Source organism: Lycorma delicatula, chromosome 4, assembly GCF_047948215.1.
Source record: "Lycorma delicatula isolate Av1 chromosome 4, ASM4794821v1, whole genome shotgun sequence".
In the NCBI taxonomy this organism is placed as follows: domain Eukaryota; kingdom Metazoa; phylum Arthropoda; class Insecta; order Hemiptera; family Fulgoridae; genus Lycorma; species Lycorma delicatula.
In genome coordinates this window covers 171441775-171513863 of record NC_134458.1, presented here as the reverse complement: position 1 = coordinate 171513863, position 72089 = coordinate 171441775, and positions in this window count along the sequence as shown.

Sequence of the window (72089 nt, the reverse complement as noted above, 5' to 3'; positions counted from 1 at the left end):
AAATAAAATCTGCCATATGTTAAATAACAATTTATTTTTTAACCTTCTATAATTGATTTTTTATTACCTTTTAAGTGTACTATTTTTCTTTAGAAGGGGAAAATTTTTTCTTCTAGTTAATTAAACCACTAATTATTTTTTGAAGCGTTTAACTACTAAAGTTTATGATAGTTAAAAATACACATACACACAAGGGCAAAGAGGCAAAATATACCGCTTGTATAAGTGTATGCTATATTAAGAAGCAGTAATTAAAAATTAATTTCTCATACTAGGTTCATATTACTATATAATAATGACATGATTAGTTAATCGTAAAGAACAGTTATATTAATTATCCGAGTCGATCATAAAATTCTATATATGTATGCTAAGTTAACATGACGTTATACACCATGCAACATGTTGAACGCTGTAAATATTTGGTTCGTTGTTAACTTACAACTTATAAAACATTACGGTATATTTTATAGCTTTTCTAATATATATAAATATATATATATATATATATATATATATACAGAGCAGAACATCGGTTAATTGAAATAATATAGCCTGATCACCTTACACGTTAATATTAGAAATACGATTGATCGGAAATATTGAAAAAAAATTCAAATTTGATATCAGTATTTTTAAAATTAAATGCCCAAAATTCTATTTTTTCATAAAATAAATATCTATTGGACTGAAAATCGTATAAAGGAGTTTGTTTTCCCACAGAATGGAATTTCCTGAGTTTTTTTAGAGCTGAATATATTTTTCTTGTTCTAGTTTACTAGAGTAACACATTAACCTTTTAGATGAAGATTGAAGAGGCTACCATTCTGCCAGGAAAATTGGCAGGATTTCTTGAGGTCCCGGGGAGGGAGTCCCTTGGCTAGACGGGATGAGTGAGCGAATCAAATCCTAACCGGTATCACCAGTCTGGGTTGGTGTACTGGTGTACACCAAAGTATACCGGTATCCAATGTCTAGTATTCAAATCCGTATAAAAGGAACTAACTTTTACTAGAATTTAAACCTCAGAAACTTCAGCTTCGAAAATCATCTGTTAAACAGCTGATTTGCGACGACAACTTAACAAGTAGACCAGCCCGGTGGGCTACTCAAAAGTATGTGTTGTATATTTTTATTCGATTTTGGCCAACTAAAGTATCGCTGCTAACTTTTATATAGATTTATTTTTTTGTCATAATGCATTTAAAAATTTGTTTCATTCTTTCTAGATTTGTTCCGAAATCAATTCATTTTTTTAATATTTTTTTTTTTTAATTTTTAATATATTCTGAGGTTTTTATTTTTAATCCTCAGGAGTTTCTGCAAACCATTTTAGTTTCACTTTTTTTATTTGCAAAGTTGTCAAATATTTTCTTTATCGATCTAGATTACCAAAGAAAACATATTGTATTTACTTTTTTATAAATACAATATGTATATATTTATTAAAAAAAGTAAGTTTTTAAAAATATTTTTTGTTTATTTTTTTTTTTATATATAATACGTGAGAACCTCCATAATAGTAATAGTATGATTGATGATGATGTTATTGTTTCGAAACGTCTCAAAACATTTCATCAAAAATCACAAGGCGGATAAAATATGTTTAGTTGTAAAAAACGAATTTTAAATTTGAACACTGAAATCCGATAAAGAAATATTTTACCTTTAGTAAGTTTATACTCTATAAAGTCTGTTCTGAAAGTCGCTATGCAGTAAGCTTTAGAATTATGTAGTACATTCTGTTTTTTTTGGCGTTAGATCTGTTGCCCTGTAGGTTGGTTTGTAGAGCAATGCTCAATAATAAACCAACATGTCAGTTGTTGAGTTGTGATTGAACGTACTTCGTTTCGTTTTCTGTTGTTTCGTTTATCGGAATCAATAGTCACGAGAAACGTAATGGTTCTTTCGGCAGAGGAATGCATTTTTCTCGTTGAACAGATCTTTTGTGAATGTTACAAGTATACTGATTGAGTGAAGCACAAGTTTTCTGAAAAGTTTCCAAATACTCGTGTTCCTCACTGCAATGCAGTTTGAACTCTTATCGAAAAATCTCGGCCAAGAGATTCGGTTGAAGACGCTGATCGAAGTGGAAGACCACCTAAACTAAACGAACAGAAGCTGCTTGATATTTCGGATGTTATGGACGAAAGTCCATCAAAATCAATACGTAAGTTATCACAGCAACAAGATATCGGACTTGCTACCGCACATAAAACTGAAAGAAAAGAACTGAAACTTTCCCCTACAAAGTACCGTGTTCAAAAACTGAAACTATCGATCATGCTAAAAGACTAAATTGTTGTCAATGATTTAAACGTTTTATTGACCAAAATTCCGTAGGTATGTCTTTGACTTACGTTTTTTACAGATGAAGCGTGGTTCCATCTGGGAGGGTGTATTAATTCACAAAATACACCACTGTGTTCGACAATAATCCCCATAAATTACAAGAACAATCTTTACACGAAGCGAAAATTGGAGTCTGGGTCTGTGTGAGTAACATGTGCATTGTGGGTTCAATATTTTTTGAAAATACAGTTAAAAGTAATCGTTATTGTGTTGTTTTAACAAAGTACATTAGTCAGTTAACAGAAGTGGAAATCAATCACGGTTGGTTCCAATAAGATGGCGCCACAGCGCACACAACTAACAGGTCAATGATGTTTTTACGAAATTTCTTTGGGGAACGAATCATTTCAAGGGATTTATGCCCTGCATGACCGTCAGATCTGACTCTCCAAGTTTACTTTTTATGGCGGACAGCAAAACAAGCAGTGTATCGCAACAGACCACGCACGAACTAAAAACGATTGACGAACTAAAAACCGCAATAACAATAACGGTATACGTACAAGATATTCCAGTACATCAGTTGGTTAAAGTGTTTGAAAACAAATTGAAAGGTGTGCAGTGTTGAATTGTTGTTGGAGGTGGTGATTTTCATAAACTATTCCAGTTATTGTAATATCTGTTTTTATAATATAATGAAATAAAAATACAAAGTAATAATTAAGAAAGTTTCGTCATTACAGTTCCGTAATTTCAGTGCACAGCAACTTTTCGAGTGCACTGTTAATTAATAATATACATAATACAACATTAAAGATGATAAAAATTAAAAATATTTATTAAAAATTTGATATTTTGTTTCGTTTTTATTTCCTTATTAAATTTCCTGATGAGATGGATCCTATCCTGAAAATTTAGACTCAAAAATATTTCATCAGAATGAGAGTTGGTTTAATTTTTTATTGAAGTACATAAAAAAAAACCTGGAGTGAAAAAAAGGATAGGGGGGACTTATAGACTTAAATATCACTTGATTTTTGTGGGTTTGGCCATCAGAAAGCATCTATATTCGATACGGCTCAATGAAGTAGGTGATAATAAATCAATTCACTATTCAATTTCCAAAGTAAGCCGGTATAAATCTGTCCTGAAATACTTTTCTATTATTGAGAATGGGTGTATTATTGATAAGAGTCAGGTCACTTACTGCTCCAAGCAAAACAAAGGATTTATAAACTCATTTTCTATGATGATAATGCCTTGTTCAAAGAAAGACAATTTTAATTGTAACAATTTGAAAAAAAATTGTAAAATATCAAGATTAAGAAGTGAAATTATTTTTGAGACATTTTTCAAAAAAAAAAAAAAATTTCACTGCATTATTTCCAATAGTTTTAGTTTTTTTTTAACAAAAAAGAAAAAAAGGACGAATCAAATTTTTCAATTCGCTTCGAAATATAGAAGAACTTCCTAAAAATATCTCTCCATTCGATACACGTATTCACCTGACTACAATCAAATATTCTACGTGATTGTAGAATAATATATTGGTAAGTTGGTCTTTGGACAATAATCACAAATGCCGACAATCATTACGTCTTGTTCGGTGCATACAGACTATCTTCTTGGGTACCATAATAGCTAAAATAAAACTGGTATTAGTGATTCATAGTTAAATTATCCCTGATTAAATAATCGCTAAAAATCAATCATGCAGCCCTTATTATCTTTTTATACATTAAATTTTCGTACTGGTTTTTATTATTTTTTAAAATCTATTTTGTAAGATGATTGAAAAGGTTGCATGTATTGGGTCTTGAGACTGTTGTGCGGTTAATATTGTCCTTTTGCTTGTGTTATTGTTGTGTTGACCATTTATATCCCTTTTTTCATTAATTTTTGATTTATGTATACTTTGTTACGGATTTTGTGTGCATTTTTAATGTACTTTTGATTGTTGTTCATTTAAGAAGAATAACAGTGTCCAAATGGTAGGAGCTATTGCAAAGCAGTGAGTAGGGAATAACAAGTGAATAATAAAATGCAGACGTTGTAACAACGAATTTTTACCAGCTAAATTTCTTATGTATTATATTGGTCTAATAATATTACGCGGTACATAACTGAAAATAAAAATTTTAACTGTTAAAAAAAGCATTAGATTGATCATCAAATATAAATATAGTATAACTGAAATTTATGTAGGATATCATATCCACTTAAAAAAATACTTCACTTCATATTACGTGTCTCAAGAAACTACATAATTATGTTGTACGTAAAATGTTGTGATGAAAATAGTTTAAAGGACATGAAAGTCACAAAAAACTTCTGGAAATGATACAGCCTTTTTAAAGAATATGAAGCATCCAATGTCCCCCAAACTTAACAAAATAAAGGTGATATTCAGTCTTATACGAGATGTTATAGAAAGATATCTTTTAGTTTTTAAGTTATGTCTTTACGACTGAATTTACTTTTTCCTCATGCGCTGGCAGCACTATCTATAATATATTTCAACATTTTTCAACCATATTAAATGCGTAGTTCAAATCTTGGAAGCCGAATAATTAAGACGTATTTTATATATTATTAGTGGCGATTTATTTTGTTTTAAAATGACAAAACAAACAATTTGCATTAAATTTTGCTTTAAAAATAAAATAAAGTGCAGTAAAGAGGTGAAAATGTAAGAGAAGGCTTTTCGGATGTTATATCGAAATTGAGGATTTTTGAATGATATAAACGATTTCAAGGTCATAAACACGTTGAAGACGACAAATAGGTTGGACGTCCTAATACTTCGACTAACGATGAAAATATCGACACAATAAAGGAAATCATGATCAATTATAGTCGAATCATTTCTATAAACGATGCTGAAGATATGAAATCTCTTATGGTTCGTGTGAAACAATTTTAACTTGACACTTGAGGGTGTAAAAAGAGTAGTACATAATTTGTTCTAAAACTGTTAAATTTTAAACAAAATCGACAACATAGTGCAATATTATCAGCTGACATCGCTAATTACTCAAACGTATCATAATAAGTGATGACACGTGGGTGTACGGTTACGATATTGAAACGAAGTCCCATCATCCCACAAGAAGCTTTTTGAAAACCAACACCAAAAAGAGCACGCAAAGTTCGTTCGAAAGTTCAGTTTCTCCTTATTGTTTTTATTTTAGATTACAATGACATAGTCCATTAATAACTCTAAGCACAAGATTGTACGGACAATAAACAGTATTACTAAGGAGTTTTGCGACGTTTACGTGAGGCAATCTGAAGAAAAAACCATCACAAATGTAGACCAAACAATTCTTAGATTTTATATCACGATAACGTTCCGGCTCTAACATCGCTGTTAATTCATAATTATTTAGCCAAATATATCATCATCAAACTGATACACATCATACCTCTGTATTCTCCAGACATGGCATTCTGTGACTTTTCTTACTCCTGCTGATTAAGAGAACATTAAAATGAAAACGATTTACGACGATAGATGAAATAAGGAAAAAGTCGCTAAGTGAACTTAATACTATACCATAAAAATTAAAACTCTGTTATTTTTGTATCACCCCCTAGTAAGTGACACCATCACTCTGTTCTCCATAGAGGCTGTTTGCAATGTGAGCATCATTACTCTCAGATAAAGCAACTCTTAACTACTACAGATTGTAGTTAAGATACCTTATGTGCCTAACTGCCATAATTAAAGCTGGGGGAGAAACTAAAAAGCAACAAATTGAAGTATATTTTCTACCAAGAAGGAATAGATCGTCAGCAACAACATTAAAAATACGTGATTCTTTTTATAAAATATTTTAAGTTTTATGTATGTATACGTTAACTGTTATAATCAGAAAAATTATAGGCATCTTTGCATGATATATTAGTCACCTGAAATTTGCAGAACCAGTCTCAAAATAATAAGTATCTCATGACGAGCTTCGTTAAGAAATTTAGAAGTGGTTTTCGTTACCTTCTTCTCTGAGTTAATCATACTTTTTGATAAATTTATATTACCCACTAAAATTTAGTAGATCTACCTACTAATGACACCTTGACAGGAACTGATTGTATAGTGAATATTATTAATTTGAAAGAAAGTAATTGTGGTTGGTGCCAATTACACGTTAGATGTGTTGTGTATCTCACAACTACATTAAATACTGAAATAGTTAATATATACCAAAATACTAATATATATTTATATATACCTTTCGGTGGATTTATATTATATAACATTGTTTTCATTCAATAGGAGATTTCCTTTTAGAGTTTATCAAAACTAATATTTTGAAAATAATTCAATTTTTAAAAAAATGCCTTAAATTCTTACAAAATCAATCCCGATATTATCGTATTTCTAAAAATTTGGCTTTATAAATTGTTATTCTTAAACTTATTGACATGAAAACTTTTTTTTTATTTTATTTTTCTAAACGAAGGAAATAAACTGCAGGTAGGAAGTAAACTGCAACCTTTATATAAGAGTTGATGCTATCACAAACAATAAAAAAACAGAAAATTTATACATTTCTTTAAATTAATCTCTTTTTTTAACCTGATAAATTTGAATAATTTTTATTATGTTTTTAAATTACTCCATTATGTATACGGGAAAGTGTTGCTTTCAACTAATAAGAACAACCTATTAAGCAACCTGTTAACACCCATACCATGCTGCGGACCAATCGAAAGCCAGGAATCAATGCGGACATTTGGTTGAAAATTATTTTCAGAAATAGTTCTAGAAAACGTAAATCAAAAGAAGAAAGTTGTTAACTGCTTAATATTATTCCCTTTATTTTAATTTAAAAAGTTTTTGGTACTTCCTTTAATAATTATTTATTATTTTGTTTCTTTCAAAGCAACAAAAGGCAAACCGATCCAAATCATAGCCGCTAATGAAAGGTAAATCTTTGTAGCGTATGAAAAAATGTCAAGTCTGACTGGGATTCAAAACCAGTGAATTGAATTGACTCAGTGAATGCAAAAACGCCAACATTCCACCAGGAGGTCATCAATAGTAATACAGTAGAAGTTGGTAAGTCGACTATAACGAGAATATGGTTGTAACAAGCAAATATAAAAAAAAATTCGGTTTCCTATATTATTAATGTATAGTAAAGATTGTTTTAACGAGCTAATAACGAAGTTAGAAGTCGGTTATAACAAGCAAATTACTTTCTTTCTTTCTTGAGTAATTAAAACGTGAATAATTTTAAAATACAGTTACAAAATTCAATATTAAAAGTCATTAGTACTATACGTTTGTAATATTGAATGTTATAACGACATTGTTCAATTAGACTAGGAAAGCGATGACCTCTTCAAAATAATTAAAACTGAGTAATAAGAAATAACCCAGATGCAGTAGTAAGCCATGTAAAGTTTTGTACTGGATATTTCTGGATTCTGGGAAATCCACTATTATGAAGTTTATAAAGATATGACGATGAGAAGTGTGAGTAATTTTACAGTCAAGTTCAGGTAGTCGATTCTAAAATAAGTTTGTTGCTGCTTTGTACAGTACATTCGGATATTTAATTCGATCTGAAGTCAGTGTACTTTCTGCAAGCGTGTGTGGTGTTTTTTGATAAATTTTTACGGCACAGAAGTAAAGTCGGGAGTTAAAAGAAGAATTCTTTCAGTTGAATTCTTTTAAAAGAAGAATTCTTTTCAGTCACAAATGAAAATGAGGGGGCTGGCGTGTAGGGAGAAATAGAAGTTGATGAACACTCCAACAACCTTCCCTGTTTCTGGTCAGTAGCATCACGTCAGAGCAAAAGGTTTTTATCGAGAATTATCTCACGAATGAGTGCGTCAAACCCTTGACTAAACTTCGTGCGCAGTTTGGCGATATAAATTCATGTACCCAAATTTACACCTGAACCAGCAAATCTAAAGAAGGACAAGAAGCTGTAGAAAATAGGTTACAATAGGCGTTCAAGGACAAGTGTGATGGATGACAATATCGATGAAACTGTGACCTTATTGAAGATGATCGGAATCTTAAGATTGATGAAATTGCTTGGGAAATGGGTATCCTCATGGATGTGCCCATTCCATTATCACAAAGCAGCTAGAGTTCCGCAAAGTCCAGGCGAGGTGGGTTTCAAGAATTGACATGATGAGACTTGGGTCCTTTATTACACTCCCGAGTCGAAATCGACTCGTATAGTTTCGTAGGAGTGGAGAGCCTCACCTCGTAAAGGCGAAAACGCGTCCGTTAACAAAAAATGACCGTCTTTTTGGACCATAATAGGCGTATTACACGACGATTTTTCTACAACTGTTGCATTATGAATCTACATATTAGTTCCGGCTCAATATGATGAAAGCCACCTATAGAAATAAAAGGCACCGTCAGCCGATCGATCAGAGCTGTGATTCTTCTTCACGACAACGCCAGTATTCATATAGCCGTTAGCAGTCGGGATAAACTTGCCGAAATTTACTGCGGAACCTTGGAACACAGGCTGTACGATCCAGATTTATCCTCCTGAGTTTAGTGTGTGTCTGGGCCATTGAAGGAGGCAATGAGAGTTAATCGATTCCCGAACAACATCGACATAGAAGAGTTCGTGTGGAATTGGTTCGTGACACATCTTCAAACCTCTTATCAAAAGGGGATCTACAAGCTCAACGCATGATGAATTTACAGTATAATCTTTAGTTGCAGTTTAATTAATATTTCATCATAAAATGTTAATACGTTGTCCGATTTCATTGACAAAAAAATTTTAAGATAATACACCATGTAGTGTTTTTCATTATTCTGAGAGCTAAATCCAGTTTCTTACTCATTATTTATATTTTTATTAATATTCCCTTGTGTCGAACCTAAAAAACTGAATATTTTTTTTTGACAAAGTTTACATAGTACTTTCAAAGATGAGTTATCTAAAACTTAAGTGTCATTCTGAGCAAAGATACAATTTCCTCATTATTTATTTTCAAGAAATGTGTGTGTGTGTTTGCGTATTAATTTCCTGTAATATGCTTTCGGAATTCGAGCACTGAATAAATTAAAATTAAAAACACATTACTTAGGGGAATTATTTTGTTTACAGGGAGAAGTCCTAATTTAAGATGTAGCATGAAAATAGACAATAACAAACAAAACAATTCATGTTAAATAATTTCTTACATAAATTCGTGTATACATACATATTTTACATATTAAACAAGAAAAGCAAATATAAAAAGGCAGATGTTGCATTTAAGGTAATTGTTATTATTATTATCATTGTTATTATTATTGTGGTCCTTTTGGTTACGTTAGACGTGAAAAACGCGTTCCACTCTGCACGATGAAGTGATAGATATGCATTCGTTCCACGTGCCTCCCAATGGATATCTCCTAATGGTGGACGCGTACCTGAAGAACCGTGGTCTCATCTACGAGACCGCGACAGGTTGGCCTAGGCCCGTCATCACGTCGGGGGCGGCGCAGAAGACGATTCCCGAACCCGACCTTTGGAAGCCGTCTACAACGACTAGCTGAGACTGGAGATACCTGAAGAGTCGGCCTTGGTCGGGTACTCTGACGATGTTGCGCTACTTGTTGCAGACCGCGACGTGGAGCGGTCTGCAACTGAGGCTCAACCGAGCAATGCACAGGATCACCACCTGACTGGACGACTATGGATTGTATCTAGCCTCAGAAAAACAGAGATTTTGGTCTAACGAAGAAGCGTATTAACACCCTCCTCCCTCTGCGGGTGGAGGACGATTTTGTCGAGACCAAGCCGGCCGCGAAGTACCTCGGTATGGTGATTGACCAGAAACTCAAGTTTGGTGAGCAGCTTCGGAGGGCCGCCGACAAAGCTGCGAGATCCACAACCACTCTCAACCAGCTCATGGCGAATGTCGGTGGACCGAAGGCCAGCAGATCGTTACTGCTGATGTCAACGATTTATTCCATCCTGTTATAAGGAACGGAAGTGTGGGCCCAGGTATTAAGATTCGAGAGAAACAAGAAGCGATTCGCGCAGGTGCAACGCACTGCGACCTTGTGAGTCGCTTCCTCTTATCGGACAGTTTTCGATCCTGCTGTACTAGTGATCGCCGGCGTTATCTCCATTGTTCTTTTGGCAAGGAACGCCAGGCGGCCTACAGGAGGCGACGGGCAGGCAAAGACCGGGAGACCATCGCTGAGGAGGAACGGACTCTCTCGTTCCTCGCGTGGCAAGAGAACTGGGACTATGGGACGAGAGGATGGCGGACCGCAAGGCTTATCCCTTTGGTCAGACATTGGACAGAGCAACAGCATGGAGAGGTGGAGTACTACGTGACTTAGGACGACGCCGAGCACACCTTTTTCAAATGTGCTTGGTGGGTGGTGGGACAATAGAAGGGGATCTCGGAGCACTGAGCCCCCACAACGTGGTTGCAATGATGCTCCGTGACCTGAACAGCTAGGAGAGTGTAGTCCGATTCGTCGGGAGCATTCTCAGGACCAAGAAGGGCAACCTTGATAGTCCTGAGCCAGGTGAAAATTATGTAGCGGCCTTCTATTTTTGGAAAAATTAAACTCTGAGAAAAAATAATTCTTTCCAAAACTTTTATTAGAATAAGAAACAGTTGGTGTATCATACATTACAGTATCATTTAATTAACCAATAAAAATTATTAACAAAAAGAATATATAATTAAACAAAACAGTTTTAGTTAAAAGTATACCTTTTATGTTCCTCAAAATTGACATTCACGTTATCAACATTTAAAAAACTTCAATCAAACATCAGTGCTTATGCACTGATACGATAAAAATCATAAAATAAGCATTGATATCGATGAAAATACCATCGACATAATAATCCACGTAATCCTTTTTTCTTTTGTTTTTTCTTAGTCGATTTCCCCGCCCCTTGGAGCCGAATTCGCGACCAAGCATAAGCTCAGCTCCAAGGGGTGCTATCGCCTCAAACTACCCGGGAAGAGCACAATGCCCCGCTCAGGCAGCCGGGACCTTTGCCGCTAGTCTACTTAACTTCTGTTTTACTTCGTCTTTTAGTAAATTATGCTTTGTTTAGACCTTTTTGTATTGTCTTGGGAATTATCACTTATACCTCTCTTTCAACTCATTATTGCTCAATATGATTTACTTGTAATTTCGCTATTTGGAAAACTGATTATTTTGTTCACTGTCCTTCCAGGGATTATTATTTCCTTATTTCTGTAATTATTTTGCTACTTTTAGTGTTTAATTACATATTTATTATTTTTTTTTTTTTTTTGTAATGAAAGACCGGGCATCAACAGCTGAGGTAATTATCGCGGTGAGCGTTAATTGGTAGCGTGTGAAAAGATGCTACGTCATACCGGGATTCTTATCCGGGATCTTCGCACGAAATGCTGAGATGCTACCTACTCATCCACGGAGGCATTTTTATTTTATTTTATTTCTATTCTATCATTTATATACATATATATCCTCCAATAGTTCCTTTTCTCGTTTCTTTTATTATTTTAGACATTTTCTTTTACGGATTTTTTTGTTTTCTTAAAAAAAAATCAAAAAATCTGACAAAGGACTGATAAAATTTCCCAGCGCTGTCCCTTAAATTCAACAGAATTTTTATTTTGAAATAGAAATTATATAATAAAATTAACTTATTTTATTTATTTATTTTTTTAATAATAATTTTTAAATATTATTATTATTATTCGACCTTTACGAATCTCAAAAATCAAACAGTATTTACTGCCATAAGGTATGGCATTAAGCATAAGCTCTAAAAAGCTTTTATTAAAATAAAATGAATGAAAATAAAAATTATTATTATTATTAAACATAAATTGTTAATGATTATAATAATAATGATGATAAAAAATATTTTTATTTGTGTAGCTAAGAGAGTACAGGAAGCAGATTTGACCTACTACAATTGCAAAAAATATCGAAATATTTTGTGCCCGGTATGATCCCCTTGATCAGATTACCAATTATTGTTAAAAATTGCCCAGAGAAAAAAAGAATTTAGTTAAATTGTCGAAGTTGACCTTTTTGACCAAATAACGATTTTATCATCAAAATTATATTGCATTTAGAGTATAACTGATAAAACAAAATAAAAGTTCATTTTAAACTTGTTCACGATCCCCTTGTTCGACAACTGCCTCATATAATATTTTTAATAACAGCCCCGATGAATAATAACAGATAAAGTATCAGAAATTATAAAAGATTAAAAATATTTTTTTAAATTCTTAAATCGGATCCTAAGAACCCTTTTTAACGCCCATATCGTCTTCATTATTAAAAGATGCAGTTGGAGTTTCAATCATGAAAATGAAAGTTTAAAAAAAATTATATTTTAATTACTGGTGTCATTCAGCCCCCTTGTTTTTTGCGGCTTAATTTTATTTAACGAAGTAATGATTTTCTTAAATAAATAGGCCCCAATTGGGGAAATATTATCCAACAAATATATATTTGTATATATGTAACCAAAATATTTGTGCCAAATTTCAACTTTTTTTTTTTGAGCTGCACGATATAAAGAAAAACTCTAGAAATAGTGTTGAATATCTCCGTCTACCCTTAAATCCGATTGAATTAAAACTTTGGAATTTTAAATAATTACTTTCATCTTACTAAAACTGAAATTTTCTGCTACCTTTTTACAAAAAGTCAAAAATCCAAAACGGTAAAAACTACCCATTCTCATTTTTAATTTTGTTCAATATTTAATCCCACCAGTATTCCAAGTATAAAAATATTTGAAGCCATTTTTGAAGATTTTATGTTCAGTCAGTCCGGAGATGTTAATCAAAATGCAGTCAATACACGTAAGTACGTACTTACGTACATGCATTTACTGGAAATTTCTATAACTATTTTTTGGACTAAGTGGAGGTCTTTAAAGTTGACATTAGCAAAAATCCCAGTAGCTAAAGTTATGGCCATTCACTTATGTTTCTCTTTATAGTTGTGCGCTGCTGCAGCATTATTGGAACTATAGCCGGGGAAGTAAAAAAAAGTTAATGTATTGTCTTAGATTTTAATTTAAATTTATGACAATAAATATTTTTTTATTTTTTTAAATGTTTAATCTAAAAAGCTTATTTCGCTGTGGGAGATATTTATTCCAAATAATCGAATATTGTTTGTTTAATTAAAAATTTATTTCTTCTCATAGTTAATTTTTTTTCTGTATTTCAGTGTTGTGTATTTACTTTATAATAACCAAGTTTAGCTTATATTAGCTGATTATCTCATCTTTACATTTTGATTTTAGGTAATGAAAATTTTTAAATCCGACCATCATCTCAATCCGATTTCAAAAAAAAGAATGTAGTTATTTTACTTAGTACTGTAATTTCTATGTAATATCGTACGTTTTACATGTTAAATTTTTCCTGCGATATAAAGGAAAATAAATACCACCAGACACATAAAAATGAATGCACAATAAAATTTAGTAACTTCGTTGTTAGTATTCTGAGCTGAAGTGAATTAAAAATGCGGTTAAATATAAAATTCCAGGACGAATCATTTTAACAATATTCTCCCTTAATTAAATTCTTCAATAGCCAGAAAATTAGGAATAGAATAATATACTATGCATTCCTGTTTTTTGTTGTTTTTTGTTTTTTTTTTAATGAATCATTAAATATAAAACTACCAATAAAAACTAAATAAAGATTTCCAGATCATTATGCACATACAAATCTTGAATTTGAGAGGGTTATACAAGTTGTCTAAAGTCTAAAAAACAACGTATCCTTTGTTCGAAGCTTAGATAACAAGTGTTATCATTTGTGTAGAGTGACCTTACGGAATAGGGAATGGTCAATAGGGGAATTGAATCCCTCTTTTCGATTTGCTAACATTTTATCCCATTACTAACAGGAAGGAAGCCGATCCGGTAACCATGGTTACACTTACTGAACGATACGATCAACTAAGTTATTTATTGGTATTTTCCCAGAAAAGAAAACATACATGCTCGTATACTAAACTATACCTCAGGCTTTGGCCAATCCATTTATCTTAAAGACAAACTCTAAACTATTAACTCAATATTATAGTCCATAAATTTCTTATAAAAGTCCCACCAAAATAATTTATAAATAAATATGCACATACACACACACACACACACACACGCACACACACACACACACACACACACACACACACACACACACACACTGATTACATATTTAAGATTTGAAACGTATAAAAAGGGCGTAATATAAATAAGTGTTAACATAATAAAATGTATATAGAATGAATGATACACGTTTTTGAATTTATTACGTTATATCTTATCTAAATTTACAGGAAATATAGTACACTTTAAATTAATACAATTTAGCTATATTATATTCTGACATAATAAAATTGAAAAAGATATAATGATATAAATGTCTTATGCTTGTTTTTTATACAAGTGCTAAAAAATTAATAGTTAAAAAAAAATTGAAAAAGGGTTGTGGAGCATTCCCGGATTTGCCTTTCACAGATACTTTATTTCAAATAACGTAAATAAAATAATTACGCAATATTTAGAGTACGATTGGGAAAAAGATGAAAATTCTCCGTTAAAAAAATTTATGTCATATTTAATCCCCTTTATTAAATGACCTATTTACCTTAAAATAATGTAATACTAAAAATATATGTATGAGAAATAAAATCAAAATTCTTAATAAAAATGTTTGGTAACGTGTTGATTGCCTTGAGAGAATGTGTTTATCATCAAAATTTTATTTTATTTAGAGTTAAGATGCTAAAAAAAATTAAAATTTTTAGCAAAAATATTTGGGTCTCATATTTATCACTGCTTGACAGCAACTGCGTATAAAAATTTTAATAACTTCCACGCGTTTAAAAACAAATAAAATAGGAATTATAAAAAATTCAAAAAGCTGTTAGATTCTTAAGTCGGGTTCAGTGAGACTCCCATTTTTTTTAAAACGTTCCTACATTAATACTACATACAATTGGATTTCCAGTCTTGAAAATTAAAGTTAAAAAAGAAAAACTGATATTTTAAGAACGTTTCCCATTCATTCAGCTCGCTTGTTTTTTGAGGCTTAAGTTTATTTATTGAAATAATTATTAACTTTAATAAATTAGCCAGATCGACGCGATGTTATTCACAAGACTAAAAAAATTATCGTTAGTGATGCCCTCTAGTTTGTTGAAGTCGAAAATGTATTCAATGAGAGCCAAATTACATTGTTGGTGTGAGAATAATAATTTTTGTGTTTAAAGACTCAAACATGTAATAATATGAGTGCATATTCTAATTGAAATTAGACATAGGAAGAGTTTTTGTGTGAAACCTTCGGTGTTAGAAGAAAAGCGCGGGGATCGCGCTTCCGCGAATCGGTTAATTTGATAGCTGAGGGTTGTAAGTTATGTTAGGTGGTCGTGGTTGGAAGACGCCATACGAAGGTGAAAGTAGGATGTATAAATACACTGATGGAAATGTCTGCCGAGGCATTTGCATCGGTGGCATCCTGGTAAAGGCAAAATTGATGATTGTGTCGTGTTATCAAGTTTAGAGGGTCTAAAAGACGACTTTCGATAAAACCCATCAGGGCTACGAACGGAGGGGGTGGTGTGGCGACTGGGATCGTCACAAAGTGAGTGTCTTCCCCTATGGGGATCAGGATGCCAAATTTCAACCTTTTTTGTCAAAAAATGAGGCAAAAATGTTTAGAAATAATTTTTAATATCCCTCAACTCCTAAATCTGATCGACTTAAAATTACGAAATTTTAAATAATTTAAAAAGTAATACCTTCCATTTATTAAAGCTGTTACCTACGGTCACTGTACAAAAAGTAAAAAGTTCAAAATAGGAAACTTTTATCCCATTTTTTAATTTTGTTCAAAATTTAATGCCATCCGTGTATAGAAATATTTCGAAGAATGTATGTTCAGCCAGTCCGGAGATAATAAAATTGCAGGCCAGATAAGTATTTTAGTACGTATCTACTTATGAATAATGTTCAAAAACTAATCCGGTACTCGTTCGGCTTACTAGTTATTTTAGACTTAAGTTTGGTTATTGAAGTAATTATTTCCTTATATTAATAAATTTAAAATCTTTATTTCAATATCTTCCAGAAATTTTTATAACTTTATTTTTTGGACTAAGGGGATTTTGAAACAGTGACATTTGTAAAAATCAACATATCCAAACTTTTACCCGATCTCTATAGTTTCCCTTCATAGATGTGGTGCTGTACGAGGAATAGAGCTGCAACCGGGGAGAAAACGAAAAAAATATAAATACCTTATAATTAATTCAAAATATACTAAATATACCTATAGAAAAAGTACAATAAAAAATCTTATATGGACACCATATGACTTCCTTGTACGCCTATTAAATTACATATACTCATTCTTTTAAAATGAAAAATACATAAAATTTTATTTTATTAACTTCTAATATTTTTTTTTTTACTGTAAAATTTTTTTTAAAATCAGAGAATTAATAATTATTACTAAATCAATATATTTAAATTAGAAAAAAAGAAGTTAAAAAAAAGGAGATGAAGTCAGATTCGAACCAATGTGCCTTGCCCTTTTGTAAGATCTAAATATTTCATTAATTAAAATTTTATTTGGCTATAACTCTGGAATCAATGAAAACATGTACCACTTATGATATGGTTGAAATGCTCTCAATGAGGGCTTGTTACTGCAGTTAAAAGTCCAAAATCCAAATATTGAATTTTCGGCTTTTTTGGACACTTTTGGTCAGTGGATTGCAATCAAAAGTGGACGTGCACAACTAGATGTTACAACAGTCCTAATCCAAAGCTTTAATATCCTACGGCTAATCGTTTTTTGAGTTATGCGAGTTATGTATGTATGAGATACAAACATACATACGTACATACAGACGTCACGCCGAAACTAGTCAAAATGGATTCAGGGATAATCAAAATGGATATTTCCGTTGAAATATGAAAACCGTAATTTTTCGCGATCACAATACTCTCGTACAAGGAAATGATAAAAGTAATACAAAACTATAACTTTAGAGTATATTTTTAGTAAAAAACGGTTTTTGACAATTTACTCTTTTATTTTACATTTTAGCGTATAAAAATTTAGAGTACGAAACTTAAAATGTATAAATTTTAGATTAAAACTTTTATTTTCAAATTATGGGCTCTGTAATTATCTAGGAAAGTGATTTTTCTGATACTATATCCTTTATTTTCCATTTTACAAAAAGAAAATTAAAGAAGAAACTAGATCCAATATAATTTTCAGTAAATTATGTATAAAAAAAAATTATTATTTTATCAAACTCCTATCTATTGCTCAAATACGTAATAAAAAAATATTTGGTAAAATATTCTTCTTGCTTATTGTGTTCTACCAGTAAAATCGTAATAAAAATAATTAATATTTATACATTTTATATATTCTGCATAAAAATTTTCTTTTTGAATTTTTTGAAATGAAAAATCATTCTCTTTGAGAAAGTTATTTTTTTTTTACTATTTCTTTGGTTGTTGTTTCTTATCAAAATTATGGGAAAATTATTATATCCCATGCAATTTCAATTGTCTTTTTTTAATTAAAAAAAAATTGTTTTAAATGATGAAATTTTCAACCATTAGTTAATATCACTGATAACACTTACCTCCTTTAACCTGATGAAGATTTGGTTTGAATCTCCCCGATAAATGCATAATTTACTACTTTTGTCTAATTTATAGTAACTATAAACTAGACACCATCTGAGGTAGGTGCCGCCTACCTAAGCTACAGCTTCATCCGTCTGGTCAATCTTATTATACCTATCCTTCTGCTCTTATCAGTAGTTATGCTGCTTCCTTAAAATATACTTTTTTTCCACGGTAAGCCATGTAAGGTGGTTATAGATAGTTCCCTCAGCCCGTAAGCGAAGGGTTTACGTTTTACTCCTAGATTTCACCTCGCTATTGACTATAAACGTTTCTTTAGTAAGTATTTTATTCATAAAAACAATACTTATAGTTAACCAATCGAAAAATTACCGGCACTATGTAAATCCGTTATTCCACACTTACGGGTTCCTCTAGCCCATAATATTAAAATTTATGTTTAAAAACTCTGTGTAAGATACCTTGTGAATAGATTTTGATGTTAGCCGATGATTTTTAACACTTTTTTTTAAAGCAGAAATTAAAGGATAACTTTCTTAGAATTATAAAAGAATTAGTGAAAATCAATTTACTTTCAAATTTTTACAATTTCAATTTTTGGATGAAAGAGAAATATTTTGAAATATGTTCTCCTCAAACATTACTTATAATGAAAATTCAGTAAAAAGGTATGAAAAGATTCTTCTCCGGCGGGTTAGTCGAGAATGACACTCATTTACTCTGTATCATCCCCACTTAAGATTATTTTTAGCCTAACATCAGTGTTGTATAAATGAAAGTCGCTAAAGAAATTTCCAATTTTGTTTTGTGAATGAAAATCATAAATATAAATGGTACTGAAATTTATTTCTCCTCCTCATTCCTTTTAAAGTCCTTTTAAATAATTCTTCGGCTTTCTTAAAATATATTTTATACTAAAACTAACTATTAAATTACAATAGAATTTGTAAAAACAATCACTCATTGAAACTCCTATACATGCATTTTTATGGGAAATGGTTAGTTTTTTCTTCTTTAAAGTATTTTTAATGTAATAATGTATTTAATTATATAGAAAAGACAAAATTGATAAGAAACAAAACGTACCCTCTGAACATTTTATCAAGGTATGACATCGCTATACAGTACCACTACATCACTCCACTTCTTAGACGAATTTTTAAAAAATTTCTTGTCATCAAAGAATTATGTACATACTTAATCACTCAAAATATTAAGGCTTAAATCAATCTCTTTCGAAGATACTAAGCTAAAACAAAATAGGCCAAAGCACACACACAAACACACACACACACACACACACAGCTAGAGACACAGATATATATATACACAATTTTTTATTCTGTTTTTGCCAGATCTCGAAGTTTCAAATAGTCCACCGATTCACAGAAAAGAAACATTCAATGGGTCACTTCTGATACAAGATCAATACTTTCCCTCTGTTATTTTCTATAATAGATAGGAAAGTAAATTCGGATGAAGGGAAAGTTAAGAGCTACCTAATGTCATGAAGGGGATTGGATGAAATATTTATAAGTATACATTTCAACTTATCAGAGTCTATCGGAAACACTCTGAAAAGAAGTACGATTGAAAACTATTTGAAAAAGAGTTTGGGAAAATGTTCTTAAAACTTTTATTTTTATAAGTTTTTAACTTTTTATAGATATCTTTACTTTTTTTCTGCTACAATGTTTAATTTACAATCAATTCCAATTTACCGCAACAATAAGTAACTTTGAATACAAAAAAAAATGGGATGCAGAGAGGGGTTTCCATTGACATCCTTCTAAGAAATGTATTTCTATACCTATTTCATCATATAGTACCCATAAATGTATAATAAACATTAATAAGTACTTACAAACATGAGTCCAAAGAACATTAATCTAGATCAGAATATAAAAAGCAAAGAGAACACCAGAACATAGTCTTATCAATCACACAAAAAATGAATAATGAAACAAAGAAACAGTGAAAAAAATCAAAGAACCAACTAAAGTTAGTGGCGAAACGAAATGAGGAACTTTTACGACACATAACACCGTAGGGTAGCTGATTCATCTCTAATCTCGAAAAAACGTACAAATATATTATATGCAGACGCTTTAGGCAGCTAACGTTCTCATTGTCATCCAAGAGGTTAACCGCGAGCTAGTTAACTTTTTGTTCAGTCTAATTTTGTATCTTGTACTAAATCGCCCTATCTCCTTTCTAACGATTGGCAATCCCAGATAATCTTGTATTTCAGTGTTTTTCGCAAACCACTTTTGTTATTTTTCTCAATAGTTTGTTCTGGTATCGCTGTATTACTTTGATCTTACTCTCGCTTGTCGTACCCCACAGTTGGATTTCGTAGGACCAAATCGGTTTCATGACCACTGAATACAGCAGTTGGTTGATAGATAATGTTATTGCTATTCCCTGCCTAGCAACCAGTACATTTCCCTGAACCTAATGTTAATCTGTGTCCTTTTTTCCCTGATGTGACTCCTCCATGTCAGACGGCGATCCAGATACAGTCCTAGGTATCGCAAGCTGTTAGCATGCAGGATGAAAACCATTAACTTCAACTTGCGGGCAGTTACGCCTCGTCAATGCAAACGAAACATGCATAAAATTAATCGGATTAACCTTCCATCTAGTTCCATCTAGCCAGCCAGTAGCACTTTCTAGCTACGATAGGATCAGCATCCTTAGCCAGGATTGCAGTGTCATCCGAAAACGGTGCAACTGTGATGTCCGCCGGAGTCGGGAGGTCCGCAGTGAAGATCGAGTATAGATCTGGCCCCAGAACTAAGCCCTGACGAACACCCGACCCAGTATCAGAGACGTCAGACAAACCTTGATTGTACTTCACCTGGGAAAAACATCCTTCCAGGTATATAGGATCAATAAATACGTTTGAGAAAGGCTCCTTGTCAATTTATAGATTAGGCCAGGACGCCGGGTCTTATTAAAGGCCTGCTGGACATCCAAAAAAACAGCCGAGCAATACATCTTCTCTTCCAGGTACTTGCTGATAACGTTGAAAATCCTGTTTGTTCGATGGTTGGTGACCATGTCTGAGTCAAACTTATGGTCAGGAATATCATGTCCTTTCTCCAAAATCGTTCGTAGTCTCAGAAGAAGTAATCTTTCAAATACCTTTGATAAAATATGTAATAGGCTTATCGGCCTGTATGAAGCAACATCAAGTGTCGGTTTACCCGGTTTCGGGTCCATTACCATCAACGATACCTTCCATTCCGTCGGAAAGCTCGTAGTTTTAGGAATGCTATTGAGATGTATGATATACTGGATGGCCTTAAATGGAAGCGTAAAAAAGCATTTTATTAGTTATCAAATCGTACCGAGAACTTTCTTTGAATTCTCTTATATTTTGATTACTCGCAGGACTTCTGCTGACGTAAACGGTTTCACATAATACTTATAGGAATAGAGCTATTCAGGAATTCGACTATTCAGGATTATTTCTTCCTCACCTCTTATGTCATAAGGCTGAAAGACCTTATCAAGTTGCCTTTCGAATATGTCAGTTTTCTACTGTCCTTCTAGTCCACGATCCATCCAGCGTTTTCAAAGGTTGGTATCTCACCAACCTTTGAAAACGCTGGCTAGCAATGCTAGCCAGCGTTTTCAATAGACCACTATTTCAATAGACCACTATGCGGTTGGTTTCAATAGACCACTACCATCTCGGTAGTGGTCTACTGAAACCTTTCAATTTTGAGGTGAATCAGCTACTCTAGGGTGTGTGCGACGTCTAAGTTCCTTATTACGTTTCATCATTTAATTTTGTTGGTTCTTTGTTTCACTGTTTCTTTGTTTGATTATTTATTCTTTGTGTTATTGTAAACCTTTTTTTTTTTTTTTATTTTCTTTGGTTTTTATGATCCGATGTAGGTTAATGTTCCTTGGACTCATGTTTATAAGTACTTATTAATGTTTATTATATACGTATTTATGTGTACTGTATAAGATATGTACACTTATACATTTCTTTGAAGGTTTCAATGGAAACCCCTCTGCATGTCATTTTTCTTTAGGTATTCAAACTTACTTATGGTTCCGGTAAAGTGAAACCGATTGTAAATTAAACACTGGGGCAAACAAATTTATGAAATTGAACCTTTTTTCAAGTGAAATTTCCAGGTTGGAAATAATTTTCAGATATTACCTTAGAGGTACAAAATATTAAAAATAATTTTTTTTAAATATTTTATATAAATATTTCAAATTACATTAATTTATATTATTATAATTAAATTTTTTAATATCTTAAAAAAGTTACCTTACCACAGAATTGAAGTTGTAGTATTTTTGTTAATAATTTTATTTTTCCTACTGCAATAATAGAGGAAAAATATATGTACGCGTGGTAATAAGTATGTGTAAGTGAAAATTCTACCTCTCCCCAATCTTTTATAATGTATTTTTTAATCTCATTAACCCCAAAAAAAATTCTGTAGCATATTTATGTTTGAATAGTTCTAGATATGTATTCGTGGTACGTGCAACGAAGTTTAGTTAATAATTTTTTTGTAAATGAAGTTATCAGTTTGGAAATAAATACGTATGTGTGTGTGTGTGTAGATTATATCCACTGAACTAATAAATCCAGGTTTTCTTCATTATTAAAATTCCTGTGATTTTTTTTTAAATTATTTCTATTCTTATAATTTATTTAATTTCATAATTTTGCGATAAAATATATGGATCGGTTATGAGTTTAGAGTAAAATTGTGATTGGGGATTACTACTACATTTTGAAGACGTTTGAATTTATGAAAGATTATACAGTTTGAATGATTGTAAGCCTAATTAGTTAAAAAAATACAAGAAATTAAAGAAGGGTTGATTTATTAAAATAATTTATTGGGGAAAATTTTTATTAAATATTAAAATGAATTTAAATATCTCATCCATATCCCAAAGCACGTTGGTTTTTGAACTGAAAATCATATCATAAAAACTGTAATAATTTAACTTGAGTGGAACTCCCTACATTTAGGGTTAATCTAAGCATATACAAAATTTTTCGCTTTATCTCAGCAGAATGCATCAATGAATGGCAGAATGGCTCTCGTGTAAAGTAACATTTACATCTTTTCTTCTCGCCTCTTCATCCAGCTTTCCCCTCCATCGCACTCTCTCATTCTTTCTCTGCTTTTCACGTGAATAAAATATTCTTATCTTGGACGAATAATTTTCGTTTCCTTATAGCCCAATAAAAAGGGAATTATGTCTGATATAATCAATGTATAATTTATTCGTTTATATTATTATTAATATTATAAACTAAGTAAACAAAATGTTTATAAAATTTAACCTTTCGTGATGACATTTATCAATAATTTAAATGTTAATAATCAATATAAATTTATTTATTTACTTATTGTTAATTTCATACGATAGGTTAGACAAATAATAATAATAGTTACTTAGTAAACGCCTTGAAGTTATTTGATTTTTATCCGACATTTCAGTTTTATTTGCATATTATTATTGTTTTTTTTTTTGTTTTTTTTATAGTCGTAATTCTTCTTTTCCATAGATTTTCGATTATATAGAAGGAAATAAATTACACGATAATAATCATATTATAATGACTTTGAAAACAAGATGTTTGAATCTTGAATTTTTAATCGTTAAGTTTACAGTTTTAATCCGGTTAATACGTTTGATTGATGTAACTTATCGCCTAGGTGTATACCCTAAAGGTTTTACATCGCTCCTTCATGCACCGTTGGCTTAAATAAAGATAGATTAAACTGTTAAATATTATTAGACTATCATCTAATTTTAACCAATAAATTTTTATGTGGAAAATTACCTTAGGTAATTTACCTTGTTTTTTTACCAATTTTTTTATACAGTTTACTGAAAATAGTAAAAAAAATGTACATATTCCATCATACAGAGTTATATATATATATATATATATATATATATGTGTGTGTGTGTGTGTGTATCGTGACGCCAACGTATGGTTAGCATCCTATATTATTATTAGTATAACTTTTCAACAGATAAACATAAAAAATTAAATTTAGCAAATTCTCCTACTTGGAAATAATTTATTTTTTAGTATGAAACTCCCATTTCTCCCCCTCAAAGATCACTGGGTGTTAAAAAAAAGAGTAAATGGAAAGATTAGGGTTGCAATATAACATTTTAAGTTCATTAAAAAAAAAAAAAGTTTACATGAAATAAATCAGGCTACCATTACCTAGCTAAAGTGGAAACCATTTAATCTTTTGTGCAGTTTTAAAAGTGGTCTATACTAGATCTTAAATAAGTTTTCAACCTTTTAAACATAAAAAAATTAAATTATTAAAATGCTTCTACGTCAAAACGATCGATTTTTTTCGACTGGGATAGCTACTTGGGGTGTACTATAGCCAGCTTTTGGAACTAGCTGTGAAATTTGTTAAATTGTAATCATTTTGGTTAGGATTGTCGCAACCAAAAGATTTTTACGTCATTTTTTTTTTCAATGACCTTTTACCATTCCTATCCTAACCTATCACTCAATCCTACACTTTCCGTTTAAAATATTTGAGTTGTTCCCCTTGGAATTTCGTTGTGTGCTTAAGGTTTGGTGATTTAATACCAAAAAAAAATCTTTTCGAAGTAGGAAAATGTTCTAGACTTCATTTTTCAATGTTTAACTGTTGTAAAGTTATTTAAGGATTGTCATATTTCGTTAAAAATTTATATATAAAACATACAGTTTCAAAATGATTTAGCCATATTTCTCACAGTACATTCACACATATTACCCGCAAGGAGACCTTTATTCAAAAGTAAAATAAAAATTCGAAAAAAAGTTTGTAACGTTTATTTACTTTAATACTTACTTCCGTGAATTTTTACCAAAATCAATCAAAAGCAAGCAAACCACAGAAAACCTATTCCAGAAAATAAATAAGAAGCCCCGAATTGAACATTTTAAAACGTTATTATGAAAATTGATTATGAAATCTATTAATTTATTAATTTTCATCGCTTGAATGTTTCGCTAAAATGTGTATTTGGCTAATAAAACATAAATAACCATCGGGTCGTATTAAAGTGAACTCCTTTCTCCCTTTTCCGATTGTGAAATTAAAAAGTAAACTTCAAAGAAATGGTTACTGTGTTTCACTATAAAAATCTATTTACTGCATTCTGGGCATAAAAATAAAAACACATATTTACCCAAAGGAAATTAGGTTTAATTTTTTTAATTTTTATTTCAGTTCTTCTTGTAAAGTACATATTGAGCTAATATATAAAAACAGAATCAATTTTCATCAAGATTAGCCGGACCCGCTTGTAAATATTTAGAAAAAAAAACGTAGCACATATTGCTGATGATTTTTCGTGTTAACCTTGTAAACAAATAATTCATCTGAATATTTCGTTTCGTAAAAACATATTTTCGTTTCGAATTTTTCGTAAAATAAATTGTCGTTCATCGATGATCCCATACATAGACAGAATTCGAAGAAACTGGGTAATACCAAAATGTGCACAAATTTTAATAGAGTACATATGTAGTATCCACTACGAAAAATTAAATCATTCGCTTAACTACGAAAAATAAATTAATATAATTTAAATAAATAAAGTTTTAAATAACTGAATTTTTAATGTAAAACTTAAGTTAAAAAAAAATGTAAATAAATTTATTTATTAACATTTTTTATTAAATTCTTTATATCAACAAAACAAGTAGTGCGTTTTATATAAATTACTAAAGAAATAAATAAACATTACTTAGTACCTATTTCCGATTTATGGAAATTATACAACAATTTATTATAAAGCACGACTTGGCAGCTCTTATCTCTATATAAAAAAATAACAGTAAACACAACATGATCTGATTTAAAACACACAACAGTATTCAACAAACTAAAGAGTTTACCTTAAAGAATACACCTGAATTGTTTGAAAAGGTGTTACAAATTTTTTAAATAATTATTCTCCTGGTAGAGGGTTTTAGATCGCATAATTCTGGTAATATTAATCAAATATAGAAACGCTTACATGCTTTTGAAATGACATGTCACTAAAATGTTATTATGATTACGTCACATTATTTATTTAAAAGTTATTTCGTCTTGAAAATGTAAAGAAGAATTTCGATATATTTTGAAATTCTATTTAAAATAAGACTATTCTAACTCTTAACAAAATTTGTCATGTTTACGGACATGATGCAGAATCATTACGTGTGGCAAAAAGCTGTTTCAGGCGTTTTCAATTGGGAAAATTTGTTGTAAATTATTCACCTTCCTCTTTGTAAAATTCAAAATTCGTAGTTGAATTTCGTATATCAAAACCTATATATAAATCCATACTGTTTTCGTAAATTAGAATTTTAAAGTTTTAAACTGAAATATTCTGCATTTTCTTTAAAATCCAATAGTTTTTATGAAACTTTATCTTAAATCAGTATCAAAAAATACCGGAAAAGTTTGGTTTTATACAAAGCGTAAAGATGACATAAACGGTTTTATTTTAATGTTTTCATCATTCGACCATATATAATATTATTAACTGATTGATAGAATATGAAATGAAGAATGAATACTAAGAAAAGTAAATGTTGAGGGTAAGAGCTAATGAATGTCTGCTAATAAAAAGAGAATCTTTTTCCAAACGTTTAATTTACACGTTAGAAAGGGATTCCTATTGAAATTCCTCAAAAATTATACGTTAGTATTATATAGAACTTCTGAGCATAGAACGTCCACAAGGTAGTTTTGAAGAATTGTGCTATCCGTACTGTCTTGAAAATAATAATAATAACAAGAATCATACGATCGTAAAAATAGCAGATTGATGAAACACTTAGAAAAGAAAAAATAAACCAAAAAAGAAAAAAATGAAAACAGAAACAGAGAGAAAGGGAATGAAGGATTGATTAACACTCAGCGGGGGTAATTAATACATTATAGAGTTAGTAAGGATAAATGAGTAGCCGCTTAAGTCTTCTATCATCCTCACCGTTGTCTGGAAGGTCTACGGCCAGCCGGTTAACGTGGTCATTTAGCCGAAGTTCATATTTCAAACTGAAACGTTGTATTTCTTCCTTGACGTACCGTAGAACCAATATTCGTCGATTTCATTGTTTTTAGCAAACCACGGCGCCTAAGAAATACGCCTCGTTAGTTTATTCTGAAACCGCTGCTGAATGATTTCAACAATTAAATTGCTTGCCGTGCCCCATAGTTGGACGCCATACGTCCATCTATATTGGTTTAAAAATAGCCAAGTATAAAGTAGCTTACTAAACAGAGGTAACTCAGACCTCCTCCTGCCCAGCAACCAGTATATTTCCTTGAATTTCATGTTAAGTTGTTTTCTGTTATCCTTCGCATGAATCTTCTACGTTAAACGACGATCGAAGTGAAGACTCAAGTACGTTACATTTTTAGTATGCGTGATTAAAATGCCATCAATGTGGACTCCGTGGACAGCCTTATCTTTTCACTGCGAATGTTACCCATAAAATAATACAGATACTAACAGCAGATTGTGGAATTAAAAACGAAATAACAGGAAGGAAGGAAAGAAGGAAGAAATAAACAGTTATTATGCAGCAAGATAAAGTTAGACTTGAAGAAGTATTTTGCGTAGTATACATTTGGAGTGAACTTCTGCACGAATGAATTTTATTTTTTTTGTAAGCGAATCCACTAATCAATATTCGCCAACACAAGCTCCAATTCCGGCCGAACTCTTGCTATATTTACGAACTCTCGAATCATAATGTGGTTTTCTTGCAAAATAATGTTATATAGTTTCTTCTTTGTCTTCCTATATAAATTCCTGTGTATTGCTATCGGCTTGATTACTCTTCCATCAATGCGCGAAAAGGATCTGTCTGCTTATTTACTTGCGGCCAACAATCACCATGTATTTCTGTAATAATATCCTTTGTACTTTATAAGATTTTCTGTCCCTCTTAACAATACCCCACCACGCCTTATATAATGTCACTTCCTGTCCGCGACCGTTTATTCAGGATATCTCTAATCTCAGCTAACCACCATATATGATGACCGTTCACTATCCGTACCTCGGGGACGCACTCCGATGCCCCCGGCTAGGTTTCCAATCCTTCAGGCAAAGCAATTCTTATAAAAGAAAGGGCAGAAGATTAAAGGATAAACAAAGTGAAAAATGAAGATAATTAACGAGAATAGAAGTTTAATCAAAACGATTCAGAATAGGAAAGTTAATCGGCTAGGAAATAACATGAGAAAAAAGGATTGATTAGAACAACGCTAGTAGGATTTAGAGAAGGTGCAAAAAAGTGAAACCGCAAAATAGTAAAAGGTACAGATTTAAAAGGAAATGAGAATTATCAAATTTATCTGGAAATAGAGGAGAGTGGAGACAAATATGATGTAATATGCCAGGCTCACGTTAATTTCTTCCGTTAATCATAATACGAATGATTTATAAGGTAAATAATTACGACTATTTCTGCAATAATAAAATTTAACTAATTATAATTTTGATATTGATTTATTCTATGAACTCTTGGCAGGATTTATTGTCTACATATATATGTATATATACACACACATCCCAGTTAATGGATTATGCGGAAGAAGATTGCAAATTGTGTTTGGCACGTCTATCGCTTGATAAGTAATGCATTTATGGTAGTATATTTTTAAAATGCTGAATGCAAAGTGTGTTTTATTATAAATTAACTAGTAATAACTCGCACGGGAGGAGTGACACTTATGCTAATGTTGTTGGCGTCAGGTGTGTGCACGGATAATATTTTATAAACGTTTAGTGGATAGGACGAATGCAAAAAAGATTCCCAGCAGTTTTATTTATAGACATCATAGCCGGAGGCCTATTACACATACATCTGTAAAAGATTCTTAAAGGACAGTCTATGACTTCGTCGTTTGAATGAGTACACCGTTAATTTTTTACAAGAATAAATTGCTAGAAATAAATAAAACTACGCGTATACTAAGAAGGCACAAAAAGGTACTCAATAAAAAAAATTGATGTGCATAATTTAAATAAAAATCGTTAAATTTTGATTCTATATTTTGCCTGAATAAAGCGGTTTTTTTTTTCATTTTTTCATAACTCCGATTTCCATTATATGTTTTAACTATCGAAAGATAAAATTCTTGTTATGAAATTAAAGAAATTAAACAGTAATACTCTATACATAAATTATTTTCATTGAAGAATTTATACAGTGGGGAAAAATTAGAAGGAAGGAGAAGGCTTGGGATATTCACAGATAGTCGGTAAGGAAGAAGCTATGAGAAAATTAAAGATTATTAAGGCCAAGAAAAATGAACTTCGCCTCTGACAACCTATTTTATTATAAGGGAAACTAAATGGAACGTTAAATTATGAATCCATAAAAGTAAAAATCCGTGAATAATTCGTGCAAAAATGTCACTTTGAATCAATCCATAAACGACAATAAAAATAAAAGAGGAATTTATGCCCCTCACCCTTTCATGGGGGTTGCATAAACATCACCAGAAAATATCTTAGTTATTCAAGAATCAAATTATTGTGAAAAAGTTTATTTACCCTTCGAGTAAAATTTTGTAATGGAGAACCAGTAGGTACATATCTCCATTCCCCCTTGACAGACTGTACCCAAAATTAAACTGCATCAAAGATTTATATATAGATACAGAAAAAATGAGACTTGTCTTGAGAGAATGAAGAAGAACTAGAAGAGAGAAAATAGCAAAAGAAAGTAGTGCAGGAGGTTGTAACAGGTCCAAAAGCGGTCAAGATCGAAAAGAAAATAAGCTAGCTTTTAAAAAAATTTGCATTAAAAACTTCAATTGATTATGACTTAATTTTTTTCTTTTACTTTTTTGTACTATTTAAAGGTTACATACAAAATATTTATAACGAATATGGATTCAGTATTTTTTCTTCGTAAGAAGCTATTTATATTTTTGGTTAAAAAAAAAACAAGTAGCTGAAAATATAGGCTTGCAGATCTCCTTTTCAAAGATAGAAATGATAACAGGTTCCAGCAAGTATCCCAAAAAGAAAATAGAAACAAAGTATAGCAAAATTAAAAATACGGATCATTTTGAATATCTTTTAGGAAAAATTAGTTGAAACAGAACAAATAAACCAACGATTGAGACCAAAAAATACAAATTATAACGATTAAACATTTACACAAAAAATATCTACAATAAAAAGTACCTTTCTATAAATGCAAAATTAAGGCATAATAACACAGTTGTAAGATCTGTAATCTTGTACGGCATGGAAACTAATAAATTACTTACATAATTAATAAATAACTGGCGTGGAAAATAATAAATATAACTGAAATAGGAAATCTACTTAAGATAGAAAGAAGAATTTTAAGAAGGATTTACGGTCCAAGAACACAAGATGGCCACAGACTGGGATCAAATAAAGAGATATACGATGAAATTGATTACCTGGAAGTAATAATATAAAAACAACAATTAAAATTCTATGGACACATGGTCCGAATGAACCAAAGAAGGCTAAACAAGCAGATCTTCTATAAAATCTGAAATTATAAAAGTGTATGTTAAACAAATGAAAGAAGAGCTCAAAAAGTTTAACGTTACAGAAAATTACTCTCTAGATCGAAAAGAAAACCGAAAAAAGATCTTTGAATTAAAAGTTCTTGTAGGTGAAAAGAAAAACTCAGGAAAGAAGAGGTAAACAGTCCAAAAGAATGAAGAACCTCTGGAAGAAAAAGAAAGAAATATATGAAATGATCATTTTGCGTGGTCCTTCATATTATACGAGTATTAATTATTCTTATTTTTTTCTTTGCTGGTCTTCCGCGGAAACAAAAGAATGTAGAGTAGAAATAAATAGTTTTGTATTTATTTTTACTGAAAATTCTATCTTCATTTTATTAAGGAAGATCATTTCTTCCTTAATAAAATTCTTAGTTATATTAATTTATAATTACAAAAAAATAATAAAATAAAATATCTGTGAAAATATGCAATGTCGCGATTATGGTAAAAAAAAACGTCTCATGTTCATTAAATACAAATTCTAACGATTCCTTGCGTTTCTAAGATATTCTTTAATTAACGTAATATGCATTTAAAAAAGTCACAGTGAAATGCATGAGTAATGCGGTTATGCAACATTCCGTAAAAATGAATTAATTAAAAGTTTGAGAATACTGTTAAGTACATTTACTCTTTTTAAAAAGCTCCCTCATTAAACGAACAAAAAGATTAAATAAACTGCCGACAAAATTGAAAAAGGAAAGGAAGTGGCAAGCAGTTTTACATTAAGCCCATAAAGGAATAGTTGTGTTAAAAAAAGAAAATAATAAATTGAGTTAAGTTTTTTAAAAATAATGTTATTAATTTTATGTAATCAGTAAATTATTAATTAAATGTAATTAGTATTGCATTTAACTTTAAGTGTTAAACGATAGTAATAATAAATATTTAACCTTCTCTTTTCAGTAATAAATTTCAAACTTACATTAACTCCATTAATTAGTATCTAATTTATTTATTTTCTCTTATCTACAGAAAATATATTAAATAATATTACAAATATATTTTAAAACTTGCTTTATACTTTTTAGTTATACTTTAATCAAATTATCATACATTGCATGAGTAGGTTAATTTGGATTTCAAAAGATAGCCGTTTTGCAGATTTTGCAATTTTTTACACCCGTCCCCTTAATTTACCCCCGTACGGGGGGATGTTTTCAAAAGTAATGGTGGAATATTGTTTTGTCACCCGACTTTAGTAAATGTGCAAAATTTTATCAGTCGGCAATGTCAGGAGTATGTTAAATTAAGGATGCAAGATTTGAGATCAAACATGAAAAAAAATCGTTGTGAATTAAAGAAAAGCAGGTAAAAAATTGTTAGATTAATTTAAAAAGCAATTATAAGTTATAAAAGTTTCACTAATTCAGTCTTCTGTAAAATAACTGTCCTATTGTAAAGTAAAACGCTGTTAGATCGCCTTAAATAACACTGTCGGTTATTTGAATAAAATTACTTTTTTCATAATTAAAAATCTATCCCTTTCCCTGTGATAGGGCTGAACGCACCGTGATTATATTTTATTTAATGAGAAAAAAAACATATATCGTTAGGTTAATACAGCGAAAATTTTAAAAATAAAAAAATTCAATATTTATGTGTGGGGGTTTTCTTAAAAAATCATAATTAAACAAACCTGAGACAGTTTGAAAAATTTATTAAACTTTTTCCAAAGGTTTATATTATTGTTGAATATTCAGTCTTATAATGGTTCTTAGTAAATCAAATTCTAAGAACAATTGCTTAGGATATAAGTCAATCAATGTATATTCAACACGTCATTTAATGTTTCCAAAACTTTATAGAATTATTACTCTTAATACAAAATCTTACATGCCGAATTTTATGACTGAACCGCCTACGTTATAGGATAAAAACCAAGTAGATGTCAACACATTATTATTATTAATTTTTCTTCTTCCTCGCGTGATTGCGGTCTTATTCTGTACTGACGGGCTATGCCGAGTCAGTACAAATACTTTTACGATTCTGTATTAAAGAAAGATTTGACAATGTTGCATGTTTTGAGTATGACTGATTTCTGGTAGTCTCTCTCCCTCTCTCTCACTATGTGGGTATTAAGTACTACTGTACTAGATGTGTCCTTCACTGTACTAAAGTGTGCGATATGTGAGGCTCGTGACTGATATAATGAGGAAGATGTTGTTTGGACTTTTTCTTGTTTCCAGAGTCTTTTTATTTTTATCGCTAGAACGGCGTATTTGGATATCTTTTCGGTGTATTTGGTTTGGATGTTTGTGTCGTTGGGGATGGCAATGTCGATTAGGTAGGTGATTTTTTTTTCTTTTTTTGACCGGAAGATGAAGTCTGGTCTCTTGGAGGGAATTGTTTTATCCTATCAATGTCGACATCCCAGTACAGTTTGTGTTTAGTATTTTCGAATATTAATGTTGGTGTGTATTTGTTGTAGGAATCTGTGGTTTCGATGAGTTTGTTTGTTGTAGTTACTGCTTGGTGTACCCCTTTAGCTGCTGCGTTATGTCTGACTGTGCATTCGGTTCCGTCTAGAGTTCTGCATCCATCTGTGAGGTGTTTCACTGTATCCTTTTGTTGATGGTATCTCCTACAGTGTCATTTGTGGCGGATGGGTCGTCGATTATGTACTTTTTTTTAATTTCGGGTTGCTATGTCTTGGTCTTCGATGGCAAGTAGGAAACCCTCTGTTTTGGGGAAAAAACTGACCGTCTTGTAACCAGGTGTACGATTGTTTTTTGTTAACGTAATCTTGTGTTCTGTGTTTCCATGGGGTGTTCTTTGTGACCAGGTGTTCATCTTTTCTTATTGTGATTGTGCGTTGTTGTGCGTGTCTGCTGCGTGGCTTGTGTGAGATAGGAGGAGGGATATGTAGTTTTTGTCTGCTTTTACTCTTTTTAGAAGTTATTATTATTATTATTAAAATCAGAAGATTTCTTTGCAAATGTAAAATTGTTATAGAAACTACACGTCCAATTTGATTGAAAGTGTTCAGACACGTCTTTTTTCATTTTTAACATAGTTTTGGTCAGCATTGATTTTTAATATTGGCCTTTTGATCAAGCGTCTTCTGATTGTAAAACCGAGTGTAATTTCTGGGGTCTTGTTTATTGAAAAATCGGCGGTTATTTCAGAATATTATATTTGCTACTAATATATTTAAAGAGTCTTCTTAGTGATATAACCAATACTGGTTCTTGAGTGCCTCATATTACATCCATATATAATTTTCTTTGGATGTGGCAGCCAGAATTTTTTGGTTCCTTTTACAAAGTGCTTGGGGAAAATTAATTTTTATGTTCCTTCTGTGAATAATATTGTTGATGGTATTTCTAGTCATAAGTAAAGCACTTCACTATAAGTAATAAGTAACCGATTATATAATAATTTTTATAGCTCGTTTAGATAGTTGATTAAGGTCTTAATACCCAGCCTTTATTCCTATTATTATCATTATATGTAAGTATTGTATTCTATTCTGCATGATCATTGATTGGTTTCTTTGTATTTTATACATATTCATATCTTATTACTTTTTTGTTCAAAATATTAAATTTGAACTATTGCACTTCTCTCTAAGTCATTCGGGCTTCTGAGAATTTTAATTTTTAGTGGATGGATATGGATGGCTGTAAGGAAAAATGTGTACGCCATAAAAAAATTATTATTATTATGTCATTGTTATTATTATTTTTTTTTTATAAAAGAAGAATCATTGATCTTGGAACGATTAATGTGTGTGTGTGTGTGTGTGTGTGTGTGTGTGTGTGTGTGTGTGTGTGTGTATGTATGTATGTATGTATGTATGTATGTATGTATGTGTGTGTGTGTATGTATGTATGTATGTATGTATGTATGTATGTGTGTATATATATATATATATATATATATATATATATGTGTGTGTGTGTGTGTGTGTGTGTGTGTGTGTGTGTGTGTGTGTGTGTGTGAATACTAAAATAACATTCAGAAGATAATGTTTTATTTTATAGCAGTAGTTTCCCTCTTTCACTACAAGAATTGAAAAAGTTCAAACTTACTTTTTTACTTAAGTAAAAAAGAAAGCGATTTTTTTACTTACCTTCTCCATAAGAAAAATTTTCATAGCTGGTGAGTGGACAGTTAATTACTACGACATTAAGGTCATATGATGCGCAAATCAGTTTTTTATTAGTCACATATATCCTGAAACTATTTCATGCGTTGTCCTCTAGGCTATAGCTAGTGGACGTCAGTAGTCATTGCTATTGGTAACGTTATACACCAGCCAAAGCCGGTGACCTCATATTATCCGGTCTCAAATATTTATACACATTCGAGCACGCAATAATTAATATCACGTTTGTAACAAAATTATTTTTTGATATTTTAACATCGAATAGACTAATTAATTATATTAATTTTTATTTAATATTTTAATTTATATTTTTTGCTATTAATGTTATATTAGACATCAAAAGCAAATTTGGGTTCTTTGTGGACTTATTGGCTATCATTTCTAGCTCATACATATTTCGATCGACCAAGCATTCCACTTTATCTTATTATATTTATATGTTACCTCACGAAATATAAGGGAGAATTTCCTTTTGCAGATTTCATAAGACATTAAAATATTTTGTCCACGACAATAATTGTTTTCTCAATTATCAATTTACCAGTTTATTTACCAATTTTACCAATAATTTATCAAAATAATATTCTCTTACTAAATTGGTTGTCTTACAATAAATTAAAATTTTCGCTCATTTTTTAAATAATTTATATATATTTATACGTTTCCTAATATTTAAAAATCAGTTTATAAAAAATAAATTTTTCTTCGTTTTACAAAATACATATTATGCTAATCCTTTATATTCATGACGTATTTAGCTTCAATAAGTAATTTAATCCACCGTAGAAATGGTGGTCGTAAAATAAATAAGACCCCAAAAAAGGCTTCTGTGTGCTTTAATATGAAACCTTCTTAATTTCTATATTTTTTAAAACCCTTTGTTTAAAAATACTAAAATCTAGGTCACATAATTCTGTATTATTATGCTTGCACGTGTTCATGTTATTGAATTTAAGTTATACATCTTTCTCAAATTATACGACCTGTATGTATTTCTATGTATTAATCGATACAAATAAAGAAAATTTTACCAATTTTTCTATATTTCATTCACAAATGTACTTTCACGGGCTAATATAATTACCATTATTTTTGCTTGTTCATCCGGTCTACTGAATGTTAAATAATTGCTATATTGAGCGTTCATAATTTTAGAACGCAAAATGTTATTATGTAGACGTTTATGTTTGTTCGGCAACTTTAGTACTATTATTATTATTTTTTTTTGTTTTGTATTAAAGAAGAATCATTTGTCGTGTGGCGAAGAATGTATGTATGTGTGTGTATGTGTGTTTGTCTACATTAGGTTCTATCGGTTTGTCCTATCCAATAGCCATCGTCCTATCATCCTTGGACAGAGTCCTTTTCTTTTTCTTACTTTTTACGACCCTCTCTGCGTACGTGGCCGGAACAAAGCGTCCACCAAGATGTCGTCTATCACTAACACGTTCTATCTCTTTCTATCTATTATCGACTCTCTTAAGTTCCTCCTATTCTAACTTCTTTCTTTCTCTCTCATGATGTCTCATTCTATCATTATCAACATTTTTCGGTACTATTTTGCCCAATCTCCTTTTTTTCTTTTATTTGCTTTCTATTAGTAACTGAAAAACAAACTGTAGTTAATCGTTTCAACGTCAAATTAAACGATAAAAAATGTCATTTTATAGCCAATAAATATTTTTTTTTAAAAGATACAGAATATTTAAGGGGTTGAAATGAGTTTTAGCGTAGAAATTTTAAATATTCCCGATAAAATTTTATTCTCCAATCACAAACCAATGAGCTGCTCTTAAAAAAATTGTTTCTGTGAAAGAAATTTAAGGAATTAAAATTTCGTTCATTTAAGTCTGTGGTCAAAGACAATTTACTTTAAACATCAGTGTGTTGATTTCAGTTTTTTTTTTATTATACCATCGGTTTCATTGGGATTCGCGAAATAAAATTTAAGCATCCCTTACCTGGAATTTGCAGACGATTTGACAATCCTTGCGGAAGACTAACGGACTGCGATAAAACAAATAGAAACACTCAAGGAATATGCAGAAAAAGTGGGACTACAAATTTCGTTTGAAAAAACAGTGTTCATCTGCTCCAGAATAAAAATCCCAAATTTAAACACAAAATATGGAGTAATAAATAAAGTCCCTTACTTTAAGTACCTTGGAGAATTTATTATGCTGAACAGCTCTGAGAAACCAAGTCAATTGGACCGCCTGCAGAAGGTCAGGAAAGCTCTACGTTTAGTGCAAAATCTCTAGAACAAGTAATAACTCTCGCGCCAAACGAAAATCCGGCATTAAAACACAGTTATTTAACCCACAACATTATATTCCAGTGAAACATTGACCTTAAATAGGAAAACCGAAATAGAAGAAATAAAGAAACAGGAAAGGAAAATTATAAGGAATATATTGGGACCGAGACAAACTGAAGAAGGATACAGATTACAACCGAACAAAATTGTTGAAACATACTCTAATATCGAAACTGACATAAGGAGAAGATGAATGAAATTCTTCGGACACCTTTGCAGGCTGCCGGAAAACCAACTGACCAAAAGAATAATCGCGTACTTAACATCATTAAAAGTTGCAATCCTCTGGCTCGCAGAAACACGAAAAGATTTAGAACACGCCGGAGTTACGCTGGAGGGAATCATAGACAGAAACACATACAGAAATAAAATAGATAAATGGGAAGTTAAACCAGAAGCGCCGAAGCCTAAACAACATCATCCAAAATGGTCTGAAGAATGGAAGAAGACCTTTTCTGAATGAATGAAAGAATGCCAAGCGAAAGAATTATGAGTCAAGAATGCTGAACGTCTTCCATTGGGAAGTTCTCGACGTATAATAATAATAAAACTGAAAGATTTCTATATATATTAAATTAAAATTTTAAAGAATTTCTACTGCAATATTATCAAGCAGATATAATTTCGATAATCATTTTTACATTTGTTTAATTTTTTGTAAACATAATATTGTTCTTTTGGCAGAAACCAAAAATATTGAATGGCGTAGATTTATTACAAGTAAAGAATTTTATTCTAAAAATAAGTAAGAATAAAAAAAGTAATGAGATATGACAGAAATAATGTTTGTCGGGAACGAAATATGAAAATAAAGAAACACAGTGCAACAGAATTAGGAAAATTTTGTTAATATAATAAAAGTGCAAAGGATGGTAGAAATAAGATAAATATGAAAAGTTGATAGAGTCAATAAAGGAGTACTAACAACGGGAAAAAAATCATCCAGTACAAAACATAGTGTACATAATAATTAGAAATACATTATTGAAAATATTATGTGCTGTGTAATGTTCGTGAAATATGAGCAACTGTAAGAAAAGAAAGTAAATAATAGAGAGGCCTCTAAAATGCGTTGTTACAGGAGAATGTTGAAAATTAAGAGGAATTCCTTTCACAGTCAAGAATCTTATATGAACGGCTTTTTGTTGTAAAACAGTTGGTGAAATTTAACTTTACATCTCCTTTTGATTTTTTAAAGGAAAGTAAAAAAAATTCTTTATTTTTAGTAATAGAAGAGCTGCCTTTAATGGAAGATAATAGCAGAAGCTTTTTACTTAAGGTAAACAACTCGTGTATATAAATTTTTTTTTTAATTTTAAAATTCTAGTTAAATTTTAATTACTACACTTTCTGTTACACACACTACACTTTCTGTTCTTTTCTGTTACTGAATTACACTTTATTTTTTAATTAATTTACTTATACAGAATGACTCAGGAGGAAAATAATTTGGGAACTGATTCTAAAGCTTTAAATAAGGAAAAAGGTTCATATATACATATGTCTGAAAACACTGTTATCGCATTACGGCTAGCGAAATATTTCGCCCGGATTTCAGTTCCCCCGGTGACATGACATTTTTAAGGTATTATGTAAGGTTTAAAATTGATGTTTTCTTATGTTTTTGACCTGAAAAATCGAATAAAATAGGTCCAAGAATTGTGTCTTCCGAAGTTTTCATGACATCCAAAGTAAAATAGTGTGGGAACGAAAAACTGATTTTTTTAGATTTGACTAACCTTGATTTGAAGAACCTTGTTAATGAGAAAATTTTATTATCAAAACTTGTAAAAAATTTAATTCTGAAAAGATTGATATAATAAAGTGTATGAAAAATAAACAAAAACAACTTTTATTATTAAAAAAAAAAAAAAAAAAAAAAATAGCTGCGATGGAAGAATACCGACGTAGATATCCTGGACGAGTAGTTCCAGACCGTCCAGTATTTTATAGAATTTTTAATCTTCGTGAGAATGATACACTTCCCAGCGCTTATGTTTCATCTGAACGTAAACCGGTGTATGGTGATGAAAGGGCAAACATTTTTCAGGTGGTACAGCTTAGTCCTACAACGAGCACGCGAAGAATTTCTACGTCTCAACATTCCAGAAAATACAGTATGGAGGACATTATACGCTCTCGGATGATGTCCTTATCATGTTCAGACATTTCAACATCTCCAGCTTGGTGCCCGTGCCAGAAAACTGTATTTTATCAAGGGATTAGCAAGAATTACCACTTAATTTCATTCATACTATTTTCGGACGAAGCTACTTTTACCCGTAATGGCATAAATAACACACGAATTCACATCGGTGGTCTGAATAAAACCCACATGTTGTAATTAAATTTCCAGCAAAAGAACGTTCAGTGAACGTTTGCTGTGGCATTATCGACAAACAATTAATAGGCCCTTTCATTCTAGAACAGCGTATCACGAGAGGAAAGAAGAAATGACAGTATCTGGAATTTTTAAAACAATGAATTTCTTATAATGTTTGAAAATTTCTCATTGGTGAACCGAATTGAAATCTACTATCAACTTGATGAACCACCAACACATTTCACGAATGAAGTAAGACAATTCTTAGATATAAAATTTACCGGTAAATGGATTGGACTTAGAGGATCGGTAAACTGGCCATTTAGATCACCAGACCTCACCCACTTAGAAAATTCCTTATGGGGATAGATAAAAAGGGAAGTATACATTCAAAATGTAGACACGCGTGATCAACTGATTTCTCAATGCTGCTGCCCACATCGAAGAACGCGAAGATATCATTAGGTTGGCGACCCAAATTATAAAGAAAGGAATTGAATAGTGCATCTAATGTCAATGGTGGAATTTTCGAACATTTATTGTAAATTAATACAATATAAACTGCAGGGAGTATTTTTCATTAAGTAGATAAAGACATTTTAGATTTTCAAAGGTCTAAATTTATTGTAATAAAAACAGCTATTTTTAATTTTTACAGATTTTTTTAAGTTTGTTTAAAAAAATAAAAGTTGATTTTTTTTGGTTTTTTATAGAATTTATTAAATCAATCTTCTCAAAATCGAATTTTCTACAAGTTTTGATAATAAAATTTACGTATTTATCAATAATTTAACATAGATATTGTACTTCAAATCTAAAAAACGTCTTTATTTACGGTTTCTTTGCTTACTTCCTACTGTCACTTACGGTAAAATTAATTAACATTCAAATGTAGTAATATAATAAATTAGTACTTTCAAAATTATTTGAGTATGTAATGGTTCAAAATTATAACTGAACCATTTTGTTTTCAATGTTATTTTAATGATACATTTTTTGTTTTGTCTGTTCTTTGATAATGAATAAATTGCAAAACCATTTCTAAAATTTAATAAAATTACAAATAAAATAATTGAATAGAAGTACGATACATAGATTACAATCAAAGCTGCTCTCCAAAAACAAAACTTATACTGATAGCAGGAGCAGCAGTATAAGTTCATAAATTAAATGTGGAAGTTCAAGAGAAAAATAAAAGAAATATAAAAAATAAATGAATATTTATAGCAGAAAATAACTATAAAGAACAAATATTTTAAGTTTATAAATATGCAAATTTAAAAATCAAATAAATAATAAAAATATCAGAGTGCTTTGCCACATAATTATGATTCAAAAACCAGTCGTTACTCGAAATCAAAAACAAATTAATAGATCAATTCACCAATTCCTCAGTTTATAAAACTAAGCACATATCAAATAAGAAAGTAATAGCAGTATTTTAACAATAGCGCACAATGACCAACCAACAGTAATTCGTTATGCAATAACCATAATAATAATATTAATAATTCAAAATTAATGGCAATTAATGAACATTATTATGTCGACGTCGTTTATATTTTTGAAGTGAAAACTTCTTTAGGCTCGCCGCATACATTTAAATGGGCATTGAAAAACTCTGATCCGTAAGGCTTTGAAGTGAAACACTCAATCGTATAAACTCGGACGAGCCGAGTTTAGCCGAGCGCGGGAGACAGTCTACTGAGTAGTGATTAAGTATGATCCGTAAGGCCTTGTTGTGATACGCTCATTCGGCTAAACTCGGGGGAGCCGAGTTTGTTCGAGCGAGAGAGAAACAGTCAGTTGTGCGTGGCTTCTGTGCTTGGCTGTGTTTCATTTTATATTAAATAAATTTATACTTTTTGTTCGGTGTACGTGTAACTATTATACATATCTTTCACTATATAGATTTAGTTCATCATCGTTTTAATGCTGAAAAATATTACTGAAGAGTAATTCAGTCGTTATGAATGTAAGTAAATACAAACTTACGTTATACTGCTGCAGTATAATATTTCATAGCGTACTTTTCATTACGCACATAGCTAATTTCGTACACTCCGTACATATTTCTTATATATATATATATATATATATATATATATAAGAAATATGTATATGTATATATACATATATATATATATATTATACATATATACATATACATATACATATATATATATACATATATACATATACATATATATACATATACATATACATATACATATATATATATTATTTGTGTAACTACTATTCCTATCTTTAAGTGTATATTTTTAGTGCATCATCGTTCTAATATTGAAAAATATTAAGCATTAGTATTATTTACTTATGTATTTACCCACACACATATATATATTTTACTTCGAAACTATTACGATCGCCGTAAGATTTTTGGTAAGATGATTTAAATTTTCCTTTAATTCCTAAAAATGAAAATTAACATAAGATAGACATTTTAATTATTCATTTGAAAGAAAGGCTGAAGATACAGTTTATACACTCTTAACGAAAAATTTACTAACACAATAAGGAAACGTAATACGATTATCTAAATTAAACCAAACATTGACTCCATATGATAATAACAGTTCAGTTAGAATGAAATAAACCATTCATAGCTATACATCCGGTAAAACTGACCACAGCATTTACGTTTTAAAATCATATTTTTTCTTAAAACATTAAGTCAAGTTCAAGTTATGTTGATATCAGGAGCAGCAGTTTAAGTTCAGAAATTAAATGTGTAAGTACAAGAGAAAAATAAAGTAGATATCAAAAATAAATGAATATTTATAGCAGAAAATAATTATAAAGAACAAATATAAGTTTATAAAGATGTAAATTGTAAAGATGATAATGAATAAATTGCAAAACCATTTCTAAAATTTAATAAAATTACAAATAAAATAATTGAATAGAAGTACGATACATAGATTACAATCAAAGCTGCTCTCCAAAAACAAAACTTATACTGATAGCAGGAGCAGCAGTATAAGTTCATAAATTAAATGTGGAAGTTCAAGAGAAAAATAAAAGAAATATAAAAAATAAATGAATATTTATAGCAGAAAATAACTATAAAGAACAAATATTTTAAGTTTATAAATATGCAAATTTAAAAATCAAATAAATAATAAAAATATCAGAGTGCTTTGCCACATAATTATGATTCAAAAACCAGTCGTTACTCGAAATCAAAAACAAATTAATAGATCAATTCACCAATTCCTCAGTTTATAAAACTAAACACTTATCAAATAAGAAAGTAATGGCAATGATCATCTAACAGTAACTCGTACATACATACATACATACTATCAATGTGGAAAACATGTATTTATTTATTTATCAAATATTTTTCTATTTACTATATTAAAAAGACTCCTTTTTGAAAACAATTTAGGTTCTAAGTCGCGAGTATATCTAATTTCATAATAAATAAATAATTACAGATGTACTTACGACAATATTACAGAGTGAACAACTTAAAACCGAACCGCTGTACATTTACGAGTAACACAGTTGCAACATGTAACTATGAATGAAATGAAGAAAGACATAAATTAAATTTTGTATTTATATTACAAATATTTTGCATATTTTACAGAAGATGTTTGAAAAAGCGTGCCGCATAGAGATGCACTTTTGAGCTTGAGTGATCATGTTGAAGATCACCTAACTCAAAAGGTTATGAACAACGTTTTTGAGAAGCCGGGCACAATAACTTCGGTTTGTTTGCTCTCTTAAGTTATTGCACAGTTACTCAAAAATACGGTTTCAAATTTAAATCATGAAGAATCTTACGGCAAGATAAGTATTTTACACCCCTTTGTTGGGATAACTTATATATATAGATTTTTTCGGATCGGTAGAAATTCTTCTTTGAATGTCGCTATGGTCCTGGATTTCTAACGAAGATCGCTTATTTCGTTTTGCGTTTAAACCGACCCCATTTTACCACATTTTTTTACCAAATTGTTTGTGCTACTCTTTGTTGGGTTATTAGCATTCGGAAATTTTCCCGCTAATATTTGACGCGATGTTCTTGAGAGGATCCAGAACGCACAAAGCTCATCTATACCAGTCCTTTCCTAGATCGGATAACGAATTTTAAAATATAATAGCAAAAAACGAAACTATACTACACCGAAGGATGAATTGATTAAAACTAATAACAATAGACGAGAGTAGTATCTTATTTAAATAATAGTGGCGCTACTAGTAGCAGCAACATCTGTGACAATAGCAGCATTAAAGATGACACTCAGATAACTGCAGTTATCTCGGTTCCGTTTTAAGTTGCTCACTTTGTATAGATTAATAATTTCTGATTTCATTATTATTATTAATCTTCTTATAATTTTTTTAAATTTTTTTTAGTATAGATATTTGTTTTTATACGCTTGAGTTAATCAAGATTTTTAGGTAATATTAAGGAATACCTAAATTTTATACATATATATTATATACAATAGATACATTTCAGAAACATAATTAGTATTTAATAAGAACGCTATTTGTAAAACTTGACACAAATACCCAATCAAGTGATAGTACTTCTTCAACAGTCGGTGATAACCAATATGCCTGAAAACAGTACTTTCTATATCGATAATATATATATTGACCGTATTATATTAAAATTGTTATTATATAATTTTAAAGGATTATAGATTTTACAGAAAAGATATAATAAGTAGCTTTACTTCCTAAGTAGCTGTAGTAATAACAACCGGAATTCTAATATAAAAGTAAAATAACAATAAAAGTTATACTATGTTAGTTGATTTAATTTTAATAACGGTAGTGAAATAATTTATATGCCACTACCGTAAACAGAACGACTATTCTCAAGCATAACAAGAAGCAATGCCAAGGTTACTAGAAAAAGTAAAGAATGAGGAGATTTTCTGTGACATTTTCAGTGGCAAACCTAATAAATTTCAATTGTTATTAACCCCTATAAGTTATATTTTCCTAAATATACTCCTTTTTTATAAAAGTGTGGAATCGAGGGGCGTCGCTAGCGCCCCTTCTGGCAAGTATAACTACTTGATAGAGAGGCGGTGACGCTCCTGTACAATCTTTAAAATAGGATTTTTTGACATCTTCCGTACCCTCAAATTCATTTTATTAAATAAATAAGAATGATGTGTTTACGAATGATTGTTTAATGGAAACCTAGCATTTGATTGAATTTTATGCGATAGTTTTTCGATTAGTATTCTTGTTTTTTTATTGGAGCGCATCAAAGTCTCACAGTAACTACTCTAAAAATATACAGACTTCAGGCGGCCGAGATCACCTGATCCTGATCGCTTAAGAACGACTCAACCAATTTTCATTATATTTTAACACGCATATCTAAATTTCAATGTAACTGATGTAGTAATTTGGAGATTTTTGAATATTTTTTTTTTAATTTTCATTTAGTTAGTTTCATTTTTAGATTTAGTTTTTAGTTTTCATTTTTTTAGTTTAGTTTCATTTTTATTTCACCATCATATGAAATTCAATCTGATCATATGAAAAGATAAAATTAACAATTAGTAATTCATTAAAAACTCTTATCGTAGTAGGATAAACTTATATTTTTTAGATGCTTCAATCTCTTTTGGCGGACCGGTCAAGTACCGTCAAAGTCTTGTATGTTTTTATTGAAAATAAATCGAGTAACGATGTAGAAATCATTGTATGTAGAAAAAATATATTGAAATATAAAAGAAACTTCATGTAGTAGAAAAATGAAGTTTGACAGAATATATTTTGATTTCATTGTTTGCATAGAGTTGAAGATGGAATTGTCCAGAATTACATGTAGATATAAAGCCATACTTGCCCCTAGATAATCCTTTTGTAAAAAAAAGAATATCTTTAATTTTGAAAATAAATTTGGAAACAATTTTTGATTCTATATATATAAATAAGTTTTTATATATATATATTTGAGTTATGTATAAACTGTTGAGACTATATAATTACATTTCCTCAAATAAATAGAAGAAATTAAATAATAATAATAATAATAATTAATTGTAAGTAAAAGAAAATTTATTCATTTTATAGTACAATAAAAGTTTATAAAAATCATATTAAATTATTTTACTGGGTACATGTTACATACAATAACCGAATTACTTTCTCATAATTCAATTTGTTAGATCGAAAAAAAGCAGGAACCAAATATATCCCCTCCATAATCAGAGAGCAAAGCATGTAGGAGTAGATCTTCTTTTAGTTTATTACAGCGTAATAATAGCAACAGAATAGCATTAAAAGCAAACATAATGACCGAGTATAGCAGTAATGTAAATATACCTCCTCCTGACTAATAATAGTAGAACATAGTACTACGGTTTAAAAATAGAAATACATTCTATTTTTATTTTAGCCCGCATAAGAGGGTGTGTTAAGGCTATCGAATTAACTACAAACGGTCTTGCCTTATCATGGACAACGGATGATGTACGACGAAGAGAGAAGGAGGGTCCGATATCCAGCGTGCTGCGCATCGGACCGCGCCTGTAAATATTTTTATCTTGTGAACTTTCCTATCTTTAATTTAATCATCTTTTAATTTTAAAAAGAGCAAAAAATATTTAATTCGTGTACAATCTTTATAATCGTTCTTCGTATTTCGATTTGTCAATCGGCGGTCCAGGATTTGTTTGAATCGAACATGATCTTAAGAAAGTAAGCGGGATGTTCCGACGCGGTAGATGGTAGTTCGGTTCCAAGGTTGCCTCGGGCAGGGGCCGAGTATAGAGAAAAAAGAAAAGACTACGAAGCGAAAGAAAGCCAACGAACTTAACATCGCCTCCTTCTATAGTTTTTGTTTCGCTATGAATTTCATGTTTCACTATAAACAGGCAATTTTTTTTTTTTTGTTACAAAGACGACAACCACTCCAATATATAAACGGATGACCGAAATGATTTCATTCTATGATACTCAGTACTAAACTATTTTTCTTCTTTATCCTCGGATTAAATTAATTATTTTTATCTTTTGTTAATGTTAATTTCCAGTTAATTTTTTTTCCTTCATTCTTTTTTTCATAAAATTACTATATATTTTTATTATTGTTATTTTTAAATAATCGAATACCATGATCGTTCGACCACCATGCTCACACAGTTTATAAGTGCAAAGATTATACATTAAAATACAAGTATACAATCAAAAAACCTAACGAGCTTTATTTGGTTTAACATTAAGCGGGCTATTTTATTTTTTATTTACTGTGTATTTATGTAAAAGATGGACGCTTACATTCTAAATTTATTTCTATTTTAATGTTTAAATATATTATTTTATGGTAATTTCACGGTTTATTTTCTAATCGTAATATAGAAAGGATATTTTTATTATTATTTTGCAGATATAACAATTTTGCATATGCAAATAAAGTTAATGAATCTCTCGCCAGGTGTCCAATTCAAAAGTATAATAATCTACTATTATCCATAGCTCTGTGGACCATTAGCAATGTAGAATACACTTTAAAATTTAATTTCATTCTTTATTTTTGTTTGCTGGAGCTAGCGAAAAAAAAATAATTTGACGAAGGAAAAAAATAATGCATACTTATAGTTAATTTTTCTTTATCGGTAATTTACTTTAAAAAAATTAAATTTTTAACGCATTAAATTTTTCCTTAGTGCAAATGCTTAACAATCTTAGTTAAAAAAAAAACCTATTTACAAATGTGTATGCATTTATTTGGTTTTCTTATCGGTATTTTGGTCGTTAAGTACCATAACTGTAACAATTGAAGGCGAAATAATATGAGCTGTAAGTAATTCCTAAAAATGAAATAACTATTCTTAAGAGCAAAAAGTATTCAATGCCAGGCTTATTAAGAATTTTGAAGGATGTATTGAATGATTTCCTTCCTTCATTGATTCATATATAAATATTACAATACCGAGCTTATTGAAAAAAATATATAATAATAATAAAACAGTTTGTTCATCCATACAAATAACTTTTTCACTCTTATTTAACAAAGGGCCTTCTTCATTTTAGGTCTTGTGAATGTACTTCACAAGACCTAAAATGAAGAAGAACGGATCAAAGGAAAGAAAAAGATATCAATGATTAAAAAGGATTCTCTACTCTCGAAGGATACGAGTACGAGAATTAAACCTGAGAAAGGCTTCTTCCAAGTAGTGTGCCATTCCATCTACAATCCATCAAGAAATTGGGGAAATTTTTAACAGATGATAGTAGCACAATTCAATGATATTGTATTGAATAGATTAAATGTTAGCTATAACGAAAATTTATCTTCCTTCAATAATTAAAGTACACATGAAAACTGATAAAGGGTTCCTGAAGGAATAATTTCATCTATCTCTGGAGCTGATGGGGTGTGGAATTATTCAACTTAACTATAAACCGGAAGACATAACAAACTGCCCCGAAACCGTTTAAACAATTTTACTTTAAGTCTAAAAGAAAAAGAATAAATAAAAAAGTTAGTTAATAAATAAGAGAAAATTGAGAAATAATTTATTATTTTAATAAGCGTTTAGTGTTGATCCTTATTTATACTTAGTACAGTAATGCATCCTTTTGTACTTAAAGAATATTTAAATAAACTTCATAGATTAAAAGAGAAATTATTTTTTCAGTTTTGCAAATTTTTTTTTTTTTTAATAGAGGGTGAAAAGAAAAAATTGTTCCCAGACAATAAATACCGGGTGAGTAACATAAAACCGAAACAGACCGCCTTGAACCAACCAACAAACACAGAGAGTCAGGCAAAAAGAAAAAAGTAAGAAGGAAATACCACGACACCTGATTCAGCTGATGTAAGAAGAATAAAAAGACAAAGATCAAAAGCAAGAAGAAGAAGAGACTATAAAACCTAGATTCTTACTTCTCTCATCTTACAATTATTAGCCTACAGATCACTTCGTGCGACTCCCTTCGCGAAGAGAGTGCATTGCACCCTCAAAAAACTGGGGCCTCATCAGGGGTATTCCTGCTATACCGAAAGACACAAACACCGAATTGCTTTCAGTGATCGGACGGAAAGGGACTTACGTCAGGAGACGGACGGAAATATGTTACTAATCTCCCAACGATTAAGCCAAGTAAAACCATTTCAAAACCCGATATACAATGGTCGGAAAACTATCCCAGACTTTGTCCATCTTAAAATGTAAAAAAAAAAAAAAAAAAATTATAACCTCCATTTAAATGAATACCCTCCAGAGAAAAATTCCAGCAGCAATGGACTGACGTCCAGGCTCTGCGATGAATAACGGGATAATATATCTCCTTATACCCTGGCGTTACGTTCAAACCGGCTTCAACAGTTGTTATTTGAGTGTCACCTTTAATAATACTACCGCCGCCACTAATGGTTGTATGCATGTTGCAGTCTATTTTTAGCAGGTGTGAACTGTTCATACTTCAGTGGTGAATAGTTTTGTTTATTCCAGTTGTGTTTTTCTAAAATGCCTCATTCGATGGAAAAAAGGGTTGTTACAGTGGGAACTTATATATGTTCTAAATCCTTGCAAGACACTCGTCAAATATTAGGAAGACAATTTCCAAATACTAGTATCCCAGTAAAGAGTCGCATACACGATTTGGTTAAAAATAGCGTACAATGGAGGTAGGTGTTAAACGTAAAACGAAACAGGTTACCTTCTGTTAGGAATCCAGAGATCATACCAATATTCATAGTTTGAAACCGTATAAACACTTAAACCTTATGAAACGTCTTAAAATTATGCATAACTGTGCATAATCTTAAGAGATTAGACAAACCGAAACAACTTTTGTTGCAACTTGTTTCTCAAAATTATTGCCGATGGGTAGATCCAATGCTACATTTTTTATCAGACGACATTTATTTCATTTATCTCGTAAAAAAAAGGTATTGGATGACTGAAAATCTTATACCGGATGTTTGAGCATCCACTGTAAAATCAGTGTATGCTGTTTCTGGTGATCGTATAGCGGGGCCAATATTTTTTTTACCGGACTGTCAATACAAAGTGTACACTTCAAATATCTTTCGAAAACTATGGTAAATATGCAAACTTTCGGTACTGTAAATACAGAATTTAATTTACGCTTTCATTTCATCTATAAACTGTGACAATTTTTAAATTGTCGCAACTGTGTTTAGTTTCGAGCTGTTCGGTTTAAAGTTGCTTACCCGGTTCTACTACTAACATTTGTTTTAAAAATGTTTGATTTAAAAAATCAAACTTACTGTTTATTTTTATGCGCTTATCATAAAAAATAACATGTCATCATTTTTAAATATTTATATATGTTTACGTATATTTCAGACTAAAGTGTAATACGGCTCTTGGTTCTCCCTCAAAAAGTGAAAACGAGTTTTGAAGATATAAAAACGGGCTATCAGATCATTCTTTGGTGCCCGTAAATATGAATTATATAAATCTACATTTAGAAAATTGAAAATGTTAACTTATCTATCTGTTTTCATTTATAAATGTGGAAATTTTTCTAAAAAATAATAGATAATTATTCTTAAAAAACATACAATATACATTTCTATTAAACTAGATAACTGAACATCTTTTTTCTTCTAACTCAACAAAATACTTCGACTTACAAGAAATGACGTTATGCTCCCATTTAACCGAACTATTTAAAAAATCTTGAAATAGATTCTTGAGAAAAGAAATTGTGATCGTGGTACATTAATTTTATATTTCTTAGTACGTAAAATTACAATTGACATTTTTACGTGGCTGATCTGTACACCTTAAATGAGTAAGCAGAGTTGCCCATTCTATGTTATAATCTTGTTCTGTGTAGTTTTTGCTGTCGTTTAGGCACTGAATAAATAGAATGAGGATAGAACTGGGCTATATATCCGTTCTAGGAGCTATTGGCCAAACTTAAGGGACTAATTCAGGACATTAAATAAACAAAAAAAAAATCATAAGGAAATACAACCTTAAATTTTATTCTGTATATATGCAAGTATGATACTTTACATTAAAAATGAACCGCTGTGTATATTTATTTTCGACTAATGCTATTACGAAGTGGAGAAAGTGGTTTTTCTAAATAACAAAATTTCAAAAACAGTTACTGCACTAATTATATTGTAGGAGAAGGAAGCAATGTACTAATAACATTGACCACGTAGCTGTGTTTTTCGTCCTGCTGCTCATAAGACAAACCATTAGTTTATTATTTTCTTGTAGTGAAAATTACAATACCCATTTACCTTCCCCGTATTTAAATGAAATATTTTATTACATTTTTATTTACGGATATCATTTCACCTCCAAAGTAACGGTGTTATTTTTCCCATAACTAACTCCTATTTTTACTCAACTATGAAAACAAAAACACATTTTTTAGAATTTTAAAAACCTAGTGAGGTCACTATTACTTGAAAAATAACCAATAATCAAAAACCAGTTTGCTCCAGAGATACCCAAACTCAATATGGAAAATTAGAAAAATTATTTATTAGGTAGATATGGCACGGTTTTTTTTAGAATTTTTTGCGCACTTTATGTGAGATTAGAGGCAAAATGTTTCAAAATCTTCTAAAAAATTTTCTTTATTTTTATTTTAAGTCACATTTCAATATGAAATTAAACACAGTCTCCCATAAATTTCTATACATAGAAAAATAAACACTTTTTTTATGAAAACCATTTTTATTTATATATGCTCTGCGTAACTACCATTGTTTTAAAAACACACTTTGATGCGCCCCCTTTATTTGAAGAACACGTATAATAACAGCTGGAGTAATGCTTGTAACGCCTCATCGCGTCGTTATTGAAAATAAAAATGAAGATTAATTGTTGTAAAAATAAATGTTGTGTTGTTTTAAATAAATTATAAAAACTGTGCCACGCTTTTATTTAACTAAATATTTGCATTACTTTTAATTTTAAAATTTAATAATTATTACATTTATTTATTTGATGGTAATTTATTAAATATTTATTTATTTTTTACTTTTCAGTGCATTTTTACATTTGTTAATATATTATATTTTTTTGTTTAAAATTCTCAATTAGATTTAATTCCTATTTTTTACTTTTTAGAGGGTTTTACTAATTTTTGTCCTTTTTTTTTATTAATTTTAATATTAATATTAGTTAAATAAAAGCTTTTTTAAAAAATAATTTTTTATATATAATCAAATATATTTTTGTAATTTGTTTTTTTTTTTGTTTTTTTTTTATATTTTTTACTTTTTAGTCTTAATGAACAATAAACTTTTTACATCCAAAAAAAATATTCATAATAATATTTATATCTGAATATTATTGTTTGTTCAAGTTTGTTTGTTTATTAAGAATAAAAAGTAAAAATATTTATTTTTACACATCGAAGTTACATACGTGTACCAAATTTCAATCATTTTCATAGATAATTCATGAGAAATGAAAAATTTTTAACTAAATGCATGAATTTAGCGTAGCGGTACCGCGTGGGGGCGTGGGGGTGGGTCATATCCAAATTCTAACACCGTAGTATTGTATTGTCATCGAAGTTACATACGTGTACCAAATTTCATTGATTTTCATATGATAGATCAAAAGATATAGCAGTTGCAAGATTTGATTTTAACTAAAGCAAGTTAAATAAAAGCTTATAATAAATAAAAATGATTTTTATTAAAAAAGATTTCATTTTTTCTACATATGGAAACTTATGGGATACCTGTAGAGTAAGTTCGCTAAATCACTTGTCAACGAATAAAAATACACCGGGCTTTTTTTTACAAATTCATCGGTAAAAATAAACTCGTGATTACTGTATTTCCGTTTAATTTATGTAATTTTTATACTATTCATTTCTCTTCTGTAAATTTTTTTTGTTACCTCACACTTCTGTAATTTTTTATACAAATTTAATCGAAAAGTTTTATCGGTAAAATTTATATTGAAAATATATAAATAAACGGTTTACTTTCACAAAATTTGTTACCGTAATCCGTTTAAGAAAAAAATGTTATTATATTTTATCCTTTTTTAATAGCACCCTTATGTAAACCGATATCTTTTAAAGTTTTAAATTCTCTCAAGATGTTTTTATATTTCTAGGAGTGGCCCTCCTGCAAAGGGGGTGTGATGTAAAAGTGTGTGTATGTGTGACTCTAAGGGAGAACTACTTCCCGCAGGATGTCACTCAAACTTTCTCACTACATCTTCATCTTTATAATTATTTTTTTTTTGTTATTTTTTTTAAGTGTTGCAAGAACATATAGTTCAACTTAAATGAATGGGAAATATTAAATAAATCTGAATTTTTTATTACATGAGCTCAGAGAATAAAAGCTCTTTTCCTTTTTATGATGCGATTGTACATTTTTATCCGAAGGTTTTCATCAAATTAATTGCCTTCTTCAGCGGAATTTTAATTAAAAGTGTTCATAATTTTGATTATCCTTAAACAACTTCCGAACCATTAAACATACAAAAATGAAATTCAGCAAATTTTCCTACCTCAAAACGATTTATTTTTCGAAATGATTCCATTACATCCCAAGCAGCCAGAGGGCATAAAGGGGTACAATTCAAATTTTTAGATGGAAAAGATAGGGTTGTACACATTTATAAATCGATCGATAACACCTCTTAAATAACTACTCTACAGTGAAACATCGAAAAAATTAAATCTAGTAAATGCTTCTACCTAAACACGATTTATTTTTTTGTATGAGACTCTTCCTATTTTTATCCACCTTGGAGCCTTCCTCATTCCTGCACTTCCTCCGCTATCTTTTTCTGGATAATCTTAACAAACATCGTGGACACCGCGTGTCACGATCACTCGGTCTACAGCATAGTCCCATTGCATTGATATTCTCTGGGGTAAGCACGTCGAATTCTCACGGACATGTTTTTCCTATTCTGCAAGAACCGATCTCACCAGAACATCGTGTGTTCTACGGTATCTTCCTCCCCGACCGGGTATACCTTAAATCACCCTGACCGGTAAAGAACTGGGTAAGCTCTTACCACAGTTCCTTTTTTTTGTGGTCCAACCATATCTGGAAGTCCGGGAATGAAACTCCTAATTGGTATGTAACAAAGAATCTTTTGAAAATAGATGTGAAGAATACTAGATGTCCAAACATTTTTATTTGCATTGCATTAGTCCATCTGTTTACATCAAAATTTTTGGGTTTTAATGTCATTGAAGATATGTTACAATCCTTTCCATATGAAATTATTGAAGCGCCCTCCAATTGGATCCCCTGGATGTTTGGGGGATATAATATCACGTACTTTTTTTTTCATACCATCTTTAAACTCACAAGGGGCGACCAGCATTCGCTTAATAGGCGTTACCTCAGTCGCACCCGTGAACCGTGGCGGCGAATAAACCCTCCCTAGCTTAGGGCCCTTACTGGACACCCCGTCGGGGTCCCTCCTGGTTATCAGAACTCCCTGACCTTCCTCTTCTGGAAGGCCAAGGTGATAGTATCACATACCAAAAAAATAAATCGTTTCGATTTAGGAACAGTTGATAATTTTTATATGTTTAACGGTACAAAGTTTATTTAAAGGTTACCATACTTTATGAATAATCTGTTAAATAAAGGAAAATACTTTAAATTTAAACATTAATCGAGCTAAATGCGTCGCTTTTTCTTCTGATAGTAAAAGACTTTTACTTGAAATTGTATTTAAAAAAACTGTAAGCAGTGCTTGATTGATGTTGTGTGTCTGTTCTGTTATTCAAGTAATGGTCAGAACTGAGTATTTAGGACTCAAATTTAAAATTAAATAATTTGTAAATATGTTATTTTTAAAACTTAAATATCTAATCTTCAAATTTTATAAAAAATTGAAAATTTAATTATCAGATTATTAAAACCGTTTATTATGCTTTTGGAAAATTATTATTAATTTATGAGTTATTCCAGAAATGGACATTGGATTTGCAAATTCGGAAAATATTTAAAATTTAGAAACATGTGGTTCTTACAGTACTAGATAAAAGAAAACATAATCCTAGTAGACAGCTTATCAATGAGTTTAAAACAGTCAATTAGACCATTATAAATGTTAAAGGTTTCACATAATGAATATTTATTATTAGGTACAGTAAAATCATTTTATGCTTTGGATAACATAATAGAATACTTGTTTTATTTTTTAATTGTCTTATTCTATTATGTTATCCAAAGCACAAAATGGTTTTACTGTACCTAATAATAAATATTCATTATGTGAAACTAACTACCTTTAACATTTTTAAAACTCTGAAAACATCATTAGCACTGGTAGACAATTTTGATATATTACATATAGATTGATTTATACTATTATTAAACGATTAGTTTCACCAGTTTGAAAGGTTAATCCATTAACAAGGCTAAGATTATAGAAATAGAGAAATGAATAAAACATAAAGTTTGAATTACATTTCTTAGATAGAATTAAACTAATACGTAAACTTAATACATAAACTAATGTTTATTAATTTACAATATAAGTGCTTGTCTCAAGTTATAATTATTGGTCATATTTCAATAAGGTGGTTTAAATTTATTTAAATAATTTAATAAATTAATAAAGATTATTTAAAAATATATTAAGTAATTTAATTGAAATTAAGTAATGTAAAACGTTAATCTGAAATGAACTCAGCTACTGCTTAATGTTTCTCTTTTACTGGTAGCTTATGACATGGAATTTTTTAATTGTTATTTTTAAATGTTGTATTATTTGTATAATTGTATTACATAAAACAAAATATTATTATAAAATTTGTAACATAAACCGGTCAAAATTGTAACCGGAGTCAGACAAGGATATGAACTATTGTGCTTTAGTAAAGGTTATTAAAGAATGGAAAATGTTTAAAGAAAAAATAGCATTATTATCTAAAGCTGGGAAAACTAGAGAATCGGTCTACCTTTTTGTAGATGATATTGTTACAATAAATCTAAACCTAACTTAATCAAGAAAACAGCAAAAAATTAGGTTTTAAATTCATTCATTCATAATGTTCTGCCATTAGCGCAGGTCCTGTCATGGCTGCTGTTCTCCACGTTGTTCTATCCTTTGATAACCTCTTTGTTTCCACATATTTTCCCTTTCCTATAATGCCATCCATCATTTGTAATCTCTTCCTTCCTTTCCTTTCCAAGCTTCCATTCACCATTCTATAGCATCTACTAATAAACACCTTCTCACAGTGTCCTAACCAGTTCTTTTTCCTACATTCAATCACATTTAGCATTTTCCTGTTCTCTTCGATTCTCCTTAATACATCTCCATTTACTACATGGTCTTGCCATCTGACATTTATTGTTCTGTGCCACATCCGCATCTCAAAAACCTCAATTCATTTTCTATCTACCTTTCTCAACATCCATGTTTCAGCTCCTTAGAGCATTACACTCCAAATAAAACATTTCATTAACCTCTTTGTTAACGCTCAGTTTAACTTTCCACATAGCAGTCTTTCCTTCTTATTAAATACCTGCTTATTTCTGGCTATTCTTGTTTTAATTTCTACTGTACAAGTCAGGTCATCAGTTATAAAGCTCCCTAAATACTGAAATTCTTTACCTGCTCTAAAACTTCATTTCCTTTTTTAATCTCAATCCTCTCCTCATTTCCACCTAATACCATACATTCCATCTTCTTTTTGTTTATCCTCATACCCTAACTTTCACAAACTTCATTTATTCATCAAACTAAACAGCAGTGGTGACATGCAGCATCCCTGCCTCACTACCCTTCCAATTTCTATTCTTTCTGTCATTTCATCTCCTACCCTCACTTTTATTCTCTGTTTATAGTATAGCTATTTTATTAGGTGTCTCTCTCTTTTCAGTCAACTCCCTTCTTTTCCAAAATCAACAATAATTTATCCCATCTAACTCTGTCAAACACCTTTTCTAGGCTGACAAACAACATACAATCTCCAGCTCCTTTCCATGTATCTCTCACCTATTACACTTAGCATCCCTGTAGTGTTGCTTGTTCCAACACCTCTTCTAAAGCCATACTGTTCTTCCTCAATACTGCCATCCAGTTTATTGTATATCCTCTTTCTAGAACCCTTTTTTTTCTTTTTCCTGTTTAGCCTCCGATAATTACCTTTCAGATAATACTTCAGTGGATGAATGAGAATGATATGTATGAGTGTAAATGAAGTGTAGTCTTGTACAGTCTCAGTTCGACCATTCCTGAGATGTGTGATTAATTGAAATCCAACCACCAAAGAACATCGGTATCTATGATCTGGTATTCAAATCCATGTAAAAATAACTGAATTTACTAGGACTTGAATGCTGGAACTCCTGACTTCCAAATCAGCTTATTTGGGAAGACGTGTTCACCACTAGACCAACCCAGTGGGCCTATTTAGAACCCTTAATAGTACCTTAGTTGCACGTGATACTATGTCAATCGTTCTATGTTCTTCACATTTCTTTGTATTTTTTTCTTTTCTATTGGTACCATTATTGTATCCTGGAAGTCCTCTGGGGCTACTTTCCTTCTTCAAGTATTCCTTTGCATAGATCTAGTGACAACAGTTCTCTTGTCTCTCCTAGCGAAATCTGTAAGACTACAGATTTCATTTGAAAAAAAAAATAGAATACATCCAATGATAAAAATGTACCAAAAGTGGTTAGAAAAATTTATTTTTCTGTTTTTGGTTACTCGAATTTGGGATCGAACCTGCTTTGATATGAACACAGCTCCAAGATAGATTTAGGGGAATTACCCCGCACTTTATCTGCCATCATTGTTTGAAAGATCAACCATCATCACGGACACTCTGTGCCATGATCGTTTGGTCTGAAACATAGCCCCAAAGATGTTCTCCGGTGTAAGCTCACCAAATTCTCTCGAATGCTTCCTGATGCTGCAGGAACCAATCGCACATGAACACCGTTTTGGGATAATTTCCTCTTAGCAATAATCAAACTCCATGGAGAGTCTCAGCATCCACGCATATAGATATGCCTTAAAACCCCTGTGACTGGTAAGTTACTGGGTTAAGTTGTACCCCAGCTCCCCGTGTTTTTGGTACAGGGATCAATAACTCAAAAAAGTGAGGAAATATTAAGAAAACTAATAATTTTAAATACGTTGGAGAAAACAATAAACTCAAAAATGAAAATTAGGGACTTAAGATAAGAGCAGAAAAATTGAAAAGAGTTTTTATTCTTTATATTTGTTAAAGCTTTTATGTTTTTATAATAAAAGATGTTTACCTAAAAGCGTATTACATCCACAATATTAATACAGAAGTTCTTTATGGCTCAGAAACATCACTTTTAATAGAATGTAAAAGTACAATAGAAGATTTTGAATAGAAAAAATAATATTATTTAGATAATCTTTTTTTAAAGTTACCAGTTACAGTGTATAAAAAAATTATAAAATTTGAATGTTTTTGATTAATTTTTTCATTTATTCATTATTTTTTTATCCTAAACACACACACACACACACACACACACACACACACACACACACACACACAACCACACACACACTTCTCTCTCCTATTATATATCCCCCCCCACATATAGTACTTCCGAATAATATTACATATATATATATATATGTACTAAATACTTCATTCAAAATATAAAAGAATGGAATACTCCATTTTACACATCACGTCATAAAAAGTTTTATTAAAAGTTAAACTTGAGTAATACACTGTAATTTCATATATGAGAAGACAACATTTATTATGTAAGACATTGTTTTTAATAATAGTTAAAAGATTTCTTCATTTGATCATATAAAGGCGCAATGTAATTTAAAAAATGGTGTTACGCTGTTATTTCGTTACACTCTGTCACTGCTTTACCACCTGATGTTAAAAGGAAGTTATTTCTACGAAGTATTAGTATTATATTATTTATTAGTACTTGATGAAATAATTTAGAAACACACACACACATAGAGAGAGAGAGAGAATGAGTGAGTGATTCGTATTGCGCATGATTATGGCCAAGGTCGTTCTAGTAGTAGTTTTAACATTGAGACCGATTTATAAAATAAATACCAAATAAATATGTATAGCCATTGGTAATCACATTATAACGTCATTAATTTTACTCATTCATACTGTATTCATTTATTAGATACCGATGATGACTAATGATTTACTGGTTTTAATCGTAGACGTGATTTCGTAGAATAACAATGACGATGCGGATAATCATTTGGTAGCCCGACGATCATCTTCGACTACGTACACTATAATAAATTACAGGCTTCAAGAATGTCGTTTAAAACCGCATGAAGGAATTCCCCTATAAAAATTTTACCTATTAAAACATATATTCCGTTACAACATAGCCGCTGTACTTGTACTGTAACCTCATTCAAGATGAGTTTCTTTATCATATACATCAACAAAAGAGCACTAAATGAAAATGTTAACTTAACTGTATATTTTATTTGGGTATTAAGATATTTTTTTAATGTATTTATAAAATATCTAGAATTTTCTCTTTAAAAAGAAAAGAAAAAATTAACCTAGTCATTTTGTTGGCTGTATGAAATGATATCGTCTGTTTTATTCGTCGTACGTGTTTTTTAAATCTATTATTACATTGTTTATTACTTATTTGTCATAAAATGACTTGAATAATTTTGAATTAAATTTTATAAAATTTTTAGTAATTTTTTTTTCAGCTGGTGAAAAAATGAACAAATAAATAATACGGTATAATCAATATATTTTATCTGTTATCTCATCCTGTTTATACTAACACAATTTTTAAAACATTCGTTTCCTCAATTACTACTAATGAGAATCTGCCTCTACTAGGAGTCGGACTGAACGATTATTGAAGTAATGTAGAACAAATATTACACTCAAAACTCGTTTACTGATATTTTACTTAAAATCTAAACATAGATGTCAATTTCATTCGCAAAATAAATCATCGGGTCGTGAAATTAGCCTATAAGTTTACACGTAAACAATAATGAAGTCATTTTATAAGAAAAAAATAATTTCTTATAAATATTTGACTTACGTTTATAGTACTAATGTAAAGAAAATAAATTAATGAAATGGTTGTGTCTGTTTTTCATTTCAAAGTTTCTCCGTACCTGGATCTATGTTAGAAACACGCATAAACAAATTGTTTTCAAGCGATAAAAGACGATTCCTGTTAGTTTTTAGCGCAACCATACACGAAAAACCCTTTTTACAGAGATAAGACGTGGTAAAAAGGATTAATATTTTCAATGTTTCTGTGACTAATTTCTATACTTACTTCGACGAGCAAGCCAAAACGTATCTAAATCTTCAGATGTGAATTGCAGTTGTAACGTTCTATCGGCAGACATTTCGATGAGCTGGTCGTGAATCTCGACCGTAAACTTAGCAGCTGCATCAACGTTTTCAGTAAACAGATTCAGTACCCAACTCTTGGAGGAATCATTTTTACCTTCCGAGAAATACTCCGCCAACAGAATTTTTAGCTCACGCAAATGCATCTTCATGCTATCCAAACTGTGGTGAATAATAGTGTCTTCTTCATCCAAATTTTTTCACAAGATAATTAGAAATAAGTGGAATCACGTCAAAATTTTTGTTTTGAAGGCGAATAATTCAGATATCAAACTTCTTAATGAAAACATGAACCTTGACTGTCATTAATAAAATATCTTCATCACGTCCTTGTAAATTCACATTCAAGTCGTTTAAATGCGAAAATATATTACCTAAGTAAGTCAACAGCAATCAATTCTGTAAAAACGCCATTCTGTAAATGGCGTTTTTTCATCCTGGAAAAATATTATTAATTCATCTCGCAATTCCAATAACCGGGTTAACACTTTCCCCCGTGATACCCATCTGACTTCTGTACGGAAAAGAAGAGGTTTTTCTTTTTACCCATTTCATCGCATACTTTAGCATACAGCCTATTCTGCAATGGTCGACTTTTAATAACATTAACCATTTTTACAGCTTTACAAAAAATTTGTTTTGACATTTGTCGGCATATTTTTTGTAACAACAGATGTCTATGAAGGAAGCAGTGCGTTCATTCCGCCCTTGGCACACACTAGAAATTCACTGTTTTTTTCCTGTTATCACCTTTGCATCATCACTACATACTGCAATACATTTTGTCCAATCTATGTTATACTTTTTTAGTAGCTTCATAAAAAATTTCAAAAAGACATTACCTTGTTGCATGACCAGGCAGTGATTTGCAAAACTATTTTCTTTGATTGATCTGTCCCTATCGCATTTGAGTTATCTCACAAAACATAAGCACTGATAAGTGTTTGCCACATCTGTTGATTCATCAAATTGAATACTAAAAAATCACTTTGTCGTTAGAAAACGGAATCTTTTTCAGTATTTTTGCTTCTTCCACGCCTATTAAAACATTGACCATATTAATTGAGGCTGGCAATATGAGATTTGTACATCATAGCTGCTCTTAATGGTACAAAATAAGATGCTTCAATCAGTGTGGCTTGATTTACAAATAGAAGCTTGTTGATTTTTTAAAGTATAAAACTTTGTTTCGAAAAATTCCAAGGCTTTGCTTTTATGATTCGGTTATTTAGTTTCCAAGTGTCGATATAATTTTCATGGTTTTATATTTGCATCGGAGAAGACCTAAAAGCAAACAACGCACTGTGACTTTCCATCCAGTGAGGTAAAACCATAATTTAAATAACTGTCATTGTACAATCTTGTCGTTTTACCAATCGAATCAGTGGATGTGATGTGATGAAATTGATGGTTCGCTGTGTTTTTTCACAAATTTATCAGTTTTTCAGAAGAATTAATTGAAAAAAAACAAAAAACAGTTACGCCGTTTGACCGCACACTAAAAAATCAAAACCTCAATTATAATTTCTTTTAATGAAACTACACTTTTAAAAAAATTAAATAAAGGCACTAGTCGCATTCTTTGCATTTGAAACTAAACTGACGTACTGTAATCCCTTACGCCTCTTTTATACCTTTGAGAACACAACGTATTGAAACGCATCATATGCATGTTCGAACATGACATTCCCGCAGCGAATATTATGCAAGCAGATCAAATTACAGGGAGTACGTACATATCAAGTTAGAGCATGTAAATTGTTTATGTTTGTACATTTCATACATGCATGTTCATACCCGACGCTATTAACGCAGCTAAGTAGCTTTAATTAAGTTTCATTGGATTGGGGATGGGGGTCGTGAAATATTCATTATACATTTTTTTTCCCCTTTTTGGGGGTCCTGGAGCTAAAAAGTTTGAGAATCACTGTCCTACTCTATGCGTAAAAAACTGCCCCAGAAATATGCATCAAAGGAACCTAGGTTTAACCTTGATCAAAACAGAATCACAAAATACACAATTAATTATAAAGTAACAAATTATATATGATTAAAATCCATATAAATTTATTAAAATATGAACATATGAAATAGTAATATTACATAATGATACTGAATATGAAAAATAACTACAAAGTACAGTTATCCCTTGTTTAACGCAGTATTCGCACAACAAGGATTCAATATAATGCGGTTTACAAACTGTGGAAAGATTCGCTTAACGCGATTAAAATTTCCATATAATGCGGTTTACAGATTGCTTTAAATTTACGAATTTATTTTTGGCAAATTACATTCTATTCTATATGTATTCATTCATATTTTTTATGTAGCATTAATCCTTTGAACTTGAAGCATCTTTTGCCTGATAGACCAGAAACTCGAAGCAATAATCAAAGTGTACTCACAATTAAAATAATACAATATTTCGTTATGCCCTGAACCCGTTCTTAAAGAAAATTCCATAAATCCATTCGACGGCGTACTAAATAGTATAATAAATGTTTGGATGAAGAGAACTTTTGCAATGTTGTTTAAGACAAAATTGTTGAATTGAAAAGGAAACTGATTTAAAAGAGGAAGAACTGGTGCAATTACTATATGACGCTGAACCAAATGCAAATGACGGTGATAATATCAAAGATCTTACTGTAATAAGCTCCTGAAGAATTTGGTTGCAAAAAATTAGCAGAAGGTCTAAGTTTAGAAAAAATATAGTATGCTTTTTTTACGGAAAATGTTCCTCAACATAGCACTCTGGAAAATTGGTAATTTGTTTAGTATTATATTATGAACTTAGTCAAAAATTGTATCGCAGCGATAAGCAAAGACTTATTAGTGATTTCTTGTTAACTAAATCAATCGAACCATGTCGGGATAATCCTATAAATGATGACCAAGTGATGAAGACTATTGGCCATTGCTGAATAAAGATCACCTATGAAATTTTATTCGAAAATGCTTTCTATTCTATCTGTATGTAGCATATATGGGTAATGAATTGAAAGTACAATTTTTAATTTTTATAATTTCATATTCAAATTTTTGTGTTTTATTGTTATATGAATTATCTGATTTAAATAAAAAATCTTCTTATTATATATCTTATTTTGTTTTTGTAATTAAAAACAAAAAAGGCTTCAGAACCTAACCCTTTTTTTAATGTAATGTTGTCTCGTTTAACGCGACGTTTCTGTAGAACCAATTAACCGAAGGATTACTGTAATTCATATTTCAGAATGTTAATTGAAAATCGTTTAAGCACATATGTATATACACGTTTAACAGAGTGCAGAAAAATGCAGGATTTTTTTTTTAATTAGTATTATTAAAAAATTTATCGACAAAGTAATATTTTTTTGCAAAAAGAAATCTTTTAATATTCATTTTTAATAAATTATTGGGAAGATGTACCCCTCAAAGATAAAGATAAAGGGGTACATTAGATTATCTATACGCTTTAAAACATTTTTGTGGTAAAGGTATACAGTTCCTACACTATTTTACAAAAACCACAAACATATATAAGTAAAACTGTATACAATAAATTAGTTAAATTAATAGAGAAATATGTTTATATTTTTTTTTTATATTATAATTTATTAAATATAAGAGCGTAAAGGCAAAATTTTATAATTTATAAGAGTAGCTTTTTTAATTTTCTTTCGTTTTACTTAAGACACATTTCAGTAATAAAATTAAATAGAATAGGTTCACAGGATAACTTATAAAGAAATAAAAGTACTATTTTTTTATAAATTCATCGTCAAAATTACAGCACGCGACTATTATAGTTTCGTTTTAATATAATTTATTAAATTTTTTTATTTATTTTATTAAATACTTATGTAACAAATAGTATTACTTACACTAATCAGGGATAATTACGTTCATTTAATAATAAAATAAGTATTCATCTACTTAACATATAAATAACAAGTAATATGAAAAAACCCTTAAAATCATAGTATCGGTGAATAATTGAATTAATTCACAAAGGACCATTAAATGGATTACGTTACAATGCATTTGTTTTGTTTATTAGCATATAAAACGTCAGGTTATTCCCTGTATAATAATAAATCTTGTTACTCCCAAAGCATTAAATCCTAGGCTTCGTTATGTTTTACTGATGAAATATTGAGAAACCAAAGGAAATGGCGCCATATTATATTTGCTGGAATTTTATAATTATGAATCAATATCAGTAATTCGCAATCATTTAATTCTAATGAAGTCGATTTATTTTTTTATTCATTGTATTCACTGAACTGATTTTACGTTAATCTGCTTAATTTAAAAGGAGGAAAATCTTAAAAATTCTAAGAAGAGCAAGATTTATTTTATGCTAATTAGATTCTTTAACAATCAGTATGATAATATGATATAGTTTAATAAGCTATTACAATCGGACGTCTACATGTTCTTCTTCCTTGTAAACTAATTATTATTATTAATTTTTAAATTAGAAATAGTGTATGTCTGATTCTTAACATTAAGTATACGTCACAATACTAATAAATACAAGTTAAAAAAAATTTTACGGAAAATATGCCTACAGAATAACAAGGAAGTTTTTTTAGAGAATAAATAATCCTCATTTTCTATAAACTAAAGTATTACAGATTTTTAAAAGGATAATTTTGTTTTTTTTACGTAGACGTTTCATCAGGAAAATTCGAGGCTCAAATCTCAGTTAGGTTGAACATTTTTCACCTGGTATAAACTTCATCTCATTGTCATAAAATTGAAAACAAGTTCTGGTAATTAGACATGAGCCTGTAATTACTAATAAAGTTAATAAATAAAACTTATGTGAAGTTATATTAAAATACGCCTAGGTTATTAAACAAGTATTTATTTGAAATCCTCAAAGGTTAAGTGTTACTGTCATCTGAAAATTCTTGGGAGAGAATCCCAGTTTTATCATCATCTGGTGTCTGCCTGGTGGTAGGTCTCTTTCTCCATCCATCTCTTTTCCAAGCCTTCTCCTTTGTCCCCTTGTAGTTTCAATCTTCACCTCATCTATTAACATCAATCCTTCTTCTTCCTTGCTTCGTTTTTCTTACTGTTGACTCAGTTGCAATTATCAAGGTTCCACTTCCTCTAATTACATATTCTAAACAGTTTCCTTTTCTGTACTTTGCACATAAGTGCTTTTTCTTCTTTAACAATGCTCTCATTTCTCATTTTATTCCTCATTCTACTTTCTTCATCCTTTTCTATATTCCATCTTAAAAGCTTAAATCCATTCCTTGCCTTCTTCCTCACATCAATACACTCCATACATAGAATTTGGCTGACCTCTTCCTTAACTCTAAGTGCAGACTTCCTACTACTTACTGAAGGCTTCCATTTCCATCGCTATTCTTTCTTTTATTCTCATTGCACTCTTCCTGTCCTCTATACCCAAATATTTGTAATTTTTTTAATTTTTCTATTCTTCTGTCACTTTTCTTTACCATTAAATCTTCTTTGTTGTCTATTTTCAAACCCTTTCTTCCTCCAGGGTTGTTAATATTCTTTGAAAAGCATGTCTACCATCAGCTAGAATTACCATGTCAGTAAAACTTGTGCATTTTATTCTTTGTGCTCCTATACTTACTCCTTCTTTCTCTTCTCATATATTCCTTATCATATCGTCAATGTAATTGTTTAGCAGTGTCAGTGAGAGGCAGTATTATTGCCTCACATCTCGACCTAGACCCATCCAGGAACTCAGATTCTTATTTACTTTCAATGTTAATGTCTCATTCATAGTTCTTTAATTAACCTTCTGTCTTTCCATTCTACTTTTATCTCTTTAGGAAGACCTATCATTTTCTCCCATTTGGCTTTCAAATAATTTTTCAAAATCTAAAAACATAGATTTATTATTCTTCTTCTCTCTAAATATCTCTCTCCAACCATCCTTATTAAACCAAAGACACCTCTGGTTATTTTCTCTTTCCTGAAGCCAAACTGTTTTTTGCTCTCCTGGTTTCTCTTCCATTATCAACAACCTTCAGTTTAGGACTCTTAACAATATTTTAACACTCCACCTTCCTGTACATCATGTCATACTGCCCTTTCTTTTCTAAATTCTCAATATCATTGTATTCTAATTTCAATTACCTTTCCCTAACTTTATGTATTTACCTCCTTAGCTCAGTGTTTAATTTGCAATAAATCATTTGCTCATTTTCACCTTTCACCTTCCAATTTCTTGGATATTTGTGTTGTTACCCATGGTTTCTTGACTCCCATAATAGCCTACTTCTGGTGTTTTTATTATGGCATTTTTTTATTTTCATCTGCACCTTCTCATTTTCTATTCTGCTGTCTTTAATTGCTTAACTAGTTTTCCTCCTATTACTTCCTCATCCAATTTCTTCAATTTTCTAAGCTTCTTTTCTTAACTAACTTTGCTCCCCTAGCTTCTTTAAAGCTACTATTTTCATCATAAATAGCGCATGATCGCTATTGATGTCTGCAAAGGTAATTCATCAACTTTCTTAACAGCATTTCTGTACCATTCATCTACTAAGAAATGGTCTGTCTGATAGGATGCTTTTTCCACAGGGGATGCCTATTTATATATACTCCTCCTTTTATGGTTTTTGAACCAAAAGTTATTTATAAGCAACTTTTTCTATTCTTCTAATCTGTTTCCCTTTCCATTTCTCACCCTTAAGCCAAATTTTCCTATCACACTTCCTCCTTAATCTTCTCCAACCACAACATTCCAGTCTCTCATCTGTACACCAATCCTTACATGATTTTATTAGATTTTTAATATTCTCATACATCTGTTCAATGTCTTCTTCATAATTCGATGTTGGCATATACACTTTTATTACAAATAGATCTTTTTTAACATCCCAATCCTTAACGATATAATTTATATAACATACTTTCTGCATCCATTTTGCTACTTCATTTCTAACAATTATTGTCACTCCATTTTTTACATTCTTCCATCTGGGATAGAATATAGTACCTCCTCTGTACTTTATGTCATCCTGTCCTTTCCATCTTACTTCACTCAGTCCCAATATATCCATGTCTTTCTTGGGATTTTCTAACTTTCCACTCAGTAACAAAGTCTTGAAATTCCAAGTTCTTATACGGAATCATTCCTTTAACTTCTTTTGTTGCTTCTCCCAGAGATTTGAATGAGAAGCTTTTTTAACTGTGGAATATTTAACAGAAGAATACAGCATGATAGCATAGCAGAAGGAATAATCATTAAGATCTTCAATACAGCGGTTTTCTATATTCTATATTATAATATAAGGCACATTCTATATGCCTTCTATATTCTAATACTAGTGATTTCCTGAAGACATTTATCTGCGTTTTTAGTTTCCCACCTCCAGAGCGTTTTGTACCCATCATCACTCTGAGAAGGTCATTGACACTTGTATTGAGAGGAACTCCTAAAACTGGGAGTAACTCAGTCCCTTCATTCATTAAGCACTTGTACATACTAGCAATCATCAACATATACAATTGTTGCCCCTCACTACCATGAGAAGGTGGATATCATGAATTTCCTTGCATAGAATCTTGGACCTTAAAGGGATTAACTAGATTCCCTAGTACTTTTAATGAGGAAAGCCAATCGAAGGTTACATGCTTGACATATACATGATGTTTTTAATGTATTTAACATATACATATTCACTCCAATATTTCAATGTGCAAGCCTTAGGGCTTCTGTTGTAAATTACATTTATGTATAGATGATTGAGAGTAGTATATATTCGATTGAGGATACATATTAAGGAATAGTAAGCTATCAAGTTCATTTTATAAACATATTATTTATAAATAAATTTTTGGAAACACAATATTCAATGTTACAACAAATTTCGAAATTGTTCTCACATAGTTCAATGTTTTTTGAACACATTATTCCTATTAGATGAAATTTTCTAAAATATTGGTTGACTTCATGTTAAATTCTTGTGAATATGTGTGGTGGTAAGAGGTGTCATAACTCAATAAAAGTGTTCATGAAGTAATTGTTATTTTTTATCTGTCAGTTACCTTTCTAATAAATATAAAATGACATATTTAAAAAAAAAACACCTTTCCCTAGAAATTTCACATATGTGAATGTTGGTTTTTGTAAACTGTATTGAAACTGAATTGTTAATTATTAGTGGAAAATATATTTTAACAATGTGAAAGTTTTCATAAATTTTTTTAAAAGGAGAAATAGGAAGATAATGAATTTCAATTAATTATTGTTTATATCCCAGAAGTGTTTACACTTATACTTGAAATTGTGCAAAATGTTTAAAAAAAAAGAATTAAAGTTTTAATTTGTCAGATTTAACTAAATTATCTTCAGATTATTTTATTTTCAGATTTTACAATTTTATGAAATCCAACATTTATTGAAATTTTTGAAAATAATAGTTTCACAATAGTGTTTATTAATGATATGAAAAAGGTAAAGTTCTGCTTTTTAGAAATAAAATGTCTGTGCTTGACAATAAATTCAAATCATTTAAAATCTCTTACATTTAAATATATTTACATTCACTCTTACATTACATCTTACATTTACTCTTATATTTCTGCAAAATGGTCAATGTCATGAGCAAATTTTAACATTTTATCATTTCACCTACGCAACACTTGCTGATGAAAAATCATATGAAAAATATAAATATATATATATATATCATATGAAAAATGTATATATTTTTCATATGATTTTATCTCAAAATGACTACTTAATAAAGATTAAGTGTTTATTTGTTCAGTGTGAGAATCACATCCAAACCCAAATAGAGGGGATGTGACAAACATTTTTAAAGAAGGACTAAAGTTGTGACAAATCACCTTAAAGGGCATTGGAAAACAAAAGTTTTGACATAAAAAATCTTTGGACTATGACAACCTTAATCAAAATAGTGGCCATTAATATTTTCCACAACTTATTTCAAAAGTAATCCACAATATCTTTTAAAAACTGTTCTATAGTGAAACGATAAAAGATTAAAATTTAACAAATGCTCCCAACTCAAAACAATCTACTTTAACATAAGAGGCCACTACTTGGGATATACTGTAGGCCACTATTGTAACCTCCTGAGAAAAACATTAACTGGTCTTATAAATTTTGATATCTATTGTAGCACAAGGGACTTTATATCAACACTTTTTTTTTAATGCCCTATTAAATTATTTCTTACAATCTTACTCTTTCCATTTAAAATGTTTTAGTTAACCCCCTAATGGCAGTTGATGCTTACGGTGTGGTTGTCTCATACTGAAATAATAAAATGTTTCAAAATAGGACTGTTTGCTAAATTTAATTTTTTTACGTTAATTGGTTGCAAAGTTATTCAAAGGTTCCTGTAATCTTTTAACACTGTGTGTGTGTGTGTATATGTGTGTGTATATGTGTGTGTATATATATATATATATTTATGGATACCCGTACACCATTAACGTAGTCCATTATTCATTTATTTATTTAGTCACTTATTACAGTATCTTCCCAAACAGTCAATCCTTAGAAATTGAAATTTTCAGGAGGGTTCTGCTTAGTAACAGAACCCTCTGTTAGGTCTACTTTCCAACCCTTAAGAAGAAAACTTTTCAAAACTTTAACTCACCCAAACGATGTAAAATAATGATGATAAAGAAAGATGGTAGATGTTATGTGTGTTATCATATTTAAGTTACAGTTTAACTTAATGTCCATTTTAATTTTCCAAAACAGCCAGAAAGGAGATATTATGCATTTTGATTAGTTTCATTTAATATTCTGCATTTAGAATACCTAATGAACCCACAGGTGGTTAAATAAATTAATAGTTCAAAGTAATATCTTTACATTAAAAGTTATTCTTTAATTAGTTTGATCAAGTGTCCCCTCTAGCAAGTATAACAATTTGAAAGAGAGGCGGCAACGCTACCTCTATAATCATTAAAATAGGGTTTTTTGACACCTGCCGTACCTTCAAATTAATTTTATTAAATAAATAAGAATGATTTTTGATATATGAATTGTGTTTAAGAATCCTGAATGAAAATGAAATCTTATGTGCAAAACAGGTTTTTGATTAGCATTCTTTTTTATTTTATTGAAGTCCATTAAAGTCTCACAGTAACTATGAGTATAAAAGTATTTATACTTCAGAAACAATCCACCTGAGATGAACTGATCCTGATCGATCAAGAATGACTCAGGAATGACTCGACCAATTTTCATCAATTTTTAACACGCATATCTAAATTTCAATGAAACTTATCTGTTAGTTTGGAGAATTTTTGAGCATCAAAATTTTATACATAGGCATATATATATATATATATATATATATATATATATATATATAACATATCAAGTATTTTTCATGATTTACTATTTATACTGAACACTGTTCATGCATGCAACCATGCTTCAAGACAGAAATCTGTTTTCCAATTTATTTAAAAATTTGTGATCATTCATTTAAAAAAAAAAAGATTATTTAGGAGTAAGTATGATTTGGAACTCTATGGACAATCCCATCTTCAACTTTATACAAAAAATGAAATCAAAACACATTCTGTCAAGCTTAAACTTTCATTCAATCATTTTCCTACTACATGAAATTCCTTTTCTATTTCAATATAAGACATTTTTTTCAACATACAACTCTATGCCTAAAGATATATTTATGTTGAGCTAATGTTTTTGCAAACCACTGCAAAAACAATCTCAACGAAAGAAATTTGATGAACAAAATGTATCACAACTTATTTTTAAATGATATCTTAATAATGTTTTGTAGCTTACTGAATTCATCCGGTAGAATTCGTTTTAAAATAAAGACAATATGTCTCTTATTAAAATGGGATCCCTGTAGAAAAAAATGGAATTGACCATTTAACCAATATTGTTACTTGATGTATTTTCAATTGAAAACACAGGGGACTTTGAGCATACTAGACCAGTCAGAAGCAAAGGACCGGTCAAGTATGGTCAAAGTCCTGTGTGTTTTTGACTGAAAATACATCAAGTAACAATATTGGTTAATTGGTCAATTCCATTTTTTGGCACCTTAAAACATTTTTTTTTTGTCTTCAGTCATTTGACTGGTTTGATGCAGCTCTCCAAGATTCCCTATCCAGTGCTAGTCGTTTCATTTCAGTATACCCCCCGCATCCCACATCCCCAACAATTTGTTTTACATATTCCAAACATGGCCTGCCTACACAATTTTTCCCTTCTACCTGTCCTTCCAATATTAAAGAGACTATTCCAGGATGCCTTAGTATGTGGCCTATAAGTCTGTCTCTTCTTTTAACTATATTTTTCCAAATGCTTCTTTCTTCATCTATTTGCCGCAATACCTCTTCATTTGTCACTTTATCCACCCATCTGATTTTTAACATTCTCCTATAGCACCGCATTTCAAAAGCCTCTAATCTTTTCTTCTCAGATACTCCGATTATCCAAGTTTCACTTCCATATAAAGCGACGCTCCAAACATACACTTTCAAAAATCTTTTCCTGACATTTAAATTAATTTTTGATGTAAACAAATTATATTTCTTACTGAAGGCTCGTTTAGCTTGTGCTATTCGGCATTTTATATCGCTCCTGCTTCATCCATCTTTAGTAATTCTACTTCCCAAATAACAAAATTCTTCTACCTCCATAATCTTTTCTCCTCCTATTTTCACATTCAGTGGTCCATCTTTGTTATTTCTACTACATTTCATTACTTTTGTTTTGTTCTTGTTTATCTTCATGCGATAGTTCTTGCGTAGGACTTCATCTATGCCGTTCATTGTTTCTTCTAAATCCTTTTTACTCTCCGCTAGAATTACTATATCATCAGCAAATCATAGCATCTTTATCTTTTCACCTTGTACTGTTACTCCGAATCTAAATTGTTCCTTAACATCATCAACCGCCAGTTCCATGTAAAGATTAAAAAGTAATGGAGATAGGGAACATCCTTGTCGGACTCCCTTTCTTATTACGGCTTCTTTCTTATGTTCTTCAATTGTTACTGTTGCTGTTTGGTTTCTGTACATGTTAGCAATTGCTCTTCTATCTCTGTATTTGAACCCTAATTTTTTAAAAATGCTGAACATTTTATTCCAGTCTATGTTATCGAATGCCTTTTCTAGGTCTATAAACGCCAAGTACGCTGGTTTGTTTTTCTTTAATCTTCCTTCTACTATTAATCTGAGGCCAAAAATTGCTTCCCTTGTCCCTATACTTTTCCTGAAACCAAATTGGTCTTCTCCTAACACTTCTTCCACTCTCCTCTCAATTCTTCTGTATAGAATTCTTAAAACATTTATACCAGTCTAATAGGACAACAATAATAATTCTTGCATTTCTTTTTATGCCCGTTTAATTGATTGCTGTTTTCTTGTTTTATTAGTTGTAATTCATTATTACATAATTAGTAGTTATTACTCTAATTTAGATATACAATTATTATTATTATACTATTTTTTTTTTGTACAATGTTTATAATGTTTT